The sequence below is a fragment of the Sesamum indicum genome, linkage group LG4, assembly GCF_026168435.1.
Source record: "Sesamum indicum cultivar Baizhima isolate 11 linkage group LG4, ASM2616843v1, whole genome shotgun sequence".
Lineage (NCBI taxonomy): Eukaryota > Viridiplantae > Streptophyta > Magnoliopsida > Lamiales > Pedaliaceae > Sesamum > Sesamum indicum.
Window position 1 is genome coordinate 2,456,893 of NC_142660.1, and position 71,093 is coordinate 2,527,985.

Genomic DNA, 71,093 nt, shown 5'->3' on the forward strand with positions numbered 1-71,093 from the left:
TTTAACATTTTTTAATAGGAAAATATTTTGGCACATACGTCATATTAAGTAGGTGGCTTGCATTTTTCCCGAAAAAAGAGATGATATGGGAATGTTAGTATTGTGCCTGACACAACAATTTTTGTTTGATTCGTATTTTTCTTTTTATCTTTTTAAGATGTACGGTTGATGGGGGTGCCTAGGATAGCCCAGCCCACCGCTAAACTAAGCGACAAGAAGCCTACGGAGGAGGATGGTGGCCCAGGACCTCCCACAGTTCGGGCCATAGTTAAGGCCCAAAAAGTCGTTTGGTCCAAAGGGCCTAAACACATGGTAGCCCATGCTCCAACATAGCACTTAGTTGACCTAAGTAATAACAGCCACCTTAGACTACATCAGCTCAAGAAAGCCCAAGGGAAGACTCCCTGGCGAAAAATGACTCTCTGAAGGCGTGGGGTCTTCCAAGACGAAGAAGATTTCTAATAAACACATCCACCCATGGATAAGGAGGATTTATCCCCTAATCAACCAATTTTCGCGAGTTCTCGGAAGTAGGCTAGACCCCCTGCAGACGAGGGCACTCCCCCTATAAATACAGGTTCAGTCCTTTCATGCTGGGGATAGCTTCTCTCTCTCTCTCTCTCTCTCTCCTCTCTCTCTCTAAGCAAATTTTCAACATTCTACAAACATACCACCGCGTGTTCTTGCATTATTAAACGATCTTCTTCTCCATATCTCAATTTCATTCAAATTAATTTTCTTTTCTGATTTTATTTAATTGAAAATCCCATACTAACTTGGATGTTGAAGTGCTAACATCTTTTTCGCAAGACCTCTCCTCAAAGCCCGCGTACGCATAGGCCCAGATTCTGAATAATAGTCCATATCTACTGGACTCGTGCAATTTTCGCATGCATCAAGCAGCAAACACAAAGCTAAAGATGTGAGTAGCAAAGGAAACCCCTAACAACGCATTGAGTAAGCAGAAGGCCGCGAAGACAGCTGGTAGCGCCCAGACCCTTTAAGTTGTGCCAGGAGCCCCTTTGGGCCCCGCCAGTGAAATGACAGTCCCAGATCCTCCAGAACCATGGACCTGCTGACTGAGCCTCCACGCCATACCAACTTCTCAAATTGAATCAATAAAAAAATAGTTGGGTCGAGCTTGTTGGGCTTTTTTTTTTAAATAATGCATGGCATATAATTTTTATTTTATTTGCTAAGTTGACTATTCTAATAGTTATTTTTTTATACTTTTCAAACTCTAAAAACTTTTATTTTTATTGTTCTACTTCTAAGGTTTTAGTACTTTAATTCATTAATACTCTGTGTTTTTCTTTCAAAATTTATTTTAAGTCCTTTTTGAATTTATTATCATCTAAGTTTATTAGTCAAATTATTATTTAAGTTTATTATATATTTTTAACTATAATTTTTCTATATATAAATTCACAGAGCGCGGTGACAGTCAACTTTTCCGGCTCAGTACGTTATTTGCAGGTAGTTTTTTTGACACCGCTTCTAAATGCAGTGGTGTCACAGTTCAATTATGTACTGTCACCGCGATTTTTTATAGCGGTTTTTTCGCCTATAAAATCGGGCTCGATTCCCACATTCATACACATTGAAGCCATCGGACTCGATTCCCACATTCATACATACCGAAGCCAAATATTCTCTTACATTCGTCACCGCTATCTCTCGCATTCTTCTCAAATTTCTTCACTTTTTATTTGAAGGTTTACGATTGAAAAGGCGTATAGTAAGTTATTTATTAAAATTTTATGTTATTTATTTCTTTGAATATCTTATTATAATATTATTAAAAAAATTATTTTGATGTGTATTTTATTTTGTTGTGAAGATATGGCAGAGCAAAACATCGTTGATATTGTTATATATTTTGGAGGTCAACAAATTAATTCAAATGGTTCTGTAAGTTATGATCGTCCTCCACTCGGATTTTTGTAAATTTCTCGTAGTACTACATTTGCTGAGTTAGAATTAATTTATATGAAAAAATTGAATTGATAGGAATAACTTTAAGTTGCATATATTTTTTAAATACATAATATTTATTTTGGACAAAAGAGGGAGACGTTGTTGGCAGTTAAGAAGGATTGTGATATCAACTTTTTTTCAATCTGATGAATGGATATGTGTCTATTGATATTTTTGTCGAAGTTGAGAAAGTTTTTCAAAATACTATACCAGATGACCCAGCTGTTGGTGAGTGGGGAATGTATATGTCTGATAACGCAAGATTTTTCGAGTTTGCTAGTTGTAACTCAAGAAATGGGGCGCTTTAGTATTAATAAAGATTATGAGGTCCATCATCATATGCAAGCCCATCTGCATTTGCAAGCTCATCGGATTATGCAGGTCCATCTGAATACAATGAACAAGACGCGGAGCCTGAAGCCGACAGTTTGTTAAACACTGAGCATACAAACTCAGAACCAGATGAGGTTGAAGTAGAGGGCCAGATTGATAATATCATGACGATGATGGTGATGTAAGCATACCAATTATGATGAATGTTCTTGGTGATAATGTAGATAGGTCAACAAGCCACAAGACTAGTTTGATTTGAACATGTCCGTCGTCCCTGACCGAACAAACCTATATCCGGTTATTCTATTTTTCAGCACAACACATCCAGAAGTGCATGCTGACTCAATCGATATCCCTACTGGTAGTTGGGGTTATTTTTACGACTCAAATACATGAGAACTGGTATCCTAACTACAAACTTGTCAAAGTGTATAAATGGAGTGTTAAAAGGTGCTAGACGCTTACCAATAATGGTTATTGTTGTCACTAGATCTGCAGTATCATTCGAGGGAATCAATACAAGTGTTATGATGTGGGACCATGTCCATATTTGTAATAACTATATGGCATCGCTAGTATTAGTTTTCCCTTGCTGTGATGCCGTACACAACTCCCGATATAGATAAGTCAACACTGTTGAACCCCAATTTGAGGTACCTTCCTCATGTATATTCTCCATATACCGTAGATACAACAATGACATGGTGTTCCCCGTAGCATCAGGACACAATACCCCACCTATAATGCACATGACACATATACGTGCCTTCTGTAATACGGTCTCGAACGGGCTATCTTTATCACACATATTTTTAAGTAAATATTCGTGTAACATTGTCAGTTTTATTCTGGACCATGTGAAAGCATTTTCATCTAGCATAAAACCCAACCATTGATGGCAATAATTTTGCCAATGCTGAGTACTATACCTTGTATCTACTCTGGTAATAAGAATACCTTCTACCCAGAGTGCCCAGATGATGGCGATGTCCTGCAGTATTACAGTTGCCTAGCCAATCGAGAAATGGAAAGTGTGTCTCGGGATGCCATCTCTCGACTAATGCAGTTATTAGGTGGGTGTCAATCTCAATATGCCCACACTGTAAACACCAAAAAACCCCATATTGTGGAGTACTTGCAAAACACGAGTATAACGTGGGACTAGTTGAAGAATGCGGAAAAAAGATATAGCACCGCGTCGTATGTATAAAGTTGTATCTAGAACTCCGAATACATTTTCAGACGATGATTTAACTTCTCGTACAACACACTTGTATCAATAGGATCAAAGTTAGCTATAGTCACTAAAAAAATATAAATATTTGAAAGCTCAATTCTTTCTCACTGTTCAAATTTTTTCTTCTTCTTTACAAAATCTCACTGCTCAAATTTTTTCTTCTTCTTTAACTCTCGAGTGGAACTTCTCTACAAAATTTTTGCTCAAAGGGTGTAACTCTTTGAATTCTTTCTTCTACTCTAACTCACACTTAAATAAGTGTGAGCTGCAATTCACGGAGGAATAGTAACACTGCGCCACCGCTGGAACAACTAGCGGTGGCGCAATGTTGCGGTGTCTGGCCACAAAGCAACCTGCAAATTGCAGGCTGCTTTGACCGACTTTCTCTTTTTTTTTTTTAATTTTAGATAACGTTTCTTTCACTTTTATTTTTTTTTTAATACAAATCAGTCACTGCGATTTCTTATCGTGGTGACTGAATAAAATATTTTTTTTTATAAAAATCAGTTACCTCGATTTCTTATCATAGTGACTGAATATATTTTTTTTTTTTGTAAAATTATAGGCACTGCGCTTTAACATTGCGGTGCCACTCAAAATTTTAACAATTGGGATCACTCCAATTTGTTTGCATTTTTAAAATAATTTCACCCAATTTTTCAGCAATTGACAAATATACCACGCGTGTTCTTGCATTATTAATCGATCTTTTTCACCATATATCAATTTCATTCAAATTTATTTTCTTTTTTGGTTTTATCTTATCAAGAATTCCATACTAATTTGGGTGTCGAAATGCTAACATCTATTTTGCAAGTCCTCTCCTCAAAGCCCCCGTACTCTTCGGCCCAAATTTTAAACAATAATCCATATTTACTGGACTCGTACAATTTCGCACGCATCAACAATAATTACACATCATATTAGAATAGAGTTATCCAAAAATATATTCTCAACACTACAAAAATATCAAATATTATTCTTTCATAATTCTCGGGTTAATTCCAAAACAAAAAATAACAAGATTTGTTCTCCAAATAGGTCCAAATATTATCGAAGTCATCGCACGTGCAGCACATAGCTCCTAGTTTAGAAAAATAAAAATACAATTAATAGCAAGTTTAGTTCAAAGAATAATAATTAAACACTTACATTAAGTCAAAGCAAATTAAATAACAATTAATTAACATTGAATTCAACTTAGGACATTGTTCATCACCGGCTCCGCCCTGCCCCCCTTCCGGATCTCCCGAGTAAACCCAATCTTAAATATAATTAAAAAACAAGTCTAAATTGTTAAAACGACATGACATCGTACCTAACGGTCGTGACAGTACAACCGCCTCTGGACGCTTGTCTTCCAGCTCCCAAGCCGGCGTGCTGGCTTTAAGGCCTTGTTTGGATGCTTGATTTTATTTTTTGACTACTTCCCTTCGCGCTCGAGCTTTTAAAGAATAGAGTGGAGGGCGTAATTTATTTTTATTTTGAGTACATTTAATGCGTGTGTATAATTTAAATTTTTATTATATCTATTTAATTAAATTAAAAAATTATTAAAATATTTTAACTTTGAATCTTCATTAATGAAACTATAGATAAACGTTAAGTGACTGAAGAGATGGTTAATTCCTAATAAAAACAAGTTATTTAAGATTATTTTAGTCAAAATAATTTATCTCAACGCTCGTACTTAATAAATATTATAAATTCTTAAGACGTGCTTTAACAACAATAATTAAATTTGTAATATTAATATGTATACATATCGTATTCTACAAGTTAATTTTTATTTCGATAAGTTTTAAAGTCATTATGATTATGATTCGATAATTTTTTTAAGAATTCTATCTGATTTGATTGTATTAACTTGTAAAATAAAAGACGTGAATTTTTACCTATTGCGATATTTTACGGGCATTCCATATATAGTAAAATCTCTATAAATTAATAATCTAGGGACCATGAATTTTTATTAATTTATAAAAATATTAATTTATTCATAAATTAATATTTTATTAATTAAAAGAGAGACTTTTTAAATTTAACAAATTTAGTACGTATGTATTGAAAATAAATGAATTCATATATGTTTCATTGATTATATTCATGCATCAATCAATTCTTTGTAACTAATTAAATATATTCATGTTGTATACAATTAACTATTATATTCATAGATGCATGTATCAATTAATTGAAATTACTTAAATATACATGTTTACATTAATTCGTTGCACTTAAATAACTATTATAGTCAATTAAATATATTCATGCATGATGATGAAACGTATACTATATAAATCTCAACATGAAAATAAAATAATTCATGACACCTAACCATGTTTTTTCTTCTTAAAGGCATCGCAAAATCATCCATGAATGATCAATTGCGTAAAGTACCATAAACTTCATATTTTAGTAAAGTACCATAATATTTATAATTGTCATATTTATAAATTATTAATTTAGTGTTTTAATGGGACCTAATATTTATAAAAAAAATTTCTGAAAAATTATTATCTTATTATCTTATCTAATTTGATGATTTTTTACAAAGGTCCAAATCGGGACCGGAAGATTTTATTATTTTAGAAAGTTTATTAATTTATAAAGGTTTTATGTTACGTCATTTAACTTTGATTATTTGTGTGAGATCAATATATAATTGAGGTGTATGTGTCATAATAATAAAAAAAAGTGATATATAATTTGACCATTATAATATCTAAAATTAAAAGCTGTAGAGAGATGAGTTTTGGTAAAACAAATCTAGAAGTCGTGCATTAAGTAAAGGATGAAAATTCAAAATTGGACGGAGACAACAAACACAACTTTGAAACCAAACACGACACATGACATGACCCGAAAAGTCACACGCTTTCATTTTTTCCCATTCATTCCCTCTCTCTCTCTCTGTCTCTCTCTCTTAGTAGAGTACTAGTAATCTTTCATTGGATTATAAACAAAACAGAGGAGAGAGGAGAGCAGTTTCTAGTAGGCACCTACTGCTGCTGCTGCTGCTACTGTTGTTGTCGCTGGTTAAACATTTGCAGTAATTGGTTTTGGTTTTTAATATTTGAATTGAAAGCGGTAATGAAAAAGCTTAATGACCACCTGGAATTGAATTAATTAACCAACTCAGATATCTGGGGAACCACCAAACAGTAGGTGTTTGGGTTTGGCGTAGACTTGAAGTTGAGGTTTTGAAGCCCGAACGACACGGTTCAAAAATCAGCGTCTTCGCTTTCTAAATCACGGCTTTGGATTGTGGTACAACGAGGTATGCTGCCTTGTTTTTTACGTTTTTTTTTTTTTTTTGGTGTTTGCATTGATGCTGGCTGCCGTTACTTGTGATTTGTTTGGATGGTGAGGTTTTTTAGTGATTGGTTGTGGTTTAGTGGAATGCATTCCGATCTGTGGAGTTGTTGTTATTTGTGCGAGTGTGGAGTGTCTGCCAGCGGTGTGGGTGTGGATGTTGCTGGAGTAAGTGGTGGTGGTGGTCTGAGGAAGTAATGAAGTGCTTGAGGTGCGAGTTTTGAGTTGATTTGTGGTTAGTGAGTTGGAAATGCTGAATTATGTGGTGTTCTTTTGGGTGTGATTGAGTGAGATGGTGTTTTCGTATCGTTTTAGTTATTTATTTTTTAATTAAGGAGGGGTTATGTGCTTCGAATATTTTGATTATTTGAGCTAATTTTACGTGAGTTTTTGAAGTTTTTAGTCGTTTTTTTATGGTGTTTTTTTGGTGGATTTAGCGCTTATGATCAGTTGAGTTTTGAGACTGAGATCTGCAGTTGGATTCTGGAGAATTGCAGTTGTAGACCGCATGAGTTCTTAAGAGAAATCTCGTCACTTGTTCCTAAACCAACTCATGCTTCATCTTGTGATCTATATGCAAGTTGGCATTTTTTGTTGGTCTATTTTAGTAACTATTAATTAGAGTAGGCTTCTTGATCAGTAATTCTAGAAATACACTGCGTAAAATTTCATTTTGACTTTTTACTTTTAGTGTCTCTGAGCTTGTATTCTGTTATATAGTAGAAAGGCTCGAAGGTCTTGAATCTGCTGCTCATGACATTGTCAAAATCTCAACTCTTTCCTTTTTGTTGTGTCTTTGAAACTCTAGAGATAAGTAATGAAGTGTACAGACCTTCTAAAATGGGTCGATAACCATATGAAAGAAATAGAGGGTATGATTTTTCTTGTTGCTTTCCCCTTTTGAGATTTCAATAGAGTTTGTATAATTTATGGGTTTGACTAGGTAATTCTTTTCCTCTTGTTTTGATATTCTTATGCTCATAGTATTGATCTCATTCAATTCTGAACTTCACATTTAGACCTCACTCTTAATGTTAATGTTTACTTCTTTTATTGTTTTCTATTGCAGATACCGTTTTCTATTTATTTCCTCTTGTTCTTTAGGGTTCAACTATCATGAAATCAAGGTCTATATGAGTGGTCACGTCCCGTAAATGAGCGGAAATGAAGAAATGGTATGGTGGTGTTTTGACCACATCTTTCTTGATGTTACTTGTTCTTGGATATTATATAATTAAAAATCCCATCAACGAGAACTACTTCACGAGTCCTCTGAACTTCAATGGGACAAATCCTCTGGAGTGGATAAACGCGGGTGCTCCACCTGCACTTTCCAATCCACAAATTACACATCAAGTGGTTTCTGCTGAAGCTATTGTAGCTGAGTTCTTTACTCAAAGGAACTTGTCAAAAGAAGAACAAAGTTCTTTGCAGACATGGAACCGTTTGAAACACTTGGTTACACATGCTCAGGGATTACCTAATGCTGTTGAAGCCATTAAGGAAGCTGGTGCTGCATGGAAAAATCTGATTACCTCTATTGAAGAAGAAAAACTTCAAAGTAATGGAAGTTTACCAAAGAGAGGGAAAGAGAAACAATGCCCTCATTTTCTTAGTAAAATGAATGCCTCAGAACTTGGTGATAATGGCTTTAAGTTGCGGGTTCCTTGTGGATTGACTCAAGGTTCTTCAATCACATTTATCGGCATTCCTAATGGCCTTCTTGGTGATTTCCGAGTTGACTTGACTGGTGAACCACTTCCAGGGGAGCCAGATCCTCCTATTATTTTGCACTATAATGTTAGACTCCACGGTGATAAAATAACTGAGGATCCTGTAATTGTTCAAAACACCTGGACTATTGCCCATGACTGGGGTGAAGAGGAGCGCTGTCCATCTCCTGACAGGGAAAAAATTAAAAAAGGTAAATACATGTCTCTCTTCGAAACAATTAGAATTTGTAGGTTGCATAACAGTTTCTGTATTCTATACGTGAAAACGTCGTCTTAGTTTAGTTATGTAGGGTTCTCATGTTATCTTTAGGAACTTTGTAGCATGAACTGCTGCATCAACATGTGTGCTTTTTTCCCTATACTTTTTCTTGTTCCAGAACTTTGTTCCTTTTTACAACAAATAACCATCTCTGTTCCCAAAAAAGAAAAATCAATAAACAACCATCGATGCAATATGTCCTTTTTGCTTAACCTGAGTTATGGACTTAAATTAATTGATGACGAAAAACTTGGTTTAACACTGAATTGGATTTACTTTCCAAAGTTACTCTAGCTGCCTAACATTTCTCTGAAGAGCATCATCTTACCAGGATATGGCTTTCTTTCACTTCGTATTTTCACTTAATGATGTTTACTTTTCTTTCCGATCAATCGTTATCTGTTGCTGCATGCTTTGGGCTATGCTACTTGCTGATATCAGTGGATGAGCTGGACCAGTGCAATGAGCTGGTGGGTAAAGAGAATAACCAGATGATCAAAGCTTACCGACATGCTAATGGATCAAGAAAGATTTCTATGGTGCATGATGGGAAACCAAGAAAGTACTTTCCTTTCAAGCAAAATGACTTATTTGTTGCCACACTCAGAGTTGGTTCAGAAGGGATTCAAATGACAGTGGATGGAAAGCACATAACTTCATTTGCTTTCCGTGAAGTAATCTTTCTCTGACCCTTTCCCAGTCCATTCATATAAAATGTCAGATTTCCTAGATCCAACTTGCACTTTTAAATCAAAATTGATTACCCTATGTTGGCTATGTATACAGGCTTTGGAGCCATGGCTTGTTAGTGAAGTGAGAATTTCTGGAGATATAAATTTAATATCTGTTGTGGCCAGTGGCTTACCGACATCAGAGGACTTAGAACACATAATTGACTTGGAAGCTCTTAAAGCTGTTCAATTACCTCATCAAAGACAGCTGAACCTCTTCATTGGTATTTTCTCCACCGCCAACAATTTCAAGCGTAGAATGGCAGTTCGAAGATCCTGGATGCAGTATCCTGAAGTACGGTCAGGACAGGTTGCAGTTCGTTTCTTCGTTGGTCTGGTAAGTTTTGATGGCAAGAGCAGATGGCCTTATTAACAATTCCTTATATGCTAATTCCATATATTGATTTCTAATAACAATTGAAACATGACCAATATCATGCAGCATAAAAACCAGATGGTGAATGAGGAGCTCTGGAATGAGGCACGGACTTATGGAGACATCCAGTTGATGCCTTTTGTTGACTATTACAGTCTCATCACATGGAAGACCATAGCCATCTGCATCTTTGGGGTAAAGTCCTCTAACCTTCCTTGCTCATGGAGTATTCCTTTAGTACCTCATTGCCCTAATCTCTTCAACAGACTGAGGTTGTATCAGCTAAGTTTATCATGAAGACGGATGACGACGCATTTGTTCGTGTAGATGAAATTTTGAATTCTTTAAGGAGAACCAATGTGACTCATGGTTTGCTCTACGGCCTCATCAATTCAGACTCACAGCCTCATCGGAGTCCAGACAGCAAGTGGTATATTAGTCCTGAGGTATGTCTTTCAACTGTTTTGTTACTGTTTCATGAAAAATTTATGCATTCCAAGCAGAAAAAAGAGACCGAAGATCAGATAGCAACAGAAGAAACATTATGTTTGGTTGCATTAACTAAAAATTAGACTGTTTAACTGGGTATTTGACATTGTCCATAAAATTACCATCTGAACAAGTGAAGCCTAATACTATGATACAATAAAGCCGGGAAGTAAAGGATGAGGAGGTAATGTATTCGTACACACATTGACGTTTTTAAGGTAAATTACAACTACCTCCTATTAGGTTTGGCATAAGTAGGAATACCTCCTTGTTGTTTGGAAAATTACAAATACTACCCTGAAATGGAAATAATTATGTAATCCCTAGATGAGATGTTGAAATTGCTACTGTATCCTTGCTGGTTTTTGTTCTTTTAAATGTTTGTAAAAAATGTAAAAAAATCCCAAGGGTGGGAAAATAAATCATCCAGAGGGCATATTCATCTATAACAATATTTTAGAAAATTTTAAAAAATATATAAAACTATAATTCAAAAAGAACATTTGGCCAATTCGCCACAAAAATTAGATGGAAACCTAGCGGAAGATAATGGAATTGGTTCGTTGTTAGACGGACATTAGAATCCGCGGTAAGGGGGGGGGGGTTCCAAAACAATATGAGGTATTTGTAACTATGCCAAACTTAGGGGAGGTGGCAGTAATTTGCCCTCATCTATAATTGCCGCCCTATATAGTGAATAATAAGCCTCGGGGTTTTACTTGAGGAATATGAGGACAGGAAAGGACCCAAGTTTCTGTTAATAGTATCTACTTATGTCAGCCTCTTCATCTTAATGATTCAAAATTATTGTGCGAATTCAAGTTAACAGTTATCCTAAAATTGTCTTCACTTGTACCCAATGTAGGCCAGGTTAAGTACTTAGTGCTGGTTATCCTATAATTGTCTTATGCTAATATAATCTAACTCAACTTTACATCTCACCTGATTCTAGGAATGGCCTGATGACAAATATCCACCTTGGGCACATGGTCCTGGTTATGTCGTCTCAAGTGATATAGCAAGGACAATTTCCAAGAAACACAGAAAGGGACACCTAAAGGTAAGAATCAACTTGCTGATGTTTTATATTGAATTGGCTCACTATTTGTTGCAAATTAGGTGGCTATCATGATGGTACACATGCATAGAACATTCCATTACTACCAGTCAAGCCAATATCTCAAGCATTAGAAATTATTGTCACAGATATTCAAACTAGAAGATGTTGCCATGGGAATCTGGATTGCGGATATGCAGAAGAAGGGACTGGAAGTCAGATATGAGAAGGACGAGAGGATTTTTAATGATGGTTGTAAGGATGGTTATGTTGTTGCCCATTACCAAGGCCCCAGAGAGCTCCTTTGCTTGTGGCAAAAGATTCAAGAGACAAAACGTGCTTTTTGCTGTGGCGAGTAACTATCTTGTTTAACATGCAAAATGGTTCGATCATATACTGAAACTAGTTGGCTCCAAGGACAACTACTTGTGATAGTATCTAGAGGAGAATAATGATGGAGGTGGGTTTCAGTCTTGACAGGAAAGTATCGGTTCCACGCAATGGAAGAGTTAACATAGTTGTAGAAGTAGGAGATATTATGCATATGGTTAGAGCATAGAATTTACTAATGCGTATTACTTTGCCGTTCCATTTTTGTCGCAACAATGAGGGAGTTGTATCATATGTATAGAGAGGTAAAGAGATGCGAGTGAAGTGTGGCTTTATGTGGATCAGTAGAGATTAACCAAGAGCAATTGGTTATGTGATATTGTTGTGTAGATAAAGAAATCATAATTGTTTTCAGTATTCATCTATTCTTGCTTAATCTTGTTTGACGTCAAATAAACTTGCAGTGGCACCATACATATATATTGCATACGAACTGTATTTTCCCCGACATAAATTCTAATTTATAAATCAAACTTAAAACAATTCAAGAATGCTGGAATAGTCAGTCGTAGACAAACCTTCCAGTTCATTCACTCAGAACAACATAAACAAACATAACCACACTTGTTATAGCATCTACATCACAACCGAAACACCTTCAAACTAAATAATATAGGACATAACAAATGAGCCCATACGAGCCTATTGGTATCCCATGATTAGGAGTTTTGATGGATTTCTCACATGCTCCAGATCATCATAGCATTTGATCCAACGGGTGCGAATCCACGACCTGGGAAAATGTCAAGAAACCTCAAGCAGACACACAACCGATGCCATATCTAGTTGTAGGAAACACAAGAAACAGCCCACTGCAAATGATCCCCACCATCAGTGGAAAACTCTGCATCACTTCATCCAACTCTGCTGCATGACCCGGGAACACACAACCCGTGACCCGATGATCAGAAAATGCAATCGCCACAAACACAAGAACAGACATCAGTGCATGCACGAAATCGCTCAACCCTACCTTATACCTGTCGTCTTTCGGCACCTCCACCCCGAGGCCCGTTTTGAAAACCGCCAGCCCGCTTAGAGTCACGAACCCGTAGTACACTTTCCCGTCGGGCCCCCGGAAAGAATCCGTGAAGTGGAAGAAGAAGCAAGAGAGAGTGCAGAGGCCTAACAAAGAGTATATCATGTGGGTCGTCACAGAGGAGCATTCCCCGTTGGCGTAGACCGACGGGAGGACCATTTCGAAGGTGAGCAGGGTCCCGGTGGGTAGAAAGTTGGCGAGCAACGAGGTTTTGGAGAGGGTTTTCTGCACGCCGCTCGCCACCGCTCGTCTTTTCCGGCCGGCGTTTGAGGGTAGAGGGGTAGTGGAGGACGGCGGCGAACAGGGGTAAAGCGGCGGTAGGTCGAGTGTCGGGGAGGCGGTGTAGATTTTTATGCCGATTTCTTCTGAGGATTTCTCCATGATTTTACACAATGAGCGTATCCAAGAATTGATCAAGAAAGGGAGATGATCAACAATGGATTGAGAAATATCTTTGCGTTTGATGATATATAGAGCGGTTTGTAACGAGAAATTTAAAATATTTCAACCGTTAATGGATAACCGCGACGTGCTGCCACCGTTTCCCAAGTTTTAGGGAAATATCACTAACACCCCAGATTTCTTGATATTTGCATATTTCCTCATTTTCAGAATGGGGTTACTTTGTGCCTGTTCATAGTCATAAGGGGAAAGAAGTTTTACATATATAAATATAACATAATATCTAGAGTGATGTAGTTAAACATCCCATATTGATTATAGATAAAGAGCTTGCATGACTTATGTTGGAATATTAAAAGACTGTGCCGTAGAAAATCAGTGCCTTGAAAGTGAAATTTCGGTACTACCGTGGTGCAGATAGTATAAACCGATCGCTCCCTAAGGTTAATACAGCTATTACTTTCTTACAAGCGCACTCGTGGAAGAAAGCTAGGAATAACGAACAGAATATAAAACTCAGAAGTGAATGAAATGAAATGAGCTAGAAGAGGAGAGCTCTAAGTTTTTTTTTGGTGTGACAAATGAATGAGAACTCGTACCTATTTATAGAGCCATGACTAAGTAGATGGAATCAATTGGACTTATCCAATCCTTAATCCAACGGGTATAATAGAATAAAAGAGGATTTGTTGGTTAATTAGCTAAAATTAAGGCAATGGACTTGGTCTTCTTTTTAGTCATTCTTAACAATCCCCCACAAATGACTAATATAGAAAAAGAATATGATTTCTGAATGAAGGAATAAATATACTTAAGCATTAATATTTTTCGATTGAATTAATGCGTAGTGAAGTGAGGCAATCAATTTGGCTAACGAGAGTGATATGACTCTTGAACTTTCGATAGCTCAAATTGAGACCCTCACAATCACGTATGAATTTCTTAGTGTTCGTTGTTCCGTGATAAAGTTCCGAGTGCTATTAATGGCCGTGCGCTTATACCTTGGGTTCAAATGAGTGTTCTAGAAAGAATTTTCATTTTTCTTTCATAGAAGGCGGCCCACCTCCACACTTAACACATATAGCTTCATCAAGTCTATAGACCACTCAACAACTGAGCTATGAGGCTATCTTTCTGAATAGAGTCAGAGTTATCCATCAAGTCCTTATTAGGACCACCCAAACACAGGGCTATGAATTTATATGGTCAATACCATATTTCATCAATCAAGGGATTTTAACCCCATTGCTCTTGAAGACTCAAAGATAATTCTCCTGGTTAGTCCTTTAGTGAGAGGATCTGCCAAGTTCCTCTCGGACCTCACATAATCTAGGGAGATGATCCCATTCTTTAGGAGTTCTTTTACTGCTTCATGTCTGATACGAATATGTCTCCTTTTGCCATTGTAAGCATAGTTCTTGGCAATTCCAATAGCAGTTTGGGAGTCACAGTACGGAGATACTGACACAGTTGACCCCCACAAGGGCACATCTCTCAATAAGTTTCTCAGCCACTCTGCTTCTTGACCTGCTAATTCAAGAGCTATAAATTCAGATTCCATAGTAGAGCGAGCTATACAAGTTTGTTTTGCAGATTTCCAGGAAATAGCTCCCCCACCCAAAGTAAAGACGAATCCACTAGTTGAGCTTACTTCATCATTATCGGTAACCCAATTTGCATCACAAAATCCTTCTAACACTGGGGGAAATTTATTAAAGTGCAAACTTAAGTTTATAGTCCCCTTTAGATATCTTAACAAGCGACGTAGTGCATTCTAATGTTCATTATTGGGATTATGGGTATACCGACTTAGTCTACTCACAGCATAAGCTATATCAGGTCTGGTGTAGTTCATGAGAAACATAACACTCCCTATGATTTTTGCATACTCAGCTTGTGACACACTATCACCTTTGTTCTTTTTGAGACATATACTTGCGTCATAGGGTGTTTTGACTGGTATTTCATCTTGACCATCGAACTTGTCCAAGATTTTCTTTATGTAGTGAGACTGACAAAGAGAGAACCCATTTTCTGTTTTTCTAATTTTAATGCCTAGGATTACATCAGCTTCTCCTAGATCTTTCATGTCAAATTGTGCTGATAAGAATCTTTTGGTTTCATCAATTCTTTCTATGTTACTACCAAAAATCAGCATATCATCGACATATAGGCATATAATAACACATTCTGTCCCAAACAATTTTGAGTATACACATGTATCTGATACATTTGTTTTGTATCCATTAGTTTTTAAAGTATGATCAAACTTTTCATACCATTGTTTGGGTGCTTGTTTTAACCCATATAGTGATTTTCTAAGTTTACAAATTTTATTTTCTTGGCTAGGTATAATAAACCACTCTGGTTGTTCCATATATATTTCTTCTTCCAAGTCTCCATTTAGGAAGGCTGTTTTTTACTTCCATTTGATGAATTATTAAGCCAAGAATAGCTGATAGGGCAACTAGAGTTCTAATGGTTGCAATCTTTGTCACAGGTGAATATGTATCAAAGTAGTCTATGTCTTTCTTTTGTGTATAACCCACAACCACTAATCGTGCCTTAAATTTATCTATTGATCCATCTGGTTTTCATTTTTTCTTGAATACCCATTTGCATTTTATAGGCTTACTTCCTATAGGCAAATCTACTAAATCCCAAGTATGATTTAACATTATAGAATCTAGTTCATTTTTAATAGCTTCCTTCCAGAAACTAGAATCTATGGAGGTTATTGCTTCCGTATATGTCTTAGGATCATCTTCAACTAAAAACATTGAAACAAAGTCTTCATTTATCTTTCCTTGGTCGTCCGTTATGAAAGCAGTTAAAAAATCTGGTCCAAAACTATGTCCAGTTTTTTGTCTTTTACTTCTTCTAGGTTCATTCACAATAGAATTAGAGGAAGTTAACAAAGGTTTATTGCTTGGCGAAGCTATATACGTTCTAGAAGTTTTAATTAATGGAAAAACTAGTTCAAAAAATTCAGCATCTCTTGATTCACAAAGAGAGTTATCATTTAAACATATAAATCTATATGCGGCACTATTTTGGGCATATCCAATAAACACATAGTCAAAGGTTTTAGGTCCTATGTTTGTTTTTTTAAATTCTGGATATGCTACTTTAGCTTGACAACCCCACACTTTAAGATGTTTAAAGTTAGGAGCAAACCCTTTCCATAATTCATAAGGGGTTTTATCCAATTTTTTATGTGGGACTCTATTAAGGATATAGCATGCAGATAAAGCTGCTTCCCCCCACATATTATCAGGCATACCTGAGCTTAAAAGCACAGCATTCATCATTTCTTTTAGAGTTCTATTTTTCCGTTCAGCTATGCCATTTTGTTGAGGTGTATATGGAGCAGACATTTCATAGATTATTTCATTAATCTCACAAAATTCTTTTAAGAATTTAGTATTATATTCTCCACCTCTATCAGATCTAAGTCTTTTAATCTTCTTATCCAATTGATTTTCGACTTCAGCATTAAATTTAAAAAATATTTCAGCAGCCCCATCTTTTGATTTTAATAAATAAATTCTAGTGTATCTAGAAAAATCATCAATGAAGGAGATATAATATTTTTTACCACCATTGCTTAATATATTTCTGAAATCAGCTAGATCTGAGTGGATTAATTCTAGTAATTCAGTGCTTCTAGATGTGATGGAATTAAAAGGTTTCTTTACGTATTTTGCCTCTACACAGACTCCACATTTAGAGCATCCATTTGTGTCAGAAATATTTATAAGATTCATAGTTTTCAACCTTTTAATAGAGGAATAGTTTACATGTCCTAATCTACCATGCCAAATATCAACAGATTCCATCAAATAAGCAGAACTGGAAGAAATTTTATTAATAGCAGGCGAAACAGTGTTTAGAACAAATAAACCACCAGATAAGTATCCCTTTCCTACAAAGTCAGTATTCCTAGTGATTATAACCTTATCAAATTCTAACACAATTTTCAAGCCAGCTTTATTCAATAAACTACCAGAAACTAGATTTCTACGTAAAGAAGGCACATATAGTATGTCATTCAAAGCAAGTGTTTTGCCAGAAGTAAGTTTAAGGAAGATCTTTCCTTTACCCAAGACTCCGGCGGTTGTAGAGTTTCCCATGAAGACACACTCGCCGTCCGTTGCGTCGCTAAGTTCATGTAATAGTGCTTTGTTGGAGCAGAAATGTCTGGACGCTCCAATGTCTAGTATCCAGTCTTCTTTGTTCTCTATCAAGTTGGCTTCTACAACTACCGCAGCGATGATCTCATCATTTTCAGCTAGGTTGACTTGTAGAGTTGATTTAGTGGTTGGATTTTGGTTTGTCTTTTGTTAATCCTTTCTATGGTAACACTGGTACGCTTTGTGTCCTAGCTTCCCACAGCAGTAGCACGATATTTTGTGCTTTTGGATCTTGCTGTCAGGTCCTTTGAACGTCTTGTGTTGATTGTTCTTTTGAAAGCCTTTTATTTTATTCTAGGGAAACCTGTTTTTAAATCCAGCAGACTCAACAAGGTTAGCTTTAACTAAAACAGAAAAGAGAGAAGTTTTCTTATCTTTTAGACGATTTGCTTCCTCCGTTCTCATATAGCTGATTAGTTCTTGAAGTGTTAGATCCTTTTTCTTGTGCTTCAAGTGGTTGCGATATTCACTCCAAGTAGGAGGGAATTTCTCCAGTAGTACGTTGGCTTGTAAAATTTCACACATTTTCATGCCCTCGCTTAGCACTTCAGTTACTAGGTTTTCGTACTCATAGATTTGGTCCATTATAGGCTTCTCATCAACCATTTGAAATTGAAGCCATTTGCCGACGACGTACTTTTTTCTTCCAGCGTCATCACCTCCGTATCTTGCCTCCATTGTAGTCCAGATTTCTTTGGCACTCTTATAGTTGACAAATAAATCGAACAAAGAATTGTTCATATGATTCAGCAGATGACCTCTCACCGTTTTATTATCTCTGTCGTATTTCAGTTTTGTCTTGTGCTCAGATTTTGTAATCGTCCCTTCTGCTGGAATTGCCGCTGCAGTAATGGCAAGAGTAGAGATTTCAGCTGGAGTTTCCGGTGGATTCTGGAACAGCACATAGTCCACGTCCAATTGTTCAAAAAATATGAGCAACTTTTGTGACCATCGTTTATAGTTGATCCCATCAAGTGGCTCTAGTTTGGAGAGGTCAGGCAGTGTTTTAGCAATTGGAACAGCCATTATAACAATATTTCACTTTCAACTTGTTGGAATATTGAAAGACTGTGCCGTGGAAAACCATTGCCTTGAAAGCGAAATTTCGGTACTACCGTGGTGCAGATAGTATAAACCGATCCCTCCCCAAGGTTAATACAGCTATTACTTTCTTACACGCGCACTCGTGGAAGAAAGCTAGGAACAACGAACAGAATATAAAACTCAGAAGTGAAAGAAATGAAATGAGCTAGAAGAGGAGAGCTCTATGTTTTTTTTTGGTGTGACAAATGAATGAGAACTCATGCCTATTTATAGAGCCATGACTAAGTAGATGGAATCAATTGGACTTATCCAATCCTTAATCCAACGGGTATAATAGAATAAAAGAGGATTTGTTGGTTAATTAGCTAAAATTAAGGCAAGGGACTTGGTCTTCTTTTTAGTCATTCCTAACAACTTATAAATACTAAGACCTCTTCTTCCTATTAAGTCGTTATTTTAGTACATTACCAAATGCAACGAGATAACAATCAAGCCGCGTATCATTTAAAAAGAATAAAATCATATTCAAAATATAGGTCATCATTCACACACCATGCAAGTTTCCGATACAAGAGAGAACATGGAAAAATGTGGTCTTATGCATATTATGAGATTCCAAAATACAATTGTTTCTGCTAGACTATCAAATATCAAAAGGGGGTTAAATGCAATTTACCCTTAGCCCCTTGCGATATGTGAAATGAGCAAATACCCCTTGTGAAAAAAGAATTAGCAAATTATCCTTTGTGTTTCAAAAAATGAAACAAACTACCCCTATTAATGATTTAGATAGGGGATAATTTGTTTTATTTTTCAAAACACATGGGGTAATTTTCTATTTTATTTTTCATATGGGTTTTTTTACTCATTTCTCATATTACATGTAGGTAAATTACATTTTTCCCATATCAAAAGGCTAGCAAACAACCCAAAGCAGATCTATCGCGGCAAGAAGCCATGGCGAGCAACAGCAATTTCGAAGGCCTGCATTCGTTCTCCTCGAGCCAAGCCATTGCGGTCATACAAGGTGATTTCGTTTATGTTGAGATCCATGCATGCCTTGATAAGCTCTTCCCCAACACGTTCAGCTGCCTCCTGAGATGAAGAATTTCTACTGGTAATTATAGTTCTGTTTACTACTCGGAATTAATCCGGGCCTAACAAATTAGTAAAAAAAAGAGAAGAACAACAACGGAAAGGAAAATCAGTGCCAATTAGAACTTCTGTTATGAAGTATAGGGCCACAACATCAACTGAACAACTTTGTTCAGTTGAATAACATTGCCCCAAAAAGTGGAAAGAAATACTTACAACGGTCGTGCAAGATTGATCCTTTCGTATCGATTTCTGCAGAGTGCTTCCATAGAACAAACACTTCTTGTTCTGATCATCAACCAACATAGCATACAACTGCTTATCCGAACAGAACACCGAAAGCCTTGGTTTTGTCGCTGTCCCATTAAACTGGGAAAAAAGATATTAACAACTATGTCATAATCTCCCTTGGGACCTAAGTGAAGCAGCACAGACAATCCATTGCAGCACGATACATCAGTCCATCACTTTCTTTACCTTCTTTCTTAATCTTCTATTCTGAAGTTTAGCACCGTCAGTCCGTGTATTAGCTCTTGCTTCAATCACCGATGGCTTCATAACCAAATCTGGAAATGAGCTTTTCTCATCAGAATTCGCGAAAGCCAAACACCAATCATCAAGAGTTTAACACAGACATTCTTGCTCCTAAGTCCACCTCACCACCCACAATAGCAGTACCAGCAAGTAAAAGCATATATTTTTTAAAACATAGGGGTAAATTGCTATATTTTGAAAAATACAGAGAAATAAATTGCTATTTTATTTTTACACTGTTTGCCTAAATTGCAATTTACCCTATATTCACACACAGTGACACTATCTCTTGCTTACGAAAAGAATACAAAGAAAGCAACTTATATTTCTCACTTGCAGAGTGCAGGGGAAGGATATTGAGGTTATTAAGGCTAGTTCCAAAGATCCCACAAGCCTGGAACTTCAGTGCAGCAATACAAGACCCAATCGCCATGAATTCTCCCACTCGCCTTGAACCCAGAAGATTACTGTCAAAGAAACTAAAAGATACAGCCAAATTGAAGATGAATAATTCGTTCAGGCATTTAATCGAACGGGTCAGCTGCGATTCGGCGACAGAAGAGCATGTTGCGGTTGTAGCACCTTTCTTTAAACTGCCGAAAAGTTAAAAGAGTTGAGAAGAGTCGCTACTTACACATCCCACAACAACTTCGAAACTTGATGCAGCTAAATGACGGTCAGGATGAAATTAGAAGAAAGGGATTCTCTCACATCGACGGATATAAAAACATTGGAGCTCAATCATTTACCCTCCTATACTAACAAATATGACATTTTCCCCCAGACAATTAAATTTTTAAATAATATTGTTATTATATATATATATATATTTATTTAATTCAAAAAGAATTATTCGTACAAATTTTTCATGTTAAGTTTAATTAAAATTCTTAAATGAAAAAAGTATATTTTATTTATAATAAAATAAAATACAATTAGTGAGTTAAATAATTCGAATTTTATCTTTTTTGCGGACTCAAAATTAAGTAATAAATGAGTACAATAAATACACAAGAAATCATGAAAAGATTTTATTAATTTATAATAAAATTAAGTTATTAACTACTTATTTTTTAGATAAAAATGAGTAATTGCATATCAGTTTTTTTAACATATTTTCTTTAAAAATATGATAAAATATATGAATTTATTTTTTTCAAAAAATATTTAACTTTTGATTAAACATATATTTATGAGTTGTTGGTTATATTATATTTGTTGTTATCTACTATATATATATATATTTATATTCTATTTTTAATTTAAATTCTTCACATATTAAAAAAAATAATTATAAAATAATTTGGTGATGATTTAATGTATAAAATACTAAAATATATTGAGAATAATATAATTGTTTCAGGCATAACGGGCATTTTGTCCAATCGAGGAGGTAAGTGTTACATTTGTCAGTTAAAGGGGGTAAATCTTACATGACGAATAGTTCATGGGGGCAAAGTATATTTTATCCTTGTTTAAATTTATTTAAATTATTATTAAATTTGAAAAATTAAATTGAATTTGATTTGATTATAAATATAATTGACTTCAAACAAATTTTAATTAATTAAATATGAGTCAAATTCAACTAATTTAACTTCTTATAGTATATTTTATTATTTTTACACTCATCGAATTAAATTTAAAAATTTATTGAATAAATTTTTTTGTTCATGTTTAATTTGTTAAGTTTAGCAAATTTAATTCAACAAGTTTTTATTAATTAATTTTAATCGAAGATCGGATAGACTAATTTATTTTTCAACCATGATCATTTCAGTAATGAAATTTAAGTTACATCATAATTAATATTTTAGTAAGGATAATTACACTTTCATCTCCTGAAATTTGGTGTAATAACACGCAGACCTACTATAATTTAGAAAATTACATCCAGCACTCGAGGTTTGTTTTCATCTAACAAATAAGTTCATTCATTAGTCAAAATTCATCGAATTTATTGATATTAACAAAAAAGTTGAAAAAAATCTATATTTATCTCCGGTTGACTTATTACTGATTTATTACAAGTCAAATAAATATTTTTATGATCAAATTACATCATACACCTCCATACATTAATTCATATTAGATAAATTTTCATCGTTATAAGGATAGTTTCGTCGAAAAAAAATTATTCGACCTCTAATAGTTAGTAATAAGTCAATCGAAAGTAAATATCAAATACTATTTAATTTTTTTGTTAACCTCAGAAAATTTGGTGAATTTTGACTAATGTAATAATTTATTTATTAGATAAAAATAAATTTTAGGGGGTTAGATATAATTTTTCAAACTATAAAAAAATGACGTATAATTTTATCAAATTTGAAAAAAAAAAAAGAGTGTAATTATTCCTATTTATATGAAAAGATATGAAGAAAGAAAAAAAGAATCAGTAACAAGAAAGACAATTATCTTTGAGTCATTTCACAATAATAATTTTGGGAGAGAGTGAGGTTTTTATTCAATGCATCTCATGACACAGTAAGTTAGTACAACCACCAGCTGATGGGATGCCAACTGTCTCCTAAGGGATCATGCAGATGCAATATTATACTCAAAGACAAATAGCAATCATAGAGGTGAAAAAGTTCCAGTGCAACCAAACTCAGCACAACAAAGTCTCTTCATGCATTGATGGCTTGTACCAATCTCTATATTGTGCATCATTTTTATTAAAAGGAATATCATGATTTCAGTATCTCTCTGTCTATTATATATAATATTTTGTCATTCGAACTATACTTATTTTTATATTTCGTCTTAATTTTTTTTGTGTGTTAACTTACCATCTTAACTTTGCAAAATTTGTACTTTACCATATATAATCATTTTTTTTATTAATTTTTCTATCGAAAAACATCACATATTGTGCATATATGAAAAACATCCCATCACATAACCCTTAAATGTTATATATGTAATACATGTGATGTTTTTTGATAAAAGACTTGGTTAAAAAATAATTATAAATGACAAAGTGCAAAATTTTATAAAGTTGAGATAGTATATTGGCATAAAAACAAGTTTAGATGCCAAAGTGTAAAAACGGTCATAGTTCTAATAGCAAAATGTAATTCACTCAGTAATTTTATTTTTATATTTTTATATATAATATGGTAAATTATATTTTGTCATTCGAACTATACTTATTTTTATCTTTTGTCTTAATTTTTTTTTGTGTTAACTTACAGTAAATTTTTTTTAATTATTTTCTATTATATTTATATCTTACAGTAATAATTTGTTATATATGTTGTACTTCTTCAGTCATTAGTTTTCTGATAAAGTTTGTATAGTTCATCTTTGTATTCCTTTTAGAAATAATTCTTGAGAAGTAATGATAGTATACTATAATTTTCATGATTGAAAATATGTTGTACAATAATATTACATAATAAAATGATTTAATTTTGAATTATTGATATGCATGTTATATGGATATTACGTACTATAAAATTATTATTTTATTAAAATAATTTGTATTACATTTGATAATTAAGAATTCAATAACATTTAATAATGAATTGAAATTTAATTTTATTGAACACATATCTCATCATATATTGTATTTTGATGATTGTAAATTTTGTAATTTTTATTGATATCATTGTAATGTGATTGGAGAAAAAATTGGTTGTACGTTTTAAATTTGTCAACTAACTTCACTAATTTAAAATTTTTATAAGATACAATTTTAGCCATAATGAAATTAAGAGTAAATTACAATGACCTCTCATGAGATTTGACATAATTACGGATACCCCTTTCGATTTTTAAAATACCCCCTTAAGGCTTGTAATCGTCTAACAAATAACTCATTTCCATCCATTTTTATACGGATGAAATGACCAAAATGACCTTATGAAAATTATTATTATTATTTATTTAATTTTTAAAATGTTTTTGACTTTGTTTTTTGAGCTAAAATGGCTTATAAGCCTTAAAGTAAGTATTGTAATTATTAGATAGATTCAATTCACAGCTAACTTAACAAAAGGAATATATACATCATTCCATTAGAATCATCCCAAACATATATATTTCAAAACCATCACTAAAACTTTTCATAAATTGTCCAAAGTACATCAGTTGTTTAAAACTTTTCATTGGAATCTTTGTCATCATTCTTATTCTTGCTCCTTGTCTCCCTTTGTGGGGAGATTCCTAACCCTCTCCAAAAACTTGGCCGTAGATATGTTGCTCCAAGATGTGAGGATGGTTGTGGTTGTGAAGATGAAACTGTAGCATGCTTCCTTTGTCTTGGACAAAGGTCGGGAGGATGAAACTTGTACTGGTGGCTGGGACAATGTGGCATTAGTCATTTTTGTGTTAGTTGTCGCTAAAGGCACCACAACTTTCCTTTTTTCCTACCAATTAAAGCTTCTATATTTGACCTTTCAACTTCATCCACTTTCTTGTTAGCTATGATAAAGGAACATAAAGGTCTGAACCCCTTCCACTGTTCCGAACCTAAAATAGCAAGAAAATACCGTCAACATTAAAGTTGAAGAAACTAGTGCATTGTAAAACATAAAATGCATTGAAGTATCTGAATGCTTGGGCATGTTCTTCTGTTATGCCCTAATTCATTTCAAGCCTTACACCTCAGTGTGCTTAATCTTTTAACTGCATTGGGTGCCTCACCAGGTTCTTTTCTTAGCTATCTGGTGCGCTACATCTTGGAGACCCTTCTGAAGGCATTCCGGTAGTGCCAGCCATTGCCGGTGGACCTCTTGGGGAGCCATTGGAGGGAGCCTTTGTCTCTTAGTCAGTAGGTGGCCTGGATACAAGGATGTCTCCTTTCGGTAGGCCTCTTTCTACTCCTTCTTTAAGGATGCCTTGCTCCATAGCCGGGGCTGAGCGGGTAGAAACCAACACTGCCATCTGCTCCCAAATTATTGTTGCGGCCACTTGTTGAATTGCACCCAACAACGCTGGGGAAAACTCTCCTGAGGTGGTGTTCGAGGAAGGCTTCGTCTTGGTAGATCAACCATAAAGTCCACCACTCTGGGAGGTGGTATTAGTGCAGGCAAGGTTGGGGCAAATCCTCCACCAACCGAGGTTAATCGAGTTCCTGCAACAACCTGCAAAGGCTAATTATTGCTGGGTGTCTCCACGATTTTTTGCTTGTTAGCGGGGTTGCGGGGGTTTCCATGGTAACTCAAGCTCCCATGAACGACGTTAATTGATGCGTGCAATTTTATCACGAGTCCAACGATCTTGAATGTTAATGATGGACTTGGGCTGCTTAAGCAAAAGAACTTGAAAAATAGGACCTATAAAACAACACGTTAGCACTCCAACGCTCAAGTTAGTTCCGAATTTAGGAATAAATAATTGTAAGAATAAAGCGTACTGAGAAATTGAGATAAAAATAAGAATTTCATGAGCAAATATGATTAGAGCGCAAGTTGAGAGTTGCAACCAAATTAGCGAAGCAATTTCCAAATTAGTGTCCCCGTTGGGGGATGCTGTCTGTATTTATAGAGGGGGCGTTCCCGTAGGGACTCTACTGTTTACCTGCATTTTTGAGAAAAAAGGCTAGATACCTGTGGATAAGGCATGATTCCATCTTATCCTTGGCTTGATAAATAGATTTTTGCGTGGAGGATGACTCCTTCTTCATGAGGACTCCTATTCTGCAGGGAGTCCTTCTAGGTCAAGGAGTCTTACGCCTCCCTTCTCCTGGGCTGGACTTGAAGGGTAGCCCTGTAGTCAGGCAAGCTTTTTATCGGACTTCCCTCTTGGGCCAAATTTGGTAATCCTCCAATGGGCCGCCTTCATAATGGGCCGATAGGCTCGGCTTGGGCTTCGCGACCTCTTTTGGGCCAAGTACTTTTAGCTATACATATTAGAGAGTAAGCATCAATTTTCTTTCAATCAGTTAATTTTGACTAACATAGGGACTTAATTGTTAGATGGAAGCAATCTTCAAAAGTATTAGATGTAATTTTTCAAACCATAGGAAATTTACATGAAATTACACCAAACCTCAGGGGAGGAGAGTGTAATTATCGCTTTTATTTTTTTAGCTATTCTTTTTATTATTTTTTTTATATGAGGAAGTTGGATTTGTATATGATTTTTTTTCTAAAAAATAAGGGTTAGTTACACTTAAATCTCATTTGAAAATAGGAAATATACTTTTTTATAAATAAAATTTTAAAATTACATTTACACTAAAAAAATTCATCATTCACACCTAGCCCCTTCTACTTGGCTAGGACGAAAATGACGACGTTAGAAAAAATATATATATAAAATTTTAATTTTATCCCTTATTTAATATGTAATATTTTTATATTTATAAGGGGATAAGTGTAATATATATAAAGGCGAAACAATATAGCTGTAATAAAATATTGCCCCAAATTATAACCATTGGACTAAAAATATCATAGATATGAATGGAGAAACTAGTCATCTTTTAGTATATTTTTTCTTACTCCTTATATATGATATGAGGTACATCATTATTGCATCTATCTTTTGAAAAAATTTTGTTCAAGTAATTCATCTAGTGTTTTAAGAAATATACGCAATAATAGTGTTCACCTCACCTCATATATAGGAAGTAAAAAAAATATAAAAATATGACTAGTTTTTCTATTTATAAACGACTACTATTTAACGAATGACTATAATTCGAGAATATTATTTTATTACAGTTGCATCCTTTTTGACTTTATATATATAAAAAAAAAAGTTAAGTTTTTAATTCAATTGGTATGCATAATATATTATTATTATTTCATATTGTTTTTTATCAGAAGTATAAATACAATTTTGCCATCACCCAATTCAACCTATGAAACAAGACATTTGATGTCAACGATGTCTTATTCAATTGGTAAGATTGAAATATTACACCAATAATAAGAGAGTTATTGGTATATTGGAATGAAATTGGGGGAATAGAATAAATTTATAAATGAAATAAAAGCATAAATAGAATAATTTTGGTATATCTTTGTTATGTTTGGTATACTAAAATGAATAAAAAAAGAAATTGAATCAAAACTTTCTAAATTACTCATTTATATATTTTGTAAATAGTAAAACTTAAAATTAAAACAAAAAAAAGCAACTGAGCAATGTCTCATTACATAAGAAATATTATTTTAAAATGTTAAATTAATTATAAATTTATAATATATATAGTTGAATATTTTCATATATTTAATTTTTTTTTATAAATACTTATTATTTACATACTTCAGCATATATATAAATATGCTATTAATATAATATTTTATACTTATAACAATATTTGATAAAATGCATATAAAGATGTTAATAACTTTATATTATATTTAAAAAATTAAATCTTTTTTATATTATATATTACATATTTTGGTAATACATAATAAAATATTTAATATTGATATTCATTTTATTTAATATATTTAAAATAATAAATAATTTTGGAACTACAATTTTTGCAACTATAATTTTATTAAAAATTATTTTAGCAACATAAAAAAAAATTATTCCCGATCAATTAGAAATAGCTAAAATGATGAGTAAGTGGGAGAATGGCTAGTCCCATAGTTATTTGAATTATTAATATATTGAATCAAATATATTATATATATATATTAAATAATTTAATAAATTCAATAATATAGAAAACAAGACTTTCGATGTTTAATATTGATTGTACATAGCAAGAAAAAGGAAGCCCACAAGAGCTATAATGAAACCCCACGTACTCAATCCGTCACCCCAAGAAAATATCTCCCCAGCTCTACCTTCCGAGCTCTGCAATTCTTGAGATAAACGCGGACAGTTCTGACATTTACTTCCAGATCTTTCTACAAACTTCCTGTTGGCGCCCACCTTTCTGCTTAAAAATCCCAACTCTCAGCCCCTCTCCTCCAGCAAAAATTTCTCCTTCCAAACTCATTTGAATCATCTCCTCTTTGGTTGTTTAGCTCAATTCACCAACAGAAATGGCGTCGGAAACAGCTGCCTCTGACCCATATTCCTTCATTCAAAGGCTCATGAGTTCGAGAGACAGAGACATATCTCTCTTCTTCCCCTTCATCATAGGCCTAAACGCCGCGACCCCACCTCAAGAAACTGAAGATCATGGCGTCCCACGTGAGTCGCCTGATCGGATCATCCTCGTGAACCCTTTTACGCAAGGCATGGTGGTAATAGAAAGAAGCGGCAGCAATAGCAGTAACGGCTCATCGTTAGGCTTTGAAGCTTTGTTCGGAGATGTGTTTTCGGGGAAAAGTGGTCAGCCGCCTGCGTCAAAAGCGTCCATCGATGCTATGGCGAGTGTGGAGATTGTGGGTAGTGAAAATGATGATGATCCGTGTGTTATTTGCTTGGAGGAGTGGGAGGCTGGTGAAAAGGCTAAAGAAATGCCTTGCAAGCATAGGTTTCACGGGGAGTGCATAGAGAAATGGCTGAGGATTCATGGGTCTTGTCCTGTTTGTAGATATGAAATGCCTGTGGATGAAGAAGATGATGATGCGAAGAAGAGAAGAAGTGGAGAGGGTGATGGAGAAAGGAGGAGAGAGATTTGGGTGAGCTTTACATTTGCTAGTGGTAGGAGAAGTGGGGAAAGCAATCAAAGTATTTCTAGTGAAAGCAGTGAGACTAGTGATTCTTTAACAAGTCATCAAGAAACAGAGGGCTAGGAACATATTTGTTAGATTTTTTTTTTTATTCTTTTTTCTTGTCTTTTTAATCTTTTTCTGTATCTTCTTGTGATGGGAATGACTTGTTTATAGAGCCAAGTTTCTTGTTGAATATCTTTTCTCTAAATGAATAAATTGTGTTTTCAGAAGCAAAACTTCTCTGTTTGACTGTCATTTCTTTGGTATGATCTGCCATATTGATTGGCAGGTGAACTGTTATCTTGAATTCTCAACTCTAGTTGAGGTTAAATTCCTTTCATTCACATCAGAGGATGCTAAAGTCCGCATGATTTCCTTTGGCAATGCAGTTTATGTCGAAATAATAATGATTTCTGATAAAGATTAATTTCGGCTATCTTATGTTCACTGATTCATGCTCACTTAAATTTCTGCTTTAAATTTGAGAATTATCACTGACGTTCATATTCTTGACCAGAGGAAGTAATTCTGTCGGAGAAAGCTACAATTCAACACTAATGGTAGATAAATTATTGAGATCACTTTGTGCATCCCTGTTTTTCTGTAGGAGTCCAGTGATTTTCCACGCTTTTGTAGATCACTTTTTTGAGCTATAAAAGTTTGAGGTCTGCAGCTGGCATATAGAACTTAGTGGAGATGTCAATGATTGGAAAATATTGATTCATCAAAGCATGAGGGGAAGCAATTTTGGCTGGATTCTTATTCTTGATTTGGTACTTGATACATTTGCTGTAATGCATCAAATAAAGTCATCAACATGAGGTTGAGGTGATCCAGCTGAATTTGGTTGCACGGGGCAACGCTTAACGGCTTTGAACTATAGAGATGAGATGGTGAGGAGGAGCAGTTTTGTTATGACGATGTTACCATGGTCCTGTGTTTTTACAGCTTTTGAGTGATTGTTAACTGGTGAAGAACGAAGAATGCAAGTGTTTGACATCTGGATCTATAAGCAGCAGGAGAACATTATTTGATGGAACAGTTCATGTGAAGTGCAGGCAGCATTAAGAAAGCATATGGGACAGTGCATGTGAAGCAAGTGAAGGCTTCTTCACGAAAAGGGATTTTGTAGGTTGAGCAGATATGTCATCTCTGCTGTATATTTGAGCAGCTTCTCGTCGGTTAGTGGCAGACACTTCCAGCCCACTTGGCATGTGAACTGACTTCAAAGAAGGAAAATAAATAAAACATCTGGTGCTTGAAAATCCAGGACATGCTGCATGGACCTTTTAGCTGGACCATTTCAGCTAATCTGTTTTCTCAAAATAAAAGAAACAGTCATCTATCTAATTATGCAAAAGCTGGCCTAGATTGTGGTGCTGGAGCAAACTAGTTCAGGTTCAAGCTATATCATGAAGAGCTCCCACAATGTAGCAAGAACTAGTGGTTTCGCTTCTGCATTGAACAATGTAATTCGTCCAGCAGAGGTTATAAGTTTATCTAGAATGCTGGAGAGTAGAGAATCAGAGACGATATACTGGCCCGAGTAAGGACTCTGCTTTATTTATTCTGTTTGAACATACAGTTGTCTAGTGTTTAATCTTTCAAGGTAAGTGTACGACCGTAGATAGACTCGATCTAACTAATAAAAAGATCAGGTGAAGAAAGTAAGTTTGTTTTGAAGTTCTGTGTATTTCTTCCTAAATTGCGAATCTGGTCTATTTCACATGTTAGGTAGGGTATCGAATAGATGCTAGCATCTACAGTGAAGTAATAATTCTTTTGCAACTTTTACTCACAACTTAGCTTATGACTGAAGCTTTCAGCCTATGAGTGTAATTCCACTTCCGTCTCCAATTTATAGTAGTAATTGTGGTATGAATGAAAGACTGTTATGCTGCAGAAAGTGAATTCTAGCCAGATATTAGTACGGATCTAATGTCAATGATACCCCAACTGAAATAATTGAGCTATACTCTCTGAGATTATTAACATTAATCTGAAGAGCTACAAGCTTTCTTGGAACCTTCTGCAGCTGAAGCATTGGTAAGAACTTTTGTATCTCCAGCTTGAAGCATAGGTTGGGAGCAACTGGTACTGAGCATCTTGAGTAAGGGATAGATTTGGATACTAATCTGGATGATCTTAGCACTATTCTGCTTGCACCACATGGTTTTATTGATATTACTATGCACAGATCAATGAAGAATATACGCTATATATATGTTGTATACCTTTAATTTGGATATACCCCAGAAGTTCATTATGGTCCATACACAAAACAATATACACATAATTTCTGTAAGCATTCTATTAGCTAGTAAAAACCAATTAGTTTTTATATTATACGACTCGTGATGAACTATTAGTACTGTTTCTAGACACTAAAAGTCCCATTGAAGAGTTCGAGTCCATTCAAGTTCAAATCTATCACTTTTGGACCTGAATCAAAGTCATTCAGGGATTTGCAATTCAAATCAATGTTGGCCAATGATCTGAACGGTTGCACTTCCTCGTCACTATTTTGTTCTGTGGACTTTTCACTAATGGATTGCTCTCTGTGCATAACCTCATCGATGGCACTTTTGATCTTCTTTCTGTTGCTAGTTTGATTCTCTGCTCCACTATTTTCAGCTGGATGCATTTCCATAAGCGAGAGCACAACAGAGTTTCTCTTCCCTTTATTGGCTTTGTCGTCTCCATGCTTATAATTCTCCTCACTTTCATGCTTTATTTGAGTTTCTTCCTTCCTGTCTGAGCTCTCAGACGATGTTAGAGAACTCTCGAGTGAATATCCATTACGTCCTAATAGTTTGTTCCTTGCATCTTTTAGCACCGAGCCATCACTCTCTGTCAATACGGAGAACGGGGAACTTGGACACCCAGAGTCGACCATCGACACTAACTGAGAAAGTTGAGCTTTTGCATTTTCCACTTCAATGGAGCAAGGACTGTATCCAGAAAGAGTCTCCTGTGCTTTCTTCAAGACTGACTGTAAGTACTTTCCTTGAGCTTCGATTCTTAGCTGCAAATGTCTTTGCACCTGAAAAGAATTGTAGGTATAGAAGTTCCCGATGGATCATTTTGTGCTTTCTGTATAGACTCTCAATGCGTAAAGTAACTAAATAAGTTTGTAAATTTCTGTTACCTCAATCTGTTCATGAAGTTTCCTTTGCACCTCCATTTGCATTTGTAAAGCATGAGCTACCTGCAAACTTCTGAAAAAAAGCACAAACTTAAGTCAAATTCGTTCCTTGTACTTAATCTCATGTTGTTCAAAACCATATCGAAATATCATTACTCGTTAATCTGCTCGTGTGCTCCATCACAAATCTTATTACTCAGCTGACTTCTCTGATTTTCTCCATTATCTGAATTGGAAAAAGATGCATGTGAACGCCTCGTATTTTCATGTGTTTCATGATAATCATAGTTCTCTGATTCTTACCTTGCTGTTTATTATTGTGGTATGTCTGCGATTGTTGACTTCTTCCCAGTCTATATTTCTGCAGCAGAAGACATCGTCATATTCAAGAACCTTTATACAGAAACTGAACTCAAAATCTAATGAAGTCAATGTGTAAGAACAAGAGAATTGCCTGTAAATGGCTCTTGAGGTGGTACAAAGTGAGTCCTTGAATGCCCATCACCCTCATCAAAGATTTTGGCGTAGCCTCTACATTGAACAACACAATTTCCTATATTAGTATATATAGAATCTAGTATGCAGTAAAATGGACTAGACCAGATATGCTCACTCTCTGCACCCCCAAGCTGGTTGACAGCATCCACGAAACGCTGATGCAGTTCCGGAGTCCATTTCAATCTGGGCTTTGCATCACTAGACAATACCAAGCTCATTTCTTTAGTTTGGACATTCTGAAGAGCCATTTCTGTTTGTGTAAGAAGAATAGGATGTAAGAGGGTTGGATCATAGGAAAGGACGTCGGTTGCTTGAGAACACTGTCTGAAGAATGCGGTAGGCTTATAATTCTCTTTATAATTGGGAGTTGTTAGCCTGTCCTATGTTCCCACCCCATATCTGGAAACATAAGTGGGGTTTATGCCGAGGGGGAATATATGCCATGAGCTGTGGCCCTTCCTTTTTTTCTTCCATTTCCCATTTCATATCGAACTTTCTTTATTTCTTGTTTCTAAGTATTTTCTCTCTTCTTTGACTTGAAAGGGGTGGAGAGAATCTCTCCCGTGCTGCAAAAACAGAGAAAGCAACACACCTCAATTTGTGTCTCAAAAGGAGAGAAAAGAGGGGGAAAAAAGTGTATAGTTTGTTTTTATCCTTGTGTTTTTTCACCTCCCACTGTGTGTGTGTGTGTTTGATTCCCATATGAGTTAGGCAGTCCCCACCATGATGCATAATGGGTGCAACTTTCATGAAAACCCCTTCAGAAGCTTTGATGGAAAGAAAAGAAAAAATGAATGATGATGATGATGATGCTTTAATTAATGGGCTGTGTTTTCTTTTCTAATAAAGATTGAAAGGGATAACCAAAAATGAGTGTATTTCTTGTGAATTTTGGTTCTTGCATTATTCTTAATTTCCTGGAATTTCCTTTCTTAGTAGGAGGTGTGAAGTGAATTTGGGCGGTTGCTTTTTGTTATTTTTTTTGTGTTGGGATGAAGGAATCAAAGAATCTACCATTAGATTTTAGGACAAGCAAGTGTATGTTTTGGTGTTATCAAATAACCAAGTGTTGGTGTATGATTGACATTATTATAGTATTATTGATGTGCATTCAGTGAGTTATGTATGTCAGTTATTTCTCCTATGTTTCTTTCATCTTCAAAGTGTCAGAACCGCATGTTTCCATAGATTGTCCTGTCAGAAAATTTACTGGATTAAGGGATAATAATATGGACACAAGAAAAGCCAATTTTTTGAGCCCTCAAGTTTTACCCATTTGCAGTCAACTTTTGTGCATAAAAATTATTGTATTTGCATAGTCAGACTTGTAGAGAGGAGGCCCATCTTTTCCTCTTTGCTTAAACTCCAAGAATTGCATAGATTCTTGTAATTATATAAATTTAGAACAGATTTGCAATAACTTCTGCTTTTATAATGAAAATAAATTGTAAAAAAATTAAGTGTTAAGTGGTAGAGAAAATTAGAGGCGTTTGAAAACAACAATGAAAAGTGCTTGTTTTATCAATAAACTGTTACAAAAGTCGATAAGAAGTTATTTATAATTCTTCGTATAGTTCTTTTAATTTCGAGAAGCTCAAAAGTTCGGAATGGAGATTAAAAATATTCTTTTCAACTTATTTTTCGTGATATATTGATAAACTCTTATTTTAAGGAGGTGAGAGCTTAGCATCAGAATTGAGTTGAAGCCATTAGCTTAGTCCTTTTTCTCTTTGACTAAACATAGACGATGATGTCTGTTGGAATTAATTAATTAAGTGTTGGCATGCAGAATCTCTTTTCTCTCAATAAACAAACACAAGGAAATGACAAAAAGATCCATATATTATTACAAAAGCAGCCCATGAAAAAGGGAGGAGGGGCTGAAAAATTAAATTAAAATATTGCACTTACACTATGAAATCATCCAAAATGATTCTCTATTTCAAGTTCCACAGCATCTTCTATTTCGCATAACATATATACGCCGATGTAAATAAAATACATGATGTCGTTTTTGTACGCTTGATGTGTACATATTAATTGGAATGGAAAATTCAATCTGTGAAATCGTGAATAGAATTGGAAACTCACTTAAGTTTTGTTTTCGAGGGGGAAAATAAAGAGAAAAAAAGAGAGAGGGAGAGAGATGACAATGGCAAACAAAAAATCTCGAAAAGTGATTAAGATGAGATGAGTTTTTTTACATTTCTTGGATAGCGGGCAAAGCGTTGGATCCCTGGAATCAAAATCCAATCATTAATATCTCCAAAGCACTCCCATTCGCATTCACTTGCTCTAGCAGTGTAAAAGCTATGTAATAAGCAAATAAGCTGAGCTTCTAGCTTATTCTAAGCTAGTAGCTATACATATAAGTTGCTAACTTGATGCTGAAACTGGTTTTACACATTGTCTGTGATGTGATCATTGATGTGTATATATGTTTGTGTTACTTATGTTGGCGAACATGTCGGGCATGTCCGAATGCTGACACGCTCGTGCGTGTAGTACACGTGCTGCCTTTTCTGTTACGTATTCGGATCGATGATGGATAAGATAATTTATGGTTGCGGAATATAAATTATTAGGAGGTATGTGGCCCAGAAAGTCTGAAATGAGGGAGAAAAAAAAAAAAGAGGAAAGGAAGAGTAAATGAAGTAGCTTTGGCTTTGGCTTTAAGCAGCTGCTGTACTTGAAGCTCCTTTTGTTGCTTTAATATATTCCATGGCAAGAAAAGGAGATTCTAGGATGATGCAAAAACTACGAGGGGCTTGGAATTTTAAGGTCAGGTTGTAAGAAGGTCCAGTTGTATTAAAAGTCATCTAAAACATCAATTATTATTCTGATAGGGGGACCCCATGAAGAGGGTTGGAGAGAGATCTCACAATTCCAAAAGCATGGAAAAGGAGGGAGAGGAGGAGAATATGGCCTCAGGAATCAAGAAAAGGGGAAAAACAAAAGGAACTTGTCGCCATCCCACCGCGGAATCGTTCATATTTATCCCATCAAAATTCATAATTAGCCTTCGGGATGGTGATGTTGGCGTCGCGTCATTTATTGGTGTTCTATGGGAACGATGAGGATTGAGTTAGTTAATTACAACCGTAGCGTGGGATTTATACTGTGTTGATCTGTTCCGGAGCCTGTAAGAGAAATTTTTCATTATGTTGTTAGTAGCTATTGTTATTGTCATTTTGATGAAGTTGGACATTCAGACAGCATACTACAAGAACGTTGAGATAGGGTGTGCTTCTTGTTCTTCTGGGCTTAATTTACAAGTTTTTTCCTCGATCCCCTCGTGTATCAACATGTCGAGTTGGTCGAAGCGCGCTCAACTTTGTCTTGGACCTAGAATTCTACTTAGGGAGAGTGTGAAATTTGTAAATTTTGAGAGGAAGAGCTTCTCATGGACGGGATAGGATTCCATCTTTTTTTCTATTTAACTTATACATTTACGTGTACAAAAATCGCATGATTATATATTTTATTTAAAAATTAAATAAAATAGAATTTGAAATAGAAAATTCACGCTATCAGAATATAAGAAGTTATAAAGTGACAAAAAATTTTGTAGCATTTTTATAGCCACTTAGATTCACAAAATAGCGTACTCCATTAGCTACGTGCTGTCCACTTTGCTTTATTTTTCATCATGAAAGTTAAAAAAAGAGGTGCTTTGCAATTCTTGTAGTAATTGTGAAGTAACAAATACAACTTTATTGCAATACTGTGCAGATTATTACACCACGTAAAATAGAGGGAAGCTGCAAAGTTATTACAAACTAAATGTATAACATCTTTAACAATAAGAGCTCCGAAGGTGAGGCTGCAATTCTTTCTCCTAAGTATTTGTTTCATCTTTTACTTCAAACAAGTTTCTGATTTGTTCCCATTTTGCCCTACTCATTGTTATACTGGAGACGAGCATTGAAATTTGTCTAGATGGAGACGAACATATATAGGTATGAGAAACTCGGGTTTGTTGGCATATGTATGTTACTTGATAGTTACATCAGAACGTGAAATTTAATTCACTATAATATTACTATCGGAGATCGTACTCAACAGTGCATCGATGGTGCTCTCGTTTCTGTCATATGATTCATTCTCAAGAATAAAATTGTTATTAATTTCACAAGGCCTAACAAACGTTAGTTATAATTATAATAGTTGACGATTTGTTGGTACGAAATTCTATCATATATAGTAAGATACAATATTGGGACAATTAGGTTGTTATTGTGTCTAATTTTCTTTTATTTTTTACATATCTTGTAATTTCCTAACAAGTTACAATAGGGACGCTGGATTGTCTTCTTAATCTAACATTTATGCATGAAAACGTGCATTACGTGTCTCTTGGAGAATAAAGTAATCCATGAATTAATGTTGTCTGAACTGTACATTCAACGCCACAATGTGTAGACATAAAGCTTCTAAAGTCGTCATTTGCGGTTTGAATTGAATACTTTTATTTCAAATTCATACAACATAATTTTTACACAGACAATACTTACAACATAGTAGATGAAATCGTGCAACCAACGTTGTTGAGTTAGAAACAAGCCAATTTGATAACTTTTCCGCTCTCCTCCAAAACATCTTAGAGATGACTGATTTGGATTCAGTCCGAACTTTTTATTACAAAAGATGATGTTTCATATCTGAATTTAAGAAATATATACACAGAGCGTACGTAAAATGTCTTTAAATATATTGATAACATGAATTTAATATACATATCATATATATACATATATTAAATGAAATAAAAAATGCATTGCGTCCGAAATAAAAGACTCAAAATTTACTTTTACCAGTCAAATTTGAAGTGATGAGGCTGTGAATGGTGTCACCTCCAAGAAAGATAATGGGACTGACAATATATAAATATCTATATTTTTATCCAATCAATATACTGTGAGTTCCCTCATTATAATATTTCTTGTAATTTCTCTGTCTTGACCCCCTCAAATTTCCATCTTACATCCACTTAGAAACAGTGATGAAAATTGCAGTTGCAAGAAATTCTAACATCATTAAAATCCAACTAAGATGTAGGGTTTTCCTCAGAATGCTGAGAAAAGCAAAGGGCAGTGGGAAAATTGAAACTTTCTGAGAAAAGAGTGTACAAGGAAGAAAGATTGAAAATGATGGTGGATATTGGGTGTTATTTGTACCACAAGTGGCTGACACCTCACCTCCACTTAAGACATTATTGTCTGTCTTTCATCTTTGTGGGATATACAGTTTTAGGTGGTTCCTTTCAGTGTTGTGAATGAAGTTAAAAGGTATTCCAATACACCTTATGAGATGCTCTCTCATCATTTTTTCCCTTCTCTTTTTCTTAAAGAAACCTTATTTCACACTGTTCCATGTTTGATTCAAGAACATCTTTGTCTACAATTGCATGCATCCCATTTTTTTTTTTTAGAATATCTAGTCCCAACAATTCATAACAAATTTGTCGGAACATGTCCCTGAAACCATAAATTGCTTACATTGATACTTATAAATTACCCACCGACATAATTTTTTCATTTGAATAGAGAGAATCGAATTCACATCTATATATCTGACCGTAAACTGAATGCACCCACTTTCAGTTGTCATTCCCCACCAGTAAAATATATGTGGGGCCGAGTTTCTTTCGCTATATATATTAAAAGCCAATAATTTAATTAATAGTGAAATACTATTAAAAAATTTTAAAAATCGTACTATTTTAATTCCAGATATCATGTCTTGATTGCAATTCCATCACAAAGTCATGACAAATAATGTTTTAATAGTTGTTGACATATTGGTCAACAGTGTCACGACAAATCAATTAATTCTAGATATCATCACAGTTAAATAAAGCTGATGCAAAAACTTAAATTTTTACTACATATAAATAATTAAACTTTCATCACGACTTTTTTAATTAAATTATTGCCAAAACATCTGGTATTATTTTTTCTTGTAGCTAATGCATGGCTCCACTTGCAGAAACAACGGGTAATAGCCACCGTATAGCCGTGGTTATTAGTATTCGTCATGATTTTTTACTTTTAATAATGATAATTAAAATATAAATAATAGACATTCTTTCTAGTGATATAAACTTTTTTTTCTGAAATATATATAATTGGATTTTAATATTTTATGCACGTACTATATATGTTAAAATGCAATATAATTAGAAATAGTAGAAAGTCAATATTGATGAGGGGTTTCATGTGATGATCAATTCACAAAATAAATAGTTGTATTTTTACACGTGAAGTTGGTCCATATTCGTTCAAGAATTGCTGGACAGGATTCCTAATCCCACGAAAGAATTAGGCAGCCATCGACAGCCACCAATCCATCCATCGACACAATATAATTAGTGGTTGTCACGAATTGAAAACCTTGTACTTATTGCTAATTACCACTCACCACCCAAACCCAACCCTACCCTGTCTTTTCAATCTTATAATCTCCGAAAACAAATGTGTAATTGGTTAAAAAATAATCGACAAGCTTTTAGTACTTTTATTTATTGGGGGAAGAAGCCAAGAAAAAGTGCTCGTCAGATGAAACATATGGCCATTCACGACCTGGGGTATATGTAGACTGCTTGCTTGATAAGTAAATCTGTTTCTAATTTTGGTAAAATTAAATTTTCGATATTTTGGTATAGACTATTTCGAGCATTTGAAAATAATGAAAGTGCTGACCACGGTTATGGATTGGCGGTTCGACCAAGAACCGGCCATGTATTCGGTTCGAGTCGAAGTCATAAAATCAAGGCCTATCAACTCAGTATTCGGTCCAACTAGTTTTAATAAAAAAAATTTGAAAAAATTTAATAATATAATAAATTATATATTTTACTAACAAATATACTAATTAAATATGTTTCATGGATAATTATTCGAATAAACTATCATATATTTATAGCGTAAATAGCTTAAGCTTGTTTCATGTTCTTCCAATACGGGATAAATGAGAAAGTGCATAATTTTTGCTTATATTTTTTTAGTGTGGGACAACGAGAAAGTAATTAAATTTGGCTTAAACTTTTTCAATGTGAGACAATGAGTACGTCTAATAGTAATTTTTCTTTTTATTAGCGTTGATGGTACGAAAAGTGAAATATTAAAACTATCTTTCGGGTTTCAATATTCCACATTCCACATGAATAATTTCTAGTAAAATTATATTTAGGGATAATTACGCTGTTTTTCTTGGATTTTTTATGTAATTACACGTAAATCTTTTGTGATTTCAAAAATTATATTCAGTATCCTTGATGTTTGCTTCCATCCAACAAATTAATACATCAATTAGTCAAAATTTATGAAAATTATTTGATATCAGTAAAAAATCAAACAGAAATTCATATTTACCCTCGATTGATTTATCGGAATCAAACAATTTTTTTTTTTTTTTACTAGACTACCTTTTATACATCTTCACACACTAATGCATGTGAGGAATTACAACATCATCCTTATAAGAATAGTTTGGTTAGAAACATATTTGTTTTACCTACTATAAGTATGTAAGTCAATTAGGGTAAACATGGATTTTGATTTAACTTTTTTGCTTATGACAACAAATTCTGTAAATTTTATTAACAGATGAATCTATTTGTTGGATGACAACAAACATTAGGAGTATTAATTATAACTTTTCAAATTACAAAAGATTTAACCATGTAATAATATCAAAATATAAAAAGAACAGTGTAATTATTCCTTATATTTAAATATAATCGTAGTATAAGAAAATATAGGGATATATTGCATTCCCCTTCCCTAATATTTGGTATAGTTGTACGTAAATCCTATGTGGTTGGAAAATTACATCTAACACCCCTGAAGTTTGTTTTCATCTAACAAATAAGTTTGTTCATTAGTTAAAATTCACCGAATTTATTGAAATTAATAAAAAAAATTATATTTAAACTCGATTGACTTATTACTAACTTATTGCAGGTTAAATAAATTATTTTATAATCAAATTACCCACATATATCTTCACATGTTATGCATATGAAGAGGTATATCTTCACGTTATAAGGGTAGTTTAGTCCCAAAAGTATTATTTGACCTACAATAGGTTAGTAAGTTAATCGATGGTAATTATTAATTTTTATTCAATTTTTTTGTTAATATCAGCAAATTCAATGAATTTCGATCATATAGGGAACTTATTTGTTACACGGAGGCAAACATCAAGAGTGCTAAATTTAATTAATCAGATTACAAAAATTTACGTATAATTATACCAAATTTTAGAAAAAAAATAAGTGTAATTATCCCAAAAATAAAAGTGGTTGTTTAAGGTGAAAATTTTCGAGATGGTCGCCGTCAATGATAGGATGCCACCATATGGGCCCAAAAACGTGTTATATTAATCCAACTAATTGGAGTTTTTAACTTTAACTATTTGCGAAAGATTTAAGAAAAATAATTAAATTATATCATACATTAAAATTTCCAAATCCATAACAATAATATAAAATATAATTTAAAATGGGAGTTTAATAATTCGTACTCCTTTGGGATTGGTCTAATAAATATCAAATGATTTGTTATTGCAAGTTTATAATTCCTAATCAGAATCCTTCAATTCAAACATAATTTTAATGAAGATGTAATTCGATTTCAGAATAAAATCAAAATAATAAATTAGAAATATTTAAAAAAGTATTTTCTCGTAATAATTTTAAATAAATAAATTATGATTTTGATGTGGATAAGAAAGACATTAATAAGACCTCTGAAAAAAGCATGTAAAATTATCTACACAGAGGACCTCGAACACATTCGATCTAGCCCAGTGTCAAGAAAATGCCCCTCAGGGCTGTAAGAAAAACCCTGATCAAATATATCGACCTACCCAAAATGATGCGATCTAATGTACGAGGTGCAGTAAGGCAGACCATATATCAGTTCACTGGGCCACAAATTCTGAAAGTCTGATTTATGACGTGATGCCAACTGCACTTGCTTTACGAGCTCTGAAGTACGGTATGACGCAACTACTTGACCAAGATATTCTGATATGTTAACATAAATAAAGGAATTAAAGATCCGAAAAATCAGACTTGTCGATAATTTTTTTTTTAATAATAATTTATATAGTTTTGACTTTAATTATGATTGTTGTGCAGAATCTATTAAAACTAATCATAAATGGGAAAAGAATGAAATGTGATACAAAGTTTGAGATGATTGTACTTTTAATGTTTCATTTAAGAAATAGTAAAGTAAAAAATGAAAATATCCAAAATCCAGAAAAATAGAGGAACAAATTCAAGGAAATAAAATGTATCCTGTGGAAAGAGCTCACTGCACTGGATAAGGGAGAAAAAGATGCGATGTGGGCCCAATCTTATCTATCGGACACGCGTCGAGAATCAGAAGGATAACCCGTTTAGAAAGATTTGGCTCCGCCCAACGGCAGCCAGTAGGAGAAGATTCTTGACAAAAAGTGGGACCCGGAGGTTCACGATAGCAGGACTCGTGTGCCAATGAGGTGAGCTGGAGTGTAGAGTAGAGGGCTGACATAAGTCCTTTTTCAGACACTTTTTGCAGATTGGGCCCACACTTAGGCAGGATTGTGCCAGCGTGGCATGTCTGCCACGTGCTATTTTGACCTCTTTAAAGTTTAAATTTCATCTTACACATATTTTTCTTTTCAATTTTTGGGTTCAAACGGAAAATATAATTTCCCATCATGAAATGAAATAAAATGAAATGCCAAGAAAGTGAAGTTTCCATAATTGTATTTCACTCCCTTTATAATACATTTATGGTTTTGTGAGTTTTGTTTAAGGCTTTTATCCCACATGGACTACGGAAAAAATTTCTGAATTTTCTTATATAGAGTGGTCTTTGTTCGTTTTTTAATAATTAATTTTTGAAGAATTAATGAATGTAGATTTTTACTATACTGATATTAGACGATGGGATATTCTTTGCATGCTTGAGTACAGCTAGTCTAAGGGACGTACACTGCACCGTTCTTACAGATGCTCAGATAATTGAATTATGAATATTTAAAATTGGCTCAGGAATTATGAACATTAACAGAATAACGTACATAAAATATTAAGCATGAATATTTGAATTTTTTACATATAATATTCTTGATAGTTAATAAGTGGGTGTGGACAATCACTTTAAGAATCAAGTCCTAGTGAGACTACATATGTTATCCTCTCAACATTGTGACATGATGTTTGACCATTTTGAATGAACATGGGAGTAAGAATAGGGATGCCATTAAATGAATAGATGGGAAAATAATTTTATTATTGGTTAAGAAATAATGAAATTAAATTTTCAATATTAATAAAAACATTTAGAACAAATTAATTATATATCAACATAATTCTAATGTGTGGAAAGTAAAATTCATTCTACAAGTTATTATTCAAATAACCGATTTTTAAAAACAAGAAAAATGAAAAACAAAATACTAATTAATTGCAATTTACCCCCCTCAAAGTTTCCAATTTGTATATTGGTCATCAATAGTTATATGGGATTAAAAGAAGAGAAATTAATATTTGCCCCTTTTCTTTATCTTTTCTAGAAGAATATTTAGGTTAAAAAGAAATGGAAATTAAGGGGAAAGTGAAAGCTGACTGGATAAGGGGGAATTTAAGGAGGCAAAAAATAAAAAATAAAAAAGAAAAATAAAAAAAAAAAAGAAAAGAAAACTAAGAAAGGCAACTCTCTCAAGTCCAATAGAAAGATTTTGCTTAAACCACAAAGAAAACTTGTGGCTGCAAATTCATTCCCCAGTGCTGACGTGGCACCCCTGCCCAACTTTCTCTCTCCTACCCTCTTCCCCTTAAACCCCCCTCCTCTGCAAATTCAAGGGGGGAAAAAAAATAATATAAAAAATCAAACCTGAAAATTTCCAAACATGAAATGAAAGGGAAAGTTAGGTGTCAAGAAAGAAAAAGAGTACAAGAACAAGAAAAGGAAGGTAGAAAAGAGGATTTTTTGTTGTGCAGGAAGAGAACAGAGTTAGAAGAATGTCAGAAGTTGTAAAAAGAGATTGTGAAATCAAGCTGTTTGGAAAGACCATATGTTTGATGCCTGACAAGGTTGTTTCTGATTCCAAAGTGCCTGAAGATAGACAGAGTTCCTCGGCAACATCAACTTCAGAAGACTCCAAGGTTTGTCATTTGCTGATTTACGATGTGCAAGTGTGTGTGTGTGTGTGTGTGTGTGGCAGTTTTAAGATGAGCCCTTTTCTTTGGAGTAGGGAACTGATAATGGGTTGGTTTCATTTCTTGAGGAAAGGTTGGAATTTTGTGATTTTTAGTTCATGGGGTTGCGGATATGATGTTTATGTGAGGAATAAGTTCTGGGATTCTTTTTTATTTTTGAGTTGATCGGATAAACTGTCTTTTTCAAGGATTAAGGAGATTAATAGGTTGATCATACTTGTTTTAGCCCTTAACTTCACTTTTCTTCTTGGTTTTCAGATTTCTCCACATATTAGTTTGACGTGTTATGCATAGAGCAAGATTTTGGAGATTGATTTTTTCTTTTTTTGTAGATTGATGAAAACACAAGTTAAAATTGATCTCTCAGGAAGAAGTCTGTTCTTCTCCTTATTGTTTTTTACTGCTGAAGTTTGGGTTGTTCTTGGTTCTAAATGACCTGTTTACTTGGATCCTTCTTTTCTGAAACTTCAATTAACTCTCAAGTGTGAGCTTGTACTGGTTGAATTGTTTGAATTCAAACTTTGAGATGCTGATAGCAAACTCTGTCATATGGCTACTGTGCTTCACCCTTTGTTAAGTTGTGAAATTTGCCCCTAAAATACGGTAATTTATTAAACGATGATTGCTCGTAAATCTTGCAAGGTTGTATATATGCTGATCCAACTGTTCTTGCTAAATTTTGCTTCAGTTGCCCTTGATCCATCATGATTTAACTTGAGATACTCTCTATGAATTCTCAAGGTTGAACTTTCTTCTAAGGATCGTCATCAAATTTTACGCGCGCGTGTGTGTGTGTAAGGATTGTGATGAGATTTTAGATCTTTCTTTTTACTCCACCCATAATTGTGTGAGGACATATGAGATTGTTGTTCTTTTTCGTTTTCTGGTCATTCTTTCTTTGTATGACTTGTTTCTGATGTAAAATTTCGTTTTATTTAATAGGATGTATCAGAAGAAGAGTTGACAGGTAGTAAACATGAACATGAGTCCATCAATCCAACTGAAGAAACATTGACAGAGGCTGCAACATCATCCGAGATCACTGATGATCCCGGCACAGCAGATCTAGAGAAAGAACCGTTGTCCCCTGAGACTCCCAAGGAGGAGGAACCAAGTGAGAGCAATGCCCCTCAAGAGAAGACACTTAAGAAACCTGATAAAATACTCCCTTGTCCTCGATGTAATAGCACGGACACCAAGTTTTGTTACTACAACAACTACAACGTCAACCAGCCCCGTCACTTTTGCAAAAACTGTCAAAGATATTGGACGTCTGGAGGAACGATGAGGAATGTGCCGGTTGGATCAGGTCGTCGCAAAAATAAAAATGCTGTGGTTCCAAATTATCGTCACATAACATTTTTGGACACGCTAACTCGAGCAGATGCTATAAATGGGAGTCGTTTATCATCTTTGAAACCGAATGGCTTCCTTGTTTTTGGCTCTGACACGCAACTTTGTGAATCCATGAACTGTACCTTGAATCTTGGAGAAAGATCACAAAATTGTGTCCCAAATGAGTTTTATGAACACTCAAGTATATCTTCCACTCGGACTTCAAATTCTACGGAAAAGGATGGTCATGCAGCTATGCAGGAATCAGATTTACATATTTCTCAGAACCGTATGCAGTGGACATCTTCAAAGCCGCCAACCACTTTTGGTCAGTCAGGCTTTCCCGTCACCTTTTATCCGGCAACACCATACTGGGGATCGGCTGTAACAAGCCCCTGGAATGTCCCATTGGTTTCCTCAACATCTTCTATTCTAGGAAAGCACTCAAGGGAAGAAACCATGGTTAGATCATCAAACTTGGGAAAAGAAAATCTGTCTGAAAAAGTAGGTAGGGAGAGATCTGTGTTGGTTCCTAAGACCTTAAGGATCGATGATCCAGATGAAGCTGCAAAGAGTTCTATATGGTCGACACTGGGAATCAAGAAGGAGAAAATTGGTTCGATTAATGGGAAAAGTCTCTTCAAGGCCTTTGAAACAAAGGGGGACAGGAATAGCAACATAGATAATACCGCAGTGGTATTACAAGCTAATCCGGCAGCCTTGTGCCGGTCGCTTAACTTCCATGAGAGCACCTAACGAGGCAAAATTTGTTAATAACAGCGAAACAACGTCCAAATCTACGTCTCGTTTTTGGCCAATTCAGCTGTGTAACAGTCCAGTGATGAAGTTTATTATGTGACTTGAAAATAAGAGAAGGTATTCAACTTGCTGAGGAGCTGTTACTGACTTGCTTCTGTTCTCATCTTCTTGAACATTTTGTTCTAACTGCATGAAGTGATAACACTATGGTTTAGCTCATGTTTACGGTTTTCTGCAAGCGAATATCATTTTCTGTAAATATTCATACAAAATAGGAAGAGGGATTGAATATGATATTCTACTGAATGTATTACAGCAGAGTGGTTGTTCACACAATCAGCAGATGTATATAAGAATTTGCTTACATTATACATGTTGTCACACATAAACAACAATTTTTACATGATTGCTTTTAATGTTTGCGTTCGACTATAAATCTCCATATATATGTCGGTGCGCCATCAAGCTCTCTTTTCATAAAAATTGAGGTCCCGGAACTTTTCACAACTTCTAACAACAAACATGCAAAAATTTCACAGAAAAACAGGTAAAATATCATCCACAGAAAGAATGTCTCAGCCTGTTCATCAGGCAAAGCCAGCTTCTGAGGAATGAAGATGAATGTGGGGCATCTTGAAGATCAACAGAATTGTATATTTTGGTCCCCATGTTAATGGATAAAAAATTGAATCAAATATGAGAAAAAGGCCAATTCATCAGAACCCTTTTTTCCTAAGGGGAAAAGCATCCAATCTAGTAAGGATAAAGCCCCTTTTTCTTGTTCAATTTTCTCACTCCTTTTTATCCACAATATTACAGAACAAAGAACATATTCACAACCAGACACACACACACATATATATATATATCCAGCAAGAAAACAACTGGCAATATGGTCTACATATTTAAGAAAAGTTGGGAGTATTAATCACTTTGGTTGGTGTTTTTTTGTTTTGTTGTTGGATTTATTTGAGGGCAGTTTGAGAAAAATCTAAAGAATGTGTGTGTCTAAGTGATGGAAAAGAGGAGATATTTGAGGTGGTGTTATCAGCAATTGAAGGCCACATATTTTTGCAGTTGGAATGGGGTCTCAGGCATGTGATGCTGTGCACAACTTTTCTTATCTTTTTAAAGGGATCGTTTGGTTCGTGTCATAGAGTTAGGTGTGATAGGATCATATATGATGAAAATTTGAATGATTATTAATTCTATCTTGCATTATATGATGTTTCGTTTGAGGTATTTTATTCGGAATATTTCACTGATAATATAATATGGTGTTTGGTTGAAAGGATTATAACATATGATTAAATATAAAAAGACTATAAAGGGTATTCATTTTTAAGGTATTCACATTTTTATATTGTAGCTTATGAATGGTTTTAAAAAAAAGTAAAAAAAAATCACTAAATTATTTATTAAAATACAATTGCTTAAAATAAAATTATTTGTTTTTTGGGTCTGAATTTATAGAGTCAAAGTTGAGAATACGTATTCAATTAACTAATTAATGATAAAAACTCAAATATTTTTCAAATATCGAAAGAAGAAATAAGCGTTCGTTAACTCGTGGGAAGAAGAAAGAGAAAATGGGAGAAAAAGCGGAGGGAGTGAAGACAGAGAGTCCAAGGGTAAATTATGAAAAAAAAAATAGTATTAATTTATAGAATTACTTATACCAGTTAAATAGGTTTGGTTCATTATACCATACTTCGTGATTAATAAAATTAGATCCACTATTAATATCGAGTTACAATAATACTAATCAAACGTATGATTAGTCCTGATAAATAATTTATGTTCTTTCTTCCCTTTTGTCTGGTTAACTTTTTATTCTTGTTTTTGTACTTTACCTATTCAAGAAGCATTATAGTGTTTTGTTTAGTACTATAATTTTTTGTCTTTCTGTTAAGGTTGTTTAGCTGCCACTGCCACCATATACACTGTTTCAATTCCTACCTCATATGTTTCTTTCTCCTGAGTAATAAATTGGAAGCATCATCAATAAGGTGATCTTGCAGTTAAGTCTATTCTTATTGTATTAGATTTCTTTTGGCAGGCATTATTCAGATTCCGCGCGATATACTGGTTAATATTTGAACAAAATCAAAATTATTATATATATTTCAATAATATTCAATTTGCATATGTTAAAAATTCAAATAGCGTTTCTTTTATTTTATCCACCCAAGCTAATAAAATATTTTAAGAAATTAATTTAGTAATATATATATATATATATATATTGGTGTCATTAAAAAGAAATATGTATAATCGTTTTATTATTTTAATATGTGTATGATGGCACAAAAAAATGATATCAACTACAATTTTATGAGTATAGTTCGGTCAAGACAGATGTATTCTATGAGTATAGTTCGGGTAAGACAGATGTATTCTATGAGTATAGTTCGGGTAAGACAGATGTATTCTATGAGTATAGTTTGGTTAAAATATACAAGTAACCACTGCGAGTATTTGTCGAATTCAGGTCCAGGTAGGGTAATGCATGACAAGACAGACTTTAACGCTCTTATGCATTTTATTTTGAGTATTTTGGAAGAATTTTATTACATAGATCTTAGAATTATCCATCTTTTTAATGTAGGAGTTATGACAAATTTTGATGAAAATAAAGTGAATTTAAAAAGTGATGAAAAGAAAGGAGGACAAAAAGAGACTTGAAATACTCAATAAGGTGTGATCACGCCATATTTAGCGCTCGCGTCTGCCTGCACAAAGGTGGGCAATATGGAAAGATTTTTTACTGCGATTTGTTTCTATTTTCAGACTATAAGTTGAAAGGCAAGAGAGAGGACATTTTTTGTACTATGAAAGGGGTCTTAAAGCTGAGGATCATAGATCTAATTCCATATCTCATTATTCTATTAGTTTAGATCATCTTCTAATGTCTTCTTTAGTTTTAGTTTATGTTTTTCTACACATATGATATGTGTAGATTCAAGGGAAAACATTGATATGTTTCGAGAACTTGATTTTATCCGATTTCACATAGTATAACTTGTCTTGATTTATTATTTTTGAAATAATTATTATCGATATTGTCAAAGACCCAATATTAATTATTCTACTGTAATCCAAGAACTCGGTGATCTGTAATAATCATGGATGAGTGGTATAAGCAGCAAGCAGATTGGGTATGTGCTTTGTATTATTTATTTGTAGAGAAAAGAAAATTAAGTTAGATAATTGCAGCTATTTCAATTGTTCGATCTAAACTTTGTTGTTTTCGCTGATGTAAATGCTACTATTCAATTAATATGGAATATTATCCCGCCCATTCTTGAAGATAATAAATTTTTAAATTTGGATGCTTGAGTCAAATCAATTACACCAGAAAAAGTGAGAATTTATTATGACTATCCCAATAAATTTCAAAGTTCAACGTTTAGCCGTAAAAAAATAATCTTGTGTGATCAATGATTAACACAACGTTGGATTGGAATCACACTCTACTGATTTTATACTAGTGAATTATTTCTCTGTCTTTCTATTTAGTTTATATTAATCGGTAGTTAATTCTCAATTCAAACTCTCTTTGTTTTTTTGGAATTCGAACGGGTTTCACTAGTACTATAATTTTTTATTAATAATTAATTTTAACGTCTTCGAGAATCAGTAAATGCCCGCCCATTGACAAGTTTAAATGCTATCCGACATAATCAACAATGCAAATGAAGATAATATTACATATTAATTTTTACTAACTATATTTATAATTGTTAAACCTAATTAAAATAGACCAAAGTTGCTTTTGTATTGTAATATTAAAATATTGTCTGGGAAGAGACAGCTGAACTAGTTTTCGGATTGACGATGTGAGGGCTGCAACTATACTTGGATTGCATGGACCGAAGCAGCCCAAAACTTCCAAAATTAAAAGTTGATTATACAATTAACTTTTAGCAATTGAGATTTTTAAATATTAATGAGTAGCTGTATGCGGTGTATTCAATGTATGTGTATAGAAAAAATTGAAATAATTAAATATTACTTATTAAAATCTTTTATTGTAAAAAAATAATAATTTTGAAAGAAAGTATTTTGAAGTAGGAGAAAAAGAAAAAAATAACTAAAAATAAATAACTATTTAAAAAAAATAGATTTTACTACTTGTAGATAATGGGGGAAATGTGGACATTAACGGGCAGAGAAAAAGTGAAAAAAGAAAAATAGAATACCAAAAATAAGGAAGACACTAAAAAGGTGACACAAAAATATGGTACGGACTAGCTGTTATGGTACGCCGTCTCTACGTGCATATAATAAATAATTATTTATATTTTATAATATATTATAAAATTAAAATAAGGTTATATATAAATCAACACATCACATTTAAAAAAAGAAATAAATAAATAAATAAAAATTAATTTAGAAATATTATCGAGACAAAAAAAAAATGATGTGGGTGAAATTTTCATATTAGTATAGATAGATAGTATAGATCATAGAAGAAGAATTTGAGTAGAGGTAGTTGAAAATACATAAAGATATTTTTTATAATTTAAATAATTGGTGTCGCGGTATAAATTATCGTTATTTGTGAATGAAAATGAAATTCTTTTTTTATGCTAGCCGCCACGGGACGCCGTCCTTGCATGCACATAATATATAACATTTTATGTTTTCAAATTTATTATGAATAAGAAAAAATATATAAACCGATACATCATATTTCTAAAAAAGAAAAAAAAAAGAAAAGAAAGCAACAAAAAAAAGAAAATCAACTTAAGGTATTATTAGCATAACAACAAAAATTGATGTTGTAGTGTCATAACCACCATTTGGGAGTAGTGCTCCTTGTTTATTGTTGCTCTATTTGTAAGGGAGTATTACTTCTTGTTTATGGCTTCACTAGAATTTCTAGGAAGGTAGCTCTCCCCGCTGTAATTACTTTATGAATTTTAATATAAAAGGACTGGGGACTCCGAAAAGCTCCCCCCACCTCTAGGTGGTTTTTTTTAAAAAAAAAAAAAAAACCACCATTTGGGAGAGAAAAAAATATTTTCTTTTTATATAGTATAGATACTAAAATAAAAGATGGTTATACTTTTCAGAGGAGGTTTTTAGTTAACGATTAAGACTAATTTCAATAGATAAAATTTGAGATTATGAGTTGAAATTTGAAAAGAGATGTGTGATTATGCAACTCATGTTTTGTAATCATAATTGAAATTATGATGTAATATTTATTACAAAGTAAGAGAAAAAGCTGAATTCGTGCAACATTTACAAAAGTCAGATTTTGCCGACATTAGTTACATTCATCTCATCATTTTCCTCTTTAAATTAAATGAGTCAACGGAACTAATTAAAAAGTTGTTAATTAACCAAAATCATAAAGTAAGAAGATAAAATTATGATCCCCAACAAGAAAGATAATAATAAATATAAAAATAGGCCACCGACTAAAAATATTCTAATTTTATGTCACATCTTGCAAATAATAATAATAATAATAATAATATCACTATATCATGCACAAGTAGGAAGACATAACTTGATAATTTTATAATTAATTATGAGATAATTAATTTTTGAATATTAAATTTAGAAAAAAAGTGATTACATTGCATTTGGATTTACAATTCAAATAATTTATTTTACAGCAATAAATTATTGTTAAATTCCGAAACCAATTTCATGTCAAGTGGTTTTGGTCGAATATAATGATTATAATTGGTAATTAAATAAAAAATAATTACAATGAGAATAAAAGTCATATAAATTATAGCTTTTATTTATTAAAACGTGATTTTTTTTAATAGGTCAAATGACACAAAAACAAATTAATTCAACATGTTCAATCGCAGGCGCAAACGGGCACATAGGACCAATTAAAAAAAATAAATTGACAATAACATTTGAAAATAAAAATGTTCGTTTATCTAAAACATGGCGTAGAATTAAAGTATCAGAAATTTCATGGAAATTAACTTACGTCTATATTAATCATAATATTCAAAGAAATTTCACAACATTTTCCATCTCCTTTAATTCATATTACTGTCCTCCCCATTTTCACGCCGCCCCGTAAGATTCGGGACAGAAAATTTTGACCCAAAACTTTCCTGGAAAAATTGCAGAATCAAATCCTAAGTTTCCTAAGTAAATTATTGTCTGATCTGATGTTAATATTCACACGTTATATCCAAAACCCTGTTACGTAATAGCTGTGACGCCTTCAGACAGAAGTCCATGTCCTTATAAATAACATGGAATGGTTTCAGGAGACTCATACATACGTAGAAAACAAACGAGACATAGCTACACAACCCCCCCCCCCCCCCTACCCCCGGGAGAATATAGTTTGAAAAATGGAGTTGGCATTAGCAAACACTATTTCAAATTTGCTTGTTTTGCTACTCAAATCTCTTCATGGGGACATGGACAAGTTCTCGTCAAGTGTTCATTTTTTCCTACAAACGTTTTTGGTGGTGTTTTGGACGAGATGGGGTCAGCTTTGGGAGAAAATTCAAATATCCAAAACTTGTGGGCTGCCATGCAATATTGGAACTGTTGGGGGTCAAGAAAGAGTGTCATGCACTGATGAGGAAATGGAGGCGATGATGGACAGAGTGGGAATAGTTTGTGGTTTGGAGGGTATTAGTGGAAAGACAATTAGTTTGAGTGGACAAGAGTTGCTGTCATTGTTTGAGGAGGAAGAGCCTAGTTTGGAGGAAATAAGGGAAAGTTTTGGGGTGTTTGATGCAAATAATGATGGGTTTATAGACTGTAGTGAGCTGCAAAGGGTTGTGTGCAACTTAGGGTTGAAGGAAGGGTGTGAGTTGGAGGATTGCAAGAAGATGATCAAAGCTTTTGATGGTAATGGAGATGGGCTCATTGATTTTCAAGATTTCATCAAATTGATGGAAAGTTGTCTTTGTTGATATGAACTCAGACATGTCGTAAGTATATCGGCAACGACGAATTCTAATCCAGACCGTTTAATAAATATATATTTTGAACGAAATATTTAAGTCGTTCATTTCACTTCTCTATTTTTTTTTTTTTGGGACTTGTATTTTAATTTTAAATTAATTTATGAGAAAATCATCACAAATTTGTATGTTTGTAATGGCATGAGCCCTTCTCGTTATTTTATTTACTAAACTTAATAATGTAATTGGATCAAAATTGCATGTGGAGCTGACACTTGTTAAGACACACAGTGGCCCAGTATTCTATTGGTCAGTACAGGCTCAATTGTCCCCAAATGGACAGCCCAATCTTCTGTTGAATTTGTTGTTTCTTCCCATTGGGACAAATGTACAAGGAAAAACAGGCTTACTAGGCACCTGTTCAATTGATTAAGTCCATTCAACCCAATGAAAATAGTTCTTACAAGGTCTCAAAATTTTTTATATCAGATAATCACAATCAACTATGTATAAAAAAAACTCTGCATAATACGAATAATCATGAGGCTTCAAACTGTCCAAATCAGGCTCTTAGAAATCGATCCGACCAACACTTAATTCAACGAATTTAACGCAGTGATGATCCAAAAATCGTATTTTTTGAAAACTATATATTATTTCAAGTAATGACTAGGAATAATTCGGAAACAGCAACAAACACAGAGACAAAATTAACCTGGTACGTATCTAAATCATAAAAGCAAATCCTGTTAAAACCTGTTTAGCATGAAACAAGAATGAAGGGAAGGAGTAGTATTGATTCATCCACACGTGCATAGAAGTGGGGTTGCAGTTCATATGTATTGGACTAAGGAGTTCGACAGTTCCCATGTGGGTGGCATCAAGATTCTGCTGATCAGCCAAAAGATTGTTAAACAGTTACCCTTATTGAATGCAATGGAAAGGAGGGTTTTTTCATGTGTTCAGGACCAGAATTTATGCCTGATTCTTGCAGCTGCAGGCCCATGAGTAGAGGATGTCTTCCATTTCCACCCCCACTCTCTCTATTCTTTGTCTTTTCCCTTCTTCGTCATCTTTTTGCTCCCACAAAGTCATACACTTTCTATCACTTTCCTTTTTTAGTCACAAACACAACGTTTTTATATATCACATTCGCAGGGAATATGAGAAAAAATAAGCCACTTAATTAGCACTTTTCCATTTCAATTGACATACACAAAATGTACAATCACACACACAAATAGCAGTCTAGAGCTTTTATTACAAACTTATATTCTGTTTTGTGTTGCACTTTGAACATACACTATTTGTGTATAAAATTTAGATTGTCTGTATTTTCTTGAAACAAATATGCGCTATCACATTATGTATGGTATATATATGTATAAACTAAATGGAATACAAAATATAATAGGAATTTGGGGAAGACTCTAGGGGTAAACGAGTCGAGCTTGAACCGAACTCGATTATTTTTTTATGAGCTCGAGCTAATTTTGTTTTTAGGAGCTCAAGCTCGACAAGCTCTTATGGTTCGAGCTCAAATAATGAGCTCTGGTGCGAGCTCGAGCTCAAGCTCATCAGCTCGATTTCCATTGAGCTCGAGCCAAAGTTCAAGTTCTCTATAAATTTAATAAAATTTTATTATAATAAATAATAATATTAAACTTTTTATATAGTTATAGAAAATATTAAATATAGGGTACAATATTTTAATTTATTGTTATAAATATAAGCTACTAATTAGTTTAGTAGTAATATAAATAATAAAAATATAAGAAATATATATACACCAAATTGTTAAAATACTTGCACATAATTTTGTATAGTTATTAATATTAATAAAAGAAATAAACATAAGTTATTCTTAAAAGAGGTTGATCTCATTATATATAAAAAAAATTAAAAGACGAAATTTCTTAAACCAAAGTACAAAAGTGGTGATTGAACTCATTATATATATAAAAAATAAAATAAAAATAATTAACATTATTCAATCATCATCATCATTATTATTATTAGCTCTAGATTTATAAATTCATGAGAATACCAAATTTTGACATAAGTTTTAAGTAATAAAATAAATTGTATATTATGTATCTTGGTATAAAAATATATACTCGCAATAGATATAAAAAAATATAATTTAATTGTTGGGGCTTGTTAATTTAAAAAAGTATAAGAGATTACAAATGCATATTGAATCTAACATAAAATTTATATGAGTCATATTAAATAATTATTTATAAAAAAATATTAAAACTAATTACTAACTTGTTGATTAAACTTGTTTTTATTTAGAGATTAAATATATAAATAAAAGTACTATAATTTATTATTATCTAAATTTAAATATATGATATCAATTAATAATTTTAATACATAATTTACTTTTGAATATAAAGTTGTTATAGTATTAAATATGGAGTTAAAAATATAAATAATTTAAAAATAAAATAAATAAAAAAAGCTCACGAACCGAATCACATACTTATGAACACAATAGTTTGAAATCGATTTGGTTTGACCCAAGCTTCAAATCATGAGTACTTGACATCCCTAAACAAATCAATATAAATTGCACAAATAGAGTGTATATATATATATATATATATATAGAGAGAGAGAGAGAGAGAGAGAGAGAGAAGTGACAAGACCTTATTAACATTGCTACACATTTTGAAACAGTGCCATCTGAGGATTGTGAAGTTACAAGGAAAAAGAAAGTTGATATTATAGCCCAAATAGAAAGAATTCATACTGATTTAAGCTCAAGAAAATAATGAGAGCTATTCCCTTTCAGAACACTTTGAGCTACTTAGTAATAATGATGGGCTCCCATTTAAACTTCAACTTTTTGACAAGGCTCCAACTCCAAGAAAGTCTATAAATTGAGGTGCAGTTCTTTCCTCTGATGAAGTTGGATATTCATCAATGGCTGAAACTTCTTGGGGTGAAGCAAAGTTGGATTGTAGTGACTGTTGGATTGGGTTTATGAGGGGGTAGGAATTGGTTTCATCCCAAGATTTGTTGTGGTTGAAAATGCTCATCATCTCACTGCTACTGGGGCCTGTGTGTAAAAACAAGCAACAAACAACCAAAAATGGTGAGCTGAAACAGATGCTCCTCTTGATACTTCAACTGCACAGCAAAGATTTTTGTCAAGTGTGTGTGTGTCTTTTGAGAAAATAATGATAGTACCAAAGAAATAGACAGTTGAGGAAACCTCTCTCTCTCTCTCTCTCTCTGTACGATAATGTTTCTTGGCTGAGCTGCTAATTCTTGTTATTGCTAAAAATTGAAGCTTGATCATGTTTATAACTAACAAACTTTACATTTTAGAATCCCAATAAAATTTGATGGAGAAGTGTGACATTGCAATGGAAATTAAAATGAGGGAGGGTGGGGGGCAAGAAAGTGAAATACAGGCACAGAATTTCATATGCAGAAAACTGCATGTAACTAAAAAACACCCACAACGTCAATACAACGAAAGCAAAACATTATCAGAAATCATTACCTGGAAAGAAACCAAGAGGTGTTTGTGGTGTCCAAAATCCCTTCTTGTTTGGGGTTGCCTCTCGGCCGCCTCCGCCATCCATCTTGACTGAACAACTCAGGCCACCACCGCCGGCGGAATTATACATCAGACCACCACCAAAGTTGGGCAATAATGCATTTCCATTAACAGGGAGGAAATCATGATGATCATCTTCCTTCCTCTTGAAAACAAATTGACCCATCTTTCTCCTCCTATAAGCACTGGATTGCTCTCTATACTTTCTTGCCATTATAACATGCCAATGGTTCTTCACAGCATTATCTGTTCTTCCCGGGAACAGCCTCGCTATCATTGCCCACTTGTTACCATACAGTCTGTGAGCAGCCATAAGCCTCTCTTCTTCTTCCTCAGTAAAAGCCCTTCTGTTGATTCTTGGATCCAGCTGATTAAACCATCTTAACCTACAACTCTTACCTTCCCACCATCAAAAAAGCAAAAACAAAAAAAGATTAATAAAAGAAAAAAAACCATTCTTGCACAGAAGAAAACAGTAGAAAACTACAGTTCTTTTCCTCATATTTCATTCACTCTTACCTGATCTTCCTTCCAGCTTTTCTGCAATTAGGTTCCAGTTCTGAGGGCCATAAAGGGCTACAAGTTCCTTGAGCTTTGTGTCCTCTGCGGGCCTCCAGTGACCTCTGGCGCAAAGCTTTGATTGCCCACTCGCACTGTTGGAGTCCTTATGCATGTTACAGTTGTCTTGATCTTCTTCATTCAAGCTTGCATTAAGATCAATAATCTCATTGTCATCACTGGAATCAGACCCTTTATAATTATTACCCTGACGATGATCACTATTATGTGTTTCCTCCAAGAAAGGAAAACCCCAGTTGTCTTTGCTCAGCTTGCACCAAGAATTAGAGTTCTTGGTTTCAAAATTGGGGTTTATGGAGAGAAAGCCTAAATCTGGTGGATATATACTACTAACACAGTACTTGTTGCTGCCCATGCTAAGTTCTTCCCCAATCAGCACTTGTTAACTTCTGCTAGCTTTAAATGCTGCTGGTGTAATACTGTTGCAGGGTCAATTTGATGATCAGATGAACAAGGAAAGTAGAAGATTGTGGGAAGTAGGGAGGAAAAAGTGTGGCAGAAGTTGATGAAAGGAACAATGAGTTTCCGTTGTGGGATTGTGTGATGTTTGGAGCAGAAGAAAGTGTTGTTAACAGAGAGCTGTACATGGATAGGGTGATGTAGTGCTGCTGCTCCTCATCTTCTTACTTCTCTTTCGCCATTGGCGAGGCAGTGTGTTCCAGTGGAGAAATATTTAATTAACCCCCCGGGGTCCGGACTAAAGGCTTATGCTGACCTCAAATTTACCCCATGCCCTCCAAATTTTCTCTCTCTCCATGCATAATTTTCAAAGAAATAATTTCACTTTCCTCCGTCAGATTTTGTATAATTATTCATAGACAAAATTATAATTTTGATCACACTCGATAGGATCATTATCACTTTTATTCTTTCATTTGATGAGGTCGACACTTTTAATCTTAAAATTTTAAAATACTTCACCCGTTAAATTTAATGACAAAGAGTCATGTGACGTTAGTCAACAACTGTTGACTTAACAAATAAAATCCTGCACGTATTTTAAAATTATACTAAAAGCCTCGTGAGTTTTGCAAAAACTCATTTTGAACTTAATTTGACTAAGAAACCTTTTTGATTATATGATATTATTTTTTATTTTTCTCCGCCTAAAAAATAAATAATTATTTTCTTAAATATAGTTATTTGAATATCAAAATACTAGAAAAATATATTAAATTTTTAAAAATAAAATTAACAACATATAAAAGATTAATATACTAGAGTCCATCTATATGAATATAAATATTAATCAACTATAACGATTATATATTATTATTTTATTTAGATATATTTAAATAAATTCTATATTTTAAAAACTTCAAATTTATAAATTAAAAAAATTAAAAGTATTGTTAAAAAATAAATTTACTAAAATTAACCCCCACCCTCCATCCCTACAACTAGACCCTTCCTCGCCGCACAACGCCTAAGTCTGGGCAATCACGGCAGAGGGAGGTTGGATTGGGGAGGAAGCCTAGTGGTGGGGTGGGTCAGTATTTGTCAATTTTAGTATCAAAATAAATTAATAATAATTTTATTTTTTATAATGTATAATTTTGTAAGTTCATAAAAAAATAAGAAATTAACTTAAAATCTCAAAACTTAAAAATAATTAAAAGAAACTATTAATTTTTTATTTTAAATAATGATAATTTAGTTTTAAATATTAATTGTAATAGATAATATAATTTATTAAAGTACATATGTTCTTATTTTTAATTTTTAGGAGAGAGAAAAATATATAAAATATCAAAAAATAAAAGAAATATAAAGGAGGGTGATTTTTATAAAATAAAAAAAAAGTATTGTAGTCAGATTGAGTTCAAAAATGAGTTTTTTAAAATAAGAGAGGTTTCTAGCCTATTTTTAAGATATAGGAGGGTTTTTAACCTTTTTTGAAAAATATAGGGGGTAAAATAAAATTTGGGCATTTATTTGTCAAGTCAACAGCTGTTGACTAACGACACATAACCTTTTATTGTTATATTTAACAGCGCGAGACCATTAGTGTCGAAATTTTAAGATTTTGGAATTAAAAGTGTCAATCCATTAAAGCGAGGGACCAAAAGTGAGAACAACCTTATCCAGTGGGACTAAAAGTGCAATTTGCCTTATTCATAACTTTTTCATAATTTACAAAATTTATATATACTTTTGGTCATGTAACTGTAATATTTTAGTATTTTTATTCTTTATCTTTTTAAGATTGTAAAATAGTTTTGTAATTTTTTTGACATTTCGTGATTTTAGTTCTTATAATGCCAGATTTTACAAAGTTGTCAAAACAAATCATGTGTCGCTTATAATTTTAGCATTTTTATCCTTTATCTTTCTAGGAATTGCAAATGAGTTTTGTAATTTTTTGACATTTTCCAACTTTGATCCTTCTAATGCTGGATTTTGCAAAATTGCAGAAATAAAATCATGTGCCATGCATATTATTGTTTTTTTTAATTTTTTGTCCATAATGGCAAAAGTGAACTAATCAGAACATAGGTTTCAATTTAAATGAATCACGCAAGATGCACATTATTTATTCCGATAACTATTACCAAATTCGACACTGGAAGGGCAAAAATTATGAAATATCAAAAAGTTACAAGATTAGGGGAAAAAAATTTGGTCTATTAACTTTGTCTGTGATTAATTTTAGTATACTAACTTTCATTGTTACCACATTTTGACTACTAATTTACAGAAATGAGCCAATTAGGTATGAATTAGGGTTTTATTATCAAATTTTCAGTCAATTTGGACATTTCCACTGAAAAATGTTGACTTGGTAAGGGCATGGTGCAAAAAATGGCCAGTAGAGCCATGTATATTTCCACGTGGATATTTTAATTGGTTAGCCAACTACATGGCAGTGACGTGGACTTGGTGGAAGAAAATTAGAAGTCACGAGCTTTGCACATGATTATTCTCAGTCAAAAGATTGAGAAATAACATTTGGGTGGCGCGAATGACTATAAGTCTTCTTCAGGGAGTAAGAAGTTTGATGATAGTGACAGTGAGTATGAATACAAAATGAAAGAAGATCAGGATGAAGAGGAAGATGTGACAGCTAAAAATGATGATTGTCCAGTTTAGAAGGAGGAATTAGTAGATAATGTGATCAAAGAGGAAGATGAGGTTAAAAAGAGTGAGGACAGGATGGAGGACATAGATGAAGAAGTGTTAAGGGTTGATGATACTGATTTAGATAACTGGTCAAGTGAGGAGAATTTTGTATGGAGCAATGACAAATTAAACTCCAATAAGGGGTCTGATATAGAGGAAAAAGGAGAAACATTCCCTATATTCAACCCATCCTGCATATTTCACCGTGAGTTTGCTCTTGGAATGATTTTCAGCACAAAAAACGAATTCAGAATTGCAATCCAATCACATGCAATTAAACAAAGAGAAACATAAAGTTTGGCAAAAATGTAGAAAATATGCGCATGCAAAGTGTACCGATAAAAATTGTAAATGGAGAATACATGCGTGTCAAGTGAAAGGTGAATGCACATTTCAAATTAGAGATTATGTTTCTGAGCACACATGTCACATCTCATTTAATGTGAGGAACATGAACTCAAGCTGGTTGTCCAAAAAATACTTTCATAAGTTCAAAGCTGATCCTAAAAGAACAGTTAAGGGGTTCAAAATTGATGTAATTGAAGATGTAAGGTGTAATATCTCAAGAAATCAAGCTGCAACAACAAAAAAAACTTGCATGCTCATGCTTCAAGGCAATCCTAGTGCACAATATGCACTGTTGTGGGATTATGCTGATGAAGTCAAAAGAAGTAACCATGGATCAATAGTATTGGGGACTGATCAAAATTTATTTGACAGATTCTACTAATGTCTCTATGCTCTGAGAATGAACTTCTTGGCAGGGTGTAGACCAGTAATATGTGTGGATGGGTGTCACTTTAAGGGGCCACATGAGGGTGTTGTTATTAGCTGTTGTTGGTATTGACACGAACAACTTCTTTCCAATTTGTTATGTTGTGGTAATGAGAGATAACAGGGAGGTATGGGAATGGTTCTTAACTCTGCTGAAAAAGGATTTGCATATTCAAAATGATTATGACTATACCTTCATGTCAGATAAACAGAAAGCGCTTGTGGGTGCCTTACAGGAACTATTTCCTAATGCAGAACATAGGTTTTGTGTTAGGCATCTCCAATCCAATTTTAAGATTAATGATTTTAGAGAGTTGGCTTTCAAAAATGGGCTATGGAAGACTGCAAGGGCAACAACAGATAATCAATTTAATGAAAGGCTGAAAGAACTAAAGGACTTGAATAAAGGGGATTATGCATGGTTTAATGACAAACCCTCAAAAGAATGGAGCATATCACATTTTTCCACTTATCCTAAGTGTGATTTTTGTTAAACAATGCTTGTGAATTCTTCCATAGCAACATTCTGGAAGCAAGAAAAAAACTAATATTGCCAATGCTTGAGTGGCTTATGGAGTATTTGATGAAGAGACTTCAACAAAACAAGATAGGGCTTTGAAAAGGTGGAAAAAGGTGTTGTGTCCTAAAATTCAAAAGATATTTGACAAAAATATTGAGAAGCTTGGTGATTGCATACCAATTAAATCTGATGACAAGCATTACCAAATCTCTTGTTTTGATGGGACACAATATAGTGTTGACCTTGAAAACATGACATGTGGGTTTAGAAAGTGGAATTTGAGTGGGATACCTTGTAAACATGCTCAATATTTTGTCAGTGAAAGGACATAGAGAAATACACACATCAATGTTACAGGGTTGAAACTTATTTGAAGGCCTATCAACATCCAATATTTCCAATCAATAGAAGGGATGAGTGGAATTAAGAGTGACTTGAGTCCTCCAGTTCCACCAAAGGCTATGAAGACGGTGGGAAGGCCCCCTAAATCAAGTAGAAGACTTGAACCAGATGAGCCAATGCAAAAGAAGAAGAAAAGAAGAGGTGCTCTAATCCTTAAGGAAGGTTCATCCAAGATCAAAAGGAGACAAATCACTGTCAAGTGTGGAAAATGTGGCAGCCAACGATATAATGCTAGAGGTTGTGCTATCAAAACTGCATCAAATGAATCTATCCCTGATGCTTCTAGCCAAGTCCCTCCAATAGAACAATCAGAGAAAATGCAGGTATAATTTATCAAATCCGTTGCATTAAATATGTTGCTCATCCTTTAATTAAATAACTACTAACGGACAATCTTTCATCTGTTACTCTTGTTTTGCTCTTAATAGGTTAGAAGAAAGGGTAAGGCAATCAAACAAGAAGTAGAACCTATATTGCATAGGAGAATAAGAAGTGTAAGATTCTATTGTTTCATTATTGTAAAAAAATATTGCTCTTGTGTTGTTTAAATGATTGTATGTTGGTTGTATATAGGGATATATCGTAGCTGCTGCTCCTGTTGTTAGAAAGCTTCATAACAGAAAAGCTCAAAAGTCATCTGCATCTGCACCAAGTATGTTGATCAATTTCAACAGTGCCAGAAAAGAGCGAAAATTAAGGAGCCAACTTGTTTTGTTGATGCTGAAGTAGGTAGAAAGTCACTGGATAAGCAAGGGAGTTTTGGATCAACCCCATCCATTGTCAAAGGAGAAAGAAAATTTGTCACTTTGTCAAATCTTAGCAATGCTATAAGTGAACTGCACAAAGGCAAAAAGAAGACCTAAACTTGTAATGCATTGACAAAAACCAGTGATATTTTGGCAGAGACTTGCATTCTTTTTGGCAGTAATGCTTTGGCAGAAAGTAGTAATAATTTTGTTTCTGAAACTGTAATCTTTTGGCACAAACTTTTTACTGTTTCAGTTTGAGTATGGAAATGCCATTACATGTGTAGTTTAGAAATGCAATTATATGTATGGTTTGGCAATGCTGCAATTACATGTACAATTTGAAAATGCAATTGCAGGTTTCATTATGTATTTGTTATGCAGAAGACAGAAATATGCAAATGAAGATATTTTGTATTTGTAATTGAAAATGCAATTACAGGTTTGGAGAAATGCTGCAACTAAGAAAGGGCTTGTCTTTCATAGATACATTCACATTCATCAAAAGCATTATACACCAAATCCTACTGAAATATGCTTAAACTACACACACTCGCTGAAATACACTTAAATTACACACACCCTATACAAAGTAGAATCTAAAGCAGAAAATAAGAATGATTATTACTGAAGTTAATTTCCAGTTTTTACAATTTCTCTTCAATTTTGCAAAATCCTCCTGATCTTCTTCATTTCTTTAATCCTAGCTTCGTATTTGGAATATTTTTCTAGCAATTTAGGAATTACAACCTTTGCCCGAGCACACATTGGTGGACCCTCCCAATAAAGAAAATTCCACATCCTTCGATCTACACAAGAAATGGGGTAAAAAATGCATAACAATGAGAAAATTTAACCGAGAAAAATGAGAAAAAAATTGCAGAAAAATGAAAAAAATTAATGGATTAAAATGAGAAATTTTTTTTTACAGAAAACATAGAAAAATTAATGGAGAAAAATAATTAAAAATTGCAGAAAAATCGACAAAAGAAAATGGGAATTTCAAGGAGAAAATGAGAGAATACCTTGTACATGGAACCTCCTACTTGGGTTCTCATTAGTCCTATAGCTCTTTTTCCACAGTAGCACAAAATCGATCTTGAGATGGTAGACATGTTTTGGAGACGGGAAGGATTGGATGAGAATAGAAGCAAAATGGGGATGAAATCTTATTATTATTATTTTTTTATTAGTTGGTAATTGGCTTTGGGAGGAAAATACTAACATTTTTCCCTCCAAAATGTCCACCTCAAGTGCCATGTAACACTATACTGCCACATAGAACTAAAAACCCCCAAATTAAAGAGCATCTGCAATGCACATGCTATTTTTCGGCAAAATATTCAAGTTCCGTTAGCCGCCGTGTCTAGTTGACCCATTTTTGTAAATTAGTGTCAAAATGTGATAACAATGAAAGTTTAGTATACTAAATTAATCACGGGCAAAGTTAATGGACCAAAAAAAGTTTTTCCCTACAAGATTATTTTGCAACTTGAGAAATAATGTAGTAATAAGTCAATTTGAACTAAATATGAATTTTTATTATTTTTTTTGCTAGTACCAACAAATTTAGTAAATTTTGATTAGTGGGGATCTTTTTGTTAGACAATAATAAAAATCAATATTAGATGTAATTTTCCAAATTATTGGGGTCTATGTACGTGTAATTACACCAAATTAATCTCATGGGAGGATGGTGTAAATATCCCTTTTCAATATTATTGCACTAGAAGAAATATAACATTTAACCATGGTCAATTGTGTCATGATTAAAATTAAATAATCATTGACCATCATCACACAACTACTATTGGCTATAGTTTTTGCGAACGGATAAAACATTTGTCATGACTAAAATTTTGCCATGGCTTATGACCATGGCAAAAATTATTTTCTATGATGGATAAGCTTTGCATCGATTTTATTGAATCATGATTAATAATAATAATTTACTATAGCTTTTAGTCCATAGTTATACAAATATAAATAAGGGTAAAATACACTTTGCCACTTTAAACTATTCGTCATGTAACAATTACCCCCTAAACTAACAATATAGCTCTTACCCCCCACAATTAAATTTTTAGACAATATTGCCCTCAATTATATTATATATGTACATATATATTTCATTCAAAGAATTTATTTTTTTTAGTAAGTTTGTATTTTAAGTTTGATTAAAATTTTCTTAATTGAAAAAATATCTTTTATTTATAATAAAGTAAAATATATTTAGTGAGTTAACCAGTTCGAATTTTATGTTTTTATAGACTCAAAAATAACTAATAAATGAGTACAATAAATACACAAAAAGATTCATGAAAACTTTTTATTAATTTGGTGATAGAATTAAATTATTAAGTATTTATTCTTTTAGATAAAAATGAATAATTAAAGATCAATTTTTTTAACATATTTTCTTTAAAAAAATGATAAAATATATTTATTCATTTTTTCCCTAAAAATGTTTAACTTTTGGTTAAGCATATACATATTTGTCAATTTCTTTTATGAAGCATATATAAATTATTGGTTATATTATATTTATTGTGTATCTACTATATATATTAATCTATACTCCACTTTTAATGTAAATTCTTCACTTATTAAAAAAAATAATTAAAAATAATTTGGTGATGATTTAATGTGCAAAATACTAACACTACAAGAAAATTATTCAATGGTTATAAAAATATTTTGATGCTAAAATTAGCGTCGGATTAATTAGCAAGCAAAATATTTATTGCTAATCGATATTATCTAATATATAGTTTACACAATTCCTTGCTAAATTCGTTAGCAAGTAAATTTTTGTTGCAAAATTCATTAGCAAATAGATTTCTTGTATTAAGTAATATAGATTAGCAACGAGAATATTACTTGTTAATTAGCTCGAGCTAACTTTTTTCTTTGCTATTGAACTATTTTCTTGTAGTGTAAAATATATTAAAAATAATATAATTGTTTAAGGTATGAGGGGCATTTTTGTCCAATCAAAAGGGTAAGTGTTATATTTATTTGTTTAAGGGGTAAATGTTACATCGCGAATAGTTCAAATACAAAATGTATTTTACCCTATAAAAAATAGTAATTTTTTCTGGTATTGAAAAGGAAAACGGGGAAATATTTTTTCAAGGGTACTGAGAATTGTTTGCAAAACTCGCTCACTCCCATAAATACAGAAATATATCTCGTTATTATGATCAATTATTATAATTAAAAAATTATAATTAATATTAATTAATCACCAATGCATAACAACTATTAATCGTTTGGCGAAATCAAAATATTAAAAATAACTAAAAATTATGCAATATATTGGTTATAACTAAAAATCATAAAAAATATTGATTAGTCATGATTAGTTTGAACTTCATGACCATCCATTTATGTAAAAAATATTTCACGTATTGGGTTTGCACGTGAAGAGGTACCTTAAGACATTATTATTAAATGATTTTCCTCTTTAACAATTTAAACTTTGAGATAAGATGATCGTTTAACAAATAGTATATTTTTTAATATAATTTAAGAAAATACAAATGTTCTTTTATAAATAATCGTGAATATAACTTAAATAAAACAATTTAGTATTTGAAATATTGAAAATAATAATTTTTTTTGGAAATAACTAAAAATAAAAACATAGGAAAGGTGTAAGTAATGTGTAGTCTCCTCAAAAACCTTTAGAATGAAGAGAGTGAGAGTGGCAGGGGTTTAGGTTGTCCCTCTCGACAATGACAGCTACGACCACGACCACCTCTTCACATGACATCAGAGTTTTTACACACACTACAGACCTCAATCTTCCATCTCAAACTTCTCACTTCACATCAAACATTGTCAATCTCGTACATTAATTGCTTAAATATGCCCTTTTGCTTCTTCCCATCAATCTTTCTCCAAACTATGCACATTTTTTTCCCGCAATCCCGTAAAGTTCAATTTGAATAGGTAAATTTATAATTATAAATTTTTATTTTTTAATAATACATTTTTTGAAATTATTTGAATAATTTAAATTTTAACTTATCTTTTATTAAATATTGATAAAATTCAAATCCTTTTGATGAATATTTTTTTCACAAAATACAATTTTAGTCTAAAAGAAATTAATTCTCAAATTCCTCAATATTATAGTATTCAAGAAATTTTGGTTCGAATTGGTGAAGTGATATTTTTGTGTTAATTATATAATTTGAAGGAGTACTAGTGATATAATAAGTTTAATATATATATATATATATATCTATAACATTCATTCCGTAATATTTGAATGTGATAAAAATTTAATTGTAATTACAAGAGATTTATGTCATACATTAGCTTGTTTCACTATAAAATACAACGAAAAACACTTCACACTACTCAAAAACGATAATAATGGAAGCAAAAAAGATTTACACAAAGGAAACTAAAACAAATCATATTTTACTATTATGTTCTTGAATTTGACTATATCAAAGAAATAAATACTTTCACTCATAAAAATGAAAATGTGAAATATTCCCATCATTACACAAACTCAACAAATTTTAAATACCTTGAATACTGAGTCATTTGGATCATTTTCTCAAATTCTTCCTTTACATCCGAACCCTTCTATCCAAATATAGCATCACAAAACCAGAAAACGAAAACAAGGCGATAAGTGGAAACCCGCAAATGGCAGTGGAGAAACCAAATGATTCGCAAAGCCACAAATATTAGCGAGCCATCGCTTCATGAGGAAATAGCACTTTTCGTCCCGTAATTTAGGGTCTTTTTACTTTTGGTTCAATTGATTACGGGATTCTCATTTTTGGTCCCCTAACTTCTAAAACATTGCACGTTTGTTCTCATGACACATTTTCGTTAAATATTTTAATGAAAAATAGCGCGTGGTTGTTAAAGTCTTTACATTTTTAGTTCTATATGTTACTAGATTCTCATTTTTTATCCCATAATTTTTTAAAAAGTGACACTTTTGATCCCATACACTTAACAACTACATGATATTTTCCATTAAACATCTAATGAAAGGTGTTATGGGACCAAAAATGAAAATCTCATAATCAATGAGATCAAAAGTGAAAAAACCCTAAGTTACATGACAAAAAATGTAATTTCCCGATTACTTGACATAGAAGAGGAACGGTCAAGTTTACTCCAACAAAGGGCTCCCCATCTTGTTAAGATTGTTTTAATTAGCATTGTAAAATGTTAGTGTGAAATAACAAGTTAATCCAATAAGGTGGATGTTTATTACAAGGTTAATTTATAGATTATTAGTTGTTATGGCATATCGTTGCCGTGTGTATATAATAAATAATTTTTTTACGCTTTAAAATATATTATAAATAAGAGCAAAATATATACATCAATACATTATATTAAAAAAATAAAAAAAAAAGTAAATTTATTAGTTAATGTATAATTTAAAAGGTTGAATAAGTTAATTATCTTATTTGTTGAAGGACATTTTTGATTTTATAAAAAATTAGTACGATGATGTCATTAACCGCCATATGTAAGTGTGGAACTTTCTTTGTTATATTAGTATAGATTAAATTGTATGTGCATTTGTCCCATTCTGAAAAAAATGTGGAATGTAGGTGAACTTTAACGTAGGTAAAGGAACTCTTACATGTCCCATATAGGAAAGTTTGGAAAAAGACATTTTTTATATTGAGTTTAAGGTTTAATTTGTATTTGAAGTGTTGTTGGAGATGTGAGTGAACTTATGAAAACCCCAAATGTGCATCGTGTTTGCCCCGCCATCCCGGCTTCTGGTGCGGGCGGCATTAGAAGGAATATCTTAGTATATATCTTTTTGAAATAAAAATGTTTAAATTTCTAAATTCACACATTTTGTAACAACAAAGCATTTCTGGCAGTTTATTTGTAACTGCCTCATGCCTTGAATTATTATATTGTTCTTAATATATGTTAGTATTTTGCATATTAAATGATCATCAAATTTTTTTCTAACTAAAAAGAATTAGAAAAATGAATTAATATTTTCTCATAATTAAAAAATATATTTAAAAAATCATGATATGTAATTACTCATTTTTATTTAAAAAACTCAAAAGTTAATAATTAGATTTTTATTATCAAATTAATAAAATCATTATATGAAATTTTTTGTGTATTTATTGTACTCATTCAGTACTTAACTTTGAGTTTGTAAAATGTAATAAAATTTGAATTATTTAATTTATTAATTACGTTTTACTTTATTGTAAGTAAAATATATCTTTTCCAATGAAGAATTTTTTAATTGAATTTAAAATGCAAAATGTTAGAATATTAATTTTTTATAGTATCTTTTAAATTAAAAATTTTAATTTTTAAAAATTTTATATACTATTTTTAGTTGTTTTTATATTTAAATTAATATATTTCATAATAAATATAATTTATTTTAATATATTTGAGCTAAATAAATAATTTAATTTTATTAAATATATAATAATTTCTATAAATCAATCAATTAAAATGTATTTAGATATGAAAGAAAGGGGCAAAATGGACATTTACATACTTAAAGTAATCCTCAAAAAGGTAAAAATGAAGTCCACTTGTACAAAAGGCGAGTGTGAGCCACTCTCTGTTTGTTTTTAAACGGAGAGGGGGTTTTTTGCTGTATTTTATAAAACACAAGGGGTTTTTTGCATATTAAATTAATAGAGGAAGATTTCATGCTATTTCATCAAAACACAGGGGGGTATTATGCAATTTACCCTTTATTATTTTAAGGGGGTAAATGCTACCTCAAGTATAGTTCATGGCAAAGTGTATTTAATCCTATATATTACTGGTAAGGGTAAACTTTTTAAGATAAATTCTCAAAAAGACAATTTACGAAGTAAAGTAAAATGTCGCCAAAAGTAATTCAGACAGGTAGGGTACGAAGAGCTCCCAAACAAAAAAATGAGGGGCAAGAAAAAACTAAGACGAGTACGAGGCCGAGCCAAAATACGAAGGACTGAAAAGGACTTTTGCAATAGGAGGTTGCCTCCATGAGAAAGGTACGAGAGAACTTGTTATGAGTGAGTACTGGCTTAAGGAAGAAACGAGGGAGCTTGCACGACGAAATCTAGAAAAAGATCACGACATCATCAACTCCAGTAAAGGAGTGTTTGCGCGAGCTTCAAAAATGTATTTTTCAGCTTTTGGGTTCAAAGTACTTTTGAATTGTAAAAAATGTCAGCTTCTGCTTTTAAAACTATTAAGAAAAGATGTTTTTATGTCAAAAGCTAAACGCACCTTGGAGGTGCTTTTAACTGTTTTGGCTTTTTGTAAATAAATTCAACTTCATTTTTTACTATAATAATCTTAATTTAAATGTATTATTTTTAATTTATTTTTTAAATTTCATATTTAAAGTTGATATTGAAATTCTCAAACAATTTGAATAATTTAACAATAACTAAATGTACACTTTCAAATATTAAATATTTTATATTTTTATATTTTAATTGCTAAAATTATCTAATTATATTATTCCTATATCATTAAAAAATATAAATTAATTGGTTATGATTAAATTATTAAATTAAACATCCACTTTTTTTATTAATATTTGAGAAAAATTAAATATTAAATATACAATAGAAATGAGATTTATTATTTTTTATAAAAAATAATAATTATTGACAAACAACAAATGCAAATATAAGCAAAAATAGTGTTTTTTTTTTAATAAATGGGAACAAAATGATCTTTAATCAATTAATTTAAAATTGATTTTTTCTCCAAACACTATCGAATTTAGCTTTTTGGTTTGCTTTTCACTTTTTTCACAAATCTATCAACTTTTATTTCTACTATAACTTTCAACTTTTTTTACAAAAATTATTTTTCTAAAAACAAAAGTTTTCTGCAAACACTCTCAAATAGTTTCCCAGCAACAACATCCAAAAAGTATATGCGGTTAAGATTTTATTCGAGAACTACTCATCTTTGATCTATAAATACCATACAAAGGAAATACGAAGGACACACAAAAAGAAAGAAAAGCAGTTCGATCTAAATACAAAGCCATCCTCACTTTCTCATTCCTATACATAAATTATATAAGCATGATGCGTATAGGAGTTCAATATCACTATAATGGTCGAAAGTTTTTGAAGAAAATTTTTAGATTGTTGAGGGACTAACCTGTAAAATAGAAGTTAGCATTCTGATACTTAAATTAGTTCCTTGTTTAATGAATAAATGAACGAAAAGCTGAATTAAAGTGAGAATAGTGTGTGAAAATTTTGTTAAAATGATATAAATCATGTGGAATGCGAAAAATAAGCTGAAAATAGTCCAAAAATCTAGAGAGGATGAGAGTATAAATGTGATAGCTTTTGCTACTAAAATAACTATGCAAAGGGTCCATTTATAGGCGATCGTGGAGCAAGATCCGAAAGGTGGTTATGGTGAATCATATACTATTGAAAAGCTGCAGAAGTTAGCGACTCAACGGGCCGGTAATTTAGACTTGTCTAGATGAAGATATGATCATTTTATCGAGTTTTGCTTAGTTTACTTAAGAATCTGGAAATCTGTTACTTGCTGCTTAAAAAGTTGTAAATTATTTGGAGTTAGTTGGAAATCTTTTAATATGTCGTGTCCCAAGGTGTCAATATCTGTGTGACGTGTTGTCTCTACTGTATGTTAAGTCATCTTGCTGGATTAAGTTTATTTTTTTGGCCTGCCAGGTTAGTAAGAATAAGGCAACTTATGAGCTTCTTATCTTGCTCATT

The 71,093-nt window shown here is 33.0% G+C and overlaps 9 protein-coding genes and 1 long non-coding RNA gene across 11 annotated transcripts; 5 read left to right on the top strand and 5 right to left on the bottom strand.

Annotated features, from left to right (window-relative positions):
* The first annotated feature begins 6,420 nt into the window (after positions 1-6,420).
* GALT1 (galactosyltransferase1) lies at positions 6,421-12,273 on the top strand. The gene is made up of 8 exons (XM_011077207.3): positions 6,421-6,827; positions 7,932-8,786; positions 9,296-9,528; positions 9,641-9,922; positions 10,028-10,156; positions 10,228-10,407; positions 11,403-11,510; positions 11,657-12,273. The coding sequence occupies exons 2-8, from the start codon at positions 8,027-8,029 to the stop codon at positions 11,864-11,866; spliced, it is 1,902 nt and encodes a 633-aa protein (XP_011075509.1). The 5' UTR covers positions 6,421-6,827; positions 7,932-8,026; the 3' UTR covers positions 11,867-12,273.
* A 133-nt stretch (positions 12,274-12,406) lies between these two features.
* LOC105159971 (protein DMP9-like) lies at positions 12,407-13,430 on the bottom strand. The gene has a single exon (XM_011077208.3). It carries the CDS (start codon positions 13,315-13,317, stop codon positions 12,652-12,654), a length of 666 nt encoding a protein of 221 aa, XP_011075510.1. The 5' UTR covers positions 13,318-13,430; the 3' UTR covers positions 12,407-12,651.
* A 4,395-nt stretch (positions 13,431-17,825) lies between these two features.
* LOC105160070 (uncharacterized) lies at positions 17,826-18,557 on the bottom strand. The gene has a single exon (XM_011077334.1). The coding sequence runs from the start codon at positions 18,555-18,557 to the stop codon at positions 17,826-17,828; it is 732 nt and encodes a 243-aa protein (XP_011075636.1).
* A 518-nt stretch (positions 18,558-19,075) lies between these two features.
* On the bottom strand, positions 19,076-20,895 carry LOC105159972 (Ribosomal L18p/L5e family protein). The gene is made up of 4 exons (XM_011077209.3): positions 20,538-20,895; positions 20,148-20,236; positions 19,887-20,039; positions 19,076-19,670 (listed from the first exon to the last, which is right to left on the bottom strand). The coding sequence occupies exons 1-4, from the start codon at positions 20,635-20,637 to the stop codon at positions 19,515-19,517; spliced, it is 498 nt and encodes a 165-aa protein (XP_011075511.1). The 5' UTR covers positions 20,638-20,895; the 3' UTR covers positions 19,076-19,514.
* A 7,100-nt stretch (positions 20,896-27,995) lies between these two features.
* Positions 27,996-29,016, top strand: LOC105159973 (E3 ubiquitin-protein ligase MPSR1). Its single transcript, XM_011077210.3, has one exon. It carries the CDS (start codon positions 28,163-28,165, stop codon positions 28,859-28,861), a length of 699 nt encoding a protein of 232 aa, XP_011075512.1. The 5' UTR covers positions 27,996-28,162; the 3' UTR covers positions 28,862-29,016.
* A 1,316-nt stretch (positions 29,017-30,332) lies between these two features.
* LOC110011875 (uncharacterized) lies at positions 30,333-33,541 on the top strand. The gene is made up of 3 exons (XR_002286959.2): positions 30,333-30,826; positions 31,614-31,774; positions 32,278-33,541. It is a non-coding gene; the product is annotated as an uncharacterized LOC110011875 (long non-coding RNA).
* LOC105159974 (myb family transcription factor PHL8) lies at positions 30,981-32,674 on the bottom strand. 2 transcript variants are annotated; one of them, XM_088879651.1, is made up of 6 exons: positions 32,539-32,674; positions 32,380-32,456; positions 32,229-32,286; positions 32,082-32,151; positions 31,929-31,995; positions 30,981-31,823 (listed from the first exon to the last, which is right to left on the bottom strand). In XM_088879651.1, exons 1-6 carry the CDS (start codon positions 32,669-32,671, stop codon positions 31,158-31,160), a joined length of 1,071 nt encoding a protein of 356 aa, XP_088735777.1. In that variant the 5' UTR covers positions 32,672-32,674; the 3' UTR covers positions 30,981-31,157. The 2 variants fall into 2 exon arrangements, with proteins under 2 accessions (XP_088735777.1, XP_011075513.1); XM_011077211.3 differs by having other exon boundaries at positions 31,929-31,998.
* A 9,701-nt stretch (positions 33,542-43,242) lies between the features above and the next one.
* LOC105159975 (Dof-type zinc finger DNA-binding family protein) lies at positions 43,243-46,138 on the top strand. The gene is made up of 2 exons (XM_011077212.3): positions 43,243-43,587; positions 44,584-46,138. The coding sequence occupies exons 1-2, from the start codon at positions 43,444-43,446 to the stop codon at positions 45,730-45,732; spliced, it is 1,293 nt and encodes a 430-aa protein (XP_011075514.1). The 5' UTR covers positions 43,243-43,443; the 3' UTR covers positions 45,733-46,138.
* Positions 46,139-52,076: 5,938 nt separating this feature from the next.
* On the top strand, positions 52,077-52,649 carry LOC105160072 (putative calcium-binding protein CML46). The gene has a single exon (XM_011077335.2). It carries the CDS (start codon positions 52,077-52,079, stop codon positions 52,647-52,649), a length of 573 nt encoding a protein of 190 aa, XP_011075637.2.
* Positions 52,650-55,285: 2,636 nt separating this feature from the next.
* Positions 55,286-57,541, bottom strand: MYB117 (myb domain protein 117). Its single transcript, XM_011077336.3, has 3 exons — positions 56,734-57,541; positions 56,158-56,613; positions 55,286-55,707 (listed from the first exon to the last, which is right to left on the bottom strand). Exons 1-3 carry the CDS (start codon positions 57,146-57,148, stop codon positions 55,487-55,489), a joined length of 1,092 nt encoding a protein of 363 aa, XP_011075638.1. The 5' UTR covers positions 57,149-57,541; the 3' UTR covers positions 55,286-55,486.
* Positions 57,542-71,093: the final 13,552 nt, after the last annotated feature.

Bases quoted from the DNA above. Each gene is read 5' to 3' on its own strand.
- GALT1 (XM_011077207.3), top strand. From the start codon at position 8,027: ATGAAGAAATGGTATGGTGGTGTTTTGACCACATCTTTCTTGATGTTA. The intron at 9,923-10,027 runs GTAAGTTTTGAT...AATATCATGCAG, and splicing joins TTCGTTTCTTCGTTGGTCTG to CATAAAAACCAGATGGTGAA. The intron at 10,408-11,402 runs GTATGTCTTTCA...ACCTGATTCTAG, and splicing joins AGTGGTATATTAGTCCTGAG to GAATGGCCTGATGACAAATA.
- LOC105159971 (XM_011077208.3), bottom strand. From the start codon at position 13,317: ATGGAGAAATCCTCAGAAGAAATCGGCATAAAAATCTACACCGCCTCC.
- LOC105160070 (XM_011077334.1), bottom strand. From the start codon at position 18,557: ATGGCTGTTCCAATTGCTAAAACACTGCCTGACCTCTCCAAACTAGAG.
- LOC105159972 (XM_011077209.3), bottom strand. From the start codon at position 20,637: ATGGCGATTGGGTCTTGTATTGCTGCACTGAAGTTCCAGGCTTGTGGG. The intron at 20,237-20,537 runs GTGAGAAATATA...GCTCATTTCCAG, and splicing joins CCTTCCCCTGCACTCTGCAA to ATTTGGTTATGAAGCCATCG. The intron at 19,671-19,886 runs GTAAGTATTTCT...TCTTCATCTCAG, and splicing joins ATCAATCTTGCACGACCGTT to GAGGCAGCTGAACGTGTTGG.
- LOC105159973 (XM_011077210.3), top strand. From the start codon at position 28,163: ATGGCGTCGGAAACAGCTGCCTCTGACCCATATTCCTTCATTCAAAGG.
- LOC105159974 (XM_011077211.3), bottom strand. From the start codon at position 32,671: ATGGCTCTTCAGAATGTCCAAACTAAAGAAATGAGCTTGGTATTGTCT. The intron at 32,287-32,379 runs GCAATTCTCTTG...CTTCTGCTGCAG, and splicing joins ACCTCAAGAGCCATTTACAG to AAATATAGACTGGGAAGAAG. The intron at 32,152-32,228 runs GTAAGAATCAGA...TTTCCAATTCAG, and splicing joins CCACAATAATAAACAGCAAG to ATAATGGAGAAAATCAGAGA.
- LOC105159975 (XM_011077212.3), top strand. From the start codon at position 43,444: ATGTCAGAAGTTGTAAAAAGAGATTGTGAAATCAAGCTGTTTGGAAAG. The intron at 43,588-44,583 runs GTTTGTCATTTG...TTTATTTAATAG, and splicing joins CAACTTCAGAAGACTCCAAG to GATGTATCAGAAGAAGAGTT.
- LOC105160072 (XM_011077335.2), top strand. From the start codon at position 52,077: ATGGAGTTGGCATTAGCAAACACTATTTCAAATTTGCTTGTTTTGCTA.
- MYB117 (XM_011077336.3), bottom strand. From the start codon at position 57,148: ATGGGCAGCAACAAGTACTGTGTTAGTAGTATATATCCACCAGATTTA. The intron at 56,614-56,733 runs GTAAGAGTGAAT...GATGGTGGGAAG, and splicing joins AAAGCTGGAAGGAAGATCAG to GTAAGAGTTGTAGGTTAAGA. The intron at 55,708-56,157 runs GTAATGATTTCT...TTTTACACACAG, and splicing joins ACCTCTTGGTTTCTTTCCAG to GCCCCAGTAGCAGTGAGATG.